We start from the raw sequence: 72,089 nt of genomic DNA on the forward strand, positions 1-72,089 counted from the left end.
TAGGTTTAATGCAATGCCAATCAAAATCCCAACGGCATTTCTTGTAGAAATAGAGAAAGCAATCATGAAATTCATATGGAAAAATAAACGACCCAGAATAGCAAAAGCAATTCTAAGCAGGAAGTGTGAATCAGGCGGTATAGCGATACCAGGTTTAAAACTATATTACAGAGCAATAGTAACAAAAACAGCATGGTACTGGTACCAAAACAGGCGGGTGGACCAATGGTACAGAATAGAGGACACAGAGACTAATCCACAAAGCTACAACTATCTTATATTTGATAAAGGGGCTAAAAGCATGCAATGGAGGAAGGATAGCATCTTCAACAAATGGTGCTGGGAAAACTGGAAATCCATATGCAACAAAATGAAACTGAATCCCTTTCTCTCGCCATGCACAAAAGTTAATTCAAAATGGATCAAGGAGCTTGATATCAAATCAGAGACGCGCCGTCTGATAGAAGAAAAAGTTGGCTACGATCTACAGTCGGTGGGGTTGGGCTCCAAATTCCTCAATAGGACACCCATAGCACAAAAGTTAATAACTAGAATCAACAAATGGGACTTACTTAAACTGAAAAGTTTTTTCTCAGCAAGAGAAACAATAAGAGAGGGAAATAGGGAGCCTACAACATGGGAACAAATTTTTACTCCTCACACTTCAGATAGAGCCCTAATAACCAGAGTATACAAAGAACTCAAAAAATTAAACAATAAGAAAACAAATAACCCAATCAACAAATGGGCCAAAGACCTGAACAGACACTTCTCAGAGGAGGACATACAATCAATCAACAAGTACATGAGAAAATGCTCACCATCTCTAGCAGTCAGAGAAATGCAAATCAAAACCACCCTAAGATACCATCTCACTCCAGTAAGATTGGCAGCCATTATGAAGTCAAACAACAACAAGTGCTGGTGAGGATGTGGGGGAAAGGGTACAATTGTACATTGCTGGTGGGACTGCAAACTGGTGCAGCCAATTTGGAAAGCAGTATGGAGATTCCTGGGAAAGCTGGGAATGGAACCACCATTTGACCCAGCTATTGCCCTTCTCGGACTATTCCGGGAAGACCTTAAAAGAGCGTACTACAGGGATACTGCTACATCGATGTTCATAGCAGCACAATTCACAATAGCTAGACTGTGGAACCAACCCAGATGCCCTTCAATAGATGAATGGATTAAAAAAATGTGGCATTTATACACCATGGAGTATTACGCAGCACTAAAAAATGACAAAATCATGGAATTTGCAGGGAAATGGATGGCACTAGAGCAGATTATGCTTAGTGAAGCAAGCCAATCCCTAAAAGACAAATACCAAATGTCTTCTTTGATATAATGAGAGCAACTAAGAACAGAGCAGGGAGGAAGAGCAGGAAGAAAAGATTAACATTAAACAGATACATGAGGTGGGAGGGAAAAGGAGAGAAAAGGGAAATTGCATGGTAATGGAGGGAGACCCTCATTGTTATACAAAATTACATATAAGAGGTTGTGCGGGTAATGGGAAAATAAACAAGGAGAGAAATGAATTACAGTAGATTGGGTAGAGAGAGAAGATGGGAGGGGAGGGGAGGGGGGATAATAGAGGATAGGAAAGGTAGCAGAATACAACAGTTACTAATAGGGCATTATGTAAAAATGTGGATGTGTAACCGATGTGATTCTGCAATCTGTATTTGGGGTAAAATTGGGAGTTCATAACCAACTTGAATCTAATGTATGAAATATGATATGTCAAGAGCTTTGTAATGTTTTGAACAACCAATAAAAAAAATTAAACACATGAAATATTGTGAGAAATCATTTTGAGTTTTATTTGTTTAAATCACAGTACCTCTCTTGATATTCCTTAAAATTATACAGAAAAAAAAAATCATTTTTTCATAGGGGCCATAAATATTGTAAGTCACTGATCCTTTAGTCTGAGGCTTAGTAGACTGGGTGTCTACTGAGAATGCAGTTCCCCAGCTCAGCAGGGCCTGAAGATAATTGTCTTCTTCATCAACCCATCAGGACACAAAGGAGTAAATCCAGGTTTGGTGGTGGTGAGGTGACAGTACAAGTCTAAGCCAGGGTCTTCAGCAGGAAAACCTTCTTTAAGCAAATCTGAGGAAAGTAGCCAGAGGAGGGAGACAGACATTATCAACTTTCACTCTTGTTTTTCAGGTATAATTTGATCTTATTTTTTTTTTTTTTTTTGGCTCAGAGGACTTTAGGGAAAATCTCTTTTGTCTTCCGTTTAACCTAGATATGGCCTCTGAAAAACTGACACATTAGGAAAGTTATTTTCTCAGCCTTGAGTACATTCACAAGTCACCAGGCTCCGAAATGAGTTGTCACTGTGCTTTATTATTTTCCCTCATAGCTATTGCCTTTCGATCCTGAACTTGAACACTTCATGACTTTTTAACAGCCTTTACCACTGTGCTAGTGGTTTTTTAAATTTACGGTTGTATAAGTCAAGATTTGGGTGGGAGGAAGATGAAACTGAAATATATCTGTCACCAATGTGTGTGTGCAAGCATGTGTGCATGTGACAAAATTTATATTTATTCAACATCCTCCACAGTGTGTTACAGAAAAAGCAAAAATAACAATGTATAATGAAAGGGCATATATTGCCAGCAACATGTTAGTAAGTATTTAAAAATCAGAGTATCTTCTTTTTCATTATGCAGAATAAATAATTAAAGCTGAACATTGGTGAACCACTCACTGCCTGTGCCATTTGACTTGCTGGTGATGCATTTTCTGGAACATCAACATACTCTCCACTTTTTTTGGCATAAATACACTTTTCTATGCGTTATTTTCACTCTGCAACAATCTTCTTAAACAAGGGAAGGAGGATTCCTTTTGAAAATACTCAATTCTCTGATACACAATGATTGCACAGTAACCATAGTTCCTGGGACATCTTAAGGAAGCTTAATTTTCCTGGTATGCCCACCACATAGATACTTGTTCCTTTGACATCAAAATTGGAAGATAATTGTCCCCTTTGAGACACCTGAAGTTTACTGTAATTTTTTAAGCAAGTTTAATTATTACTTTACAAATTGACTCATCTCAATGATTTAATTATTCTTGATTTGTCTTTAAAATGTAGCTTCATATCCCTTTTTAATGAGATGTGGGATAGGTTATTACTCAAAATGCTTTAATATCTGAATAAAAATTTTGGCAGTGTAATGAACCTTTTCTTAATAGTAGTATACGACTTGAATTTGTTGAAGCTTCATGCATTCTCATTTAATCCTCAACAAAACCATAAAGATACTCAATCTTATTTTACAGGATCAAAGATGAAGCACAAAGAGGTTAAGTAATTTGCCCACAGTCACCCATCTGTGATCAGAAATCAAGTAGTCTGATTCTAGAGCCCAGAATGAAACACTGTGGACAGATTTGGGGGGGAAGGAGCAGTTTGTGAGACTAGTTTGTGTCCATTTTTGTGTATCTAATTATAAATATGCTCTAGAAAAAGCAAATTGGTTTGCATTTGTTGGCAAATTTATTTCTGCATCTCTTTGACCAACTCTAAACCTCCAGGTCCTTGACTTTCTCCTAAACCAGTTTTAACATCTTCCTGATTTCCTCATTAATTGAGTCAAGTAGAATCTTTGACTTCTGTTTTTTTTTTCTTTTTAAAGAGACTTAACTTTTTGAAAATTACACTTTGCAAGAGTATTGCCAACATGAGCTCATATAACTCCCATATAATGATAAGACCCACTTCTAACCACATGCAGCCTTAAGTTAAACTTGGCCAAGTAAAAGAGAATAACACACATACATACATATATGCTGTGTAAGATATATATATATATATATATATATATATATATATATATATATATATATATATATATAATTTCTTAAATATAAAGAGAAGTATAATTTGGTACTATGATGTTAATATATTAAAAACTACAAGTTGATATTAATTTTAATTTTAAGATCTACAGACAATTTTAAGAGGCTGGCCTGTTGCTCAATGGACTCTCATTCTATTTGCCAAAGCCCAGTGTTTGATCTGATTTCCTCCCTTGTGGAGCCATGGATAATCTATGGGTGTTAAAGATTCATGGATGAGAAAAGAAGAATTTTAAATGTTCTCAGGGATCTATCTGTGTAACCACCATATCTCTACATGAGAAGAACATGACTCTCTGAGGACTGGAAAGTAAACAAAATTTGTGATTTCAAAGGGGTTTCCTGGGATTAGTGAAAAATAGGAAATAAACCACATCTAATGAAATGGTGGCATAGCACATTTGAAAGGAACCCTCTCCTATGATTTTCAGCTCCAGAATGTGGAGTCAATTAGATGTTGCCTTTGCCTGAGTGAGAGATTGCATCCCCATGCAACTTTATTTCTGTCAAGGGTGACACCTGGCCGCTTAGGAGAGAAGACAATTTAGTAAAGAAGCATGACTGGGCAGGTCTGTCCAGCATCAGCCATTTATTGCATAAGGTGAAGAACTGTCTGGGTTTGATGCTGTAACAGTCTTTGCCATCCAGGGGTTCACAGTCTTGTCATAAAGAGACATCAAAGCTGAAACATGAGCAAGCAGAATAAAAATGACACAGGAGAGATGTAAGTGTTCTGGAGGTCAGAGGAGGAGGACATATCCACAGAGGGACCAGGAGGGGCCTCAGAGCAGTGGTGGAAGTCCAGAGAGGTCTGAAAGAACAACTATGATTTCAACAGACAGAAGTGAGTGGGGCCGTTTGGTCGAGTCCACCAGCTCAGCAAAGATGTGTGGAAATAGAACAATGGTGTTTAAATACTTGCGAACAGTGAGGCAGAAGTAACATAGTGGGCCCACCTTGTACCAGGCTCCCAAGGGATAGGATAAGAGGCTGGTTCTCAATTCAGTATAAAAGCAGAAGGAAAAGATGTGACCAAGAAGTCCATTTGATGGAAAGGAACTACTATTAACTGAGCACTTACAGTGTGTCGGGGACTTGATAGTTGTCAGCCTGGAGACTGGGACTCTGGAGAGATTGAGAAATTAAAACCACAGCAGAAATAACTGCAAATTCAAATCACAAAGCTCACCTTCTTTCTCCACTTCTTATGGCTAGCAGTGAGGAATGGTGGGAGATCACTGCAGAAGCCACTGTACCAATCCAAGGTAATGAGGGCCAGAAAGAGGAAGATGGCTTTGGAAAAGGAAAGAAGGACATAAAGAAGCATTCAAGAAGTCCAGTCTATGTGGCAAAGGAAATAGATGCCTACGAGTCTAATTAATGCCCAGTTTTGAAACCTGGATTCAGAAACTGATGGGAGTGTTTTACAGAAAAAAAAAGCAAGTCTGGAGAAGGGCCTGGTTTAGAGGAAGAAGGATTAGCTCAGCTTCATAGTTACTATGAGATGTGACAGGCTTCATTTAAGACATAGGAGACATCTGCACAGAAGTGAGAGGTGAAGGCTTTGAATGAAGAAACATGGAAGGACAAGCAGACAGCTTTGGACAATGCCCATCTTTAGGTGGAGGGTAGAGACAGAACTAGGGGAGGAAAGGGAGAGGGAACTGAATCACAGGAACCAGCCCAAAAGGCAGGAGAGAATTTCAAAACACTGACCCCCAAAGGTTAGGAGTCCAGCAGTCCTAGTGCTAGTGGCCTCAAGCTGTACAACAGAGTACACTGGGCATCCTGGGTCATGTGGCAGGGGCCTGGGACACACTCCAGCCTGAGAGGCTGAGAATCCACAGGGAAGGTAAAGATGGGGAAAGAGACTGACTGGGGTGAGGCCCAGGTCAAAGGTGATCTGTTCATGGGTGATGGGGATGCAGGAGCAGAGCAGATTGGGAGAAGGAAAATGCCCCAGAGAAAAATAGAGAATTAATGGGGCTAAAGCTCAGAGCTAGAGGTAGAGGAAAATAATAAAAGTGGTCTTGATTTTCTTCCTTTCACACCTACAGAAAACCTGTTTTTGTATTTATTTGCCTCTTCTTAAAGACCAGCATTTATGTTACCAGGCATACCTCCAACTTGGAACAGAACCACAAGTCACAGTGAATAACAACCAGAACTTTTCTGAAGCCTTCTATTTTGACAAAGCAGTGGTGCTGTTTGGCCGTGAGGGCTGCCTGTATGTATACTGGCTGGGGAAAGGCCTAGAATCCCTTTGTTCAAAAGCCAGGTTTACAGCTTTATTATTATTGAAAGCATCCCTTTCAGCAAGTTACAAAATCAAACCCTGTGCTGGCTAATGGCACCTGAAGCTGCAAGCTGAGGTTCAGTGGCTCTCCCCAGCCAATCCCAAGACTTGGTAAGGATTTTCATTTTGGTTATGCTGAGCTTACTGTAACTGGGGCGGCCGGGTTTCTATGATGATTTGTTCTCAAAACAAAGCACTTTGCTTCAATGCATTGAAACAGTCGATAAATCAACTTTATGTTGACTTGATTCTGGCATTAATTCTAGTTGAGACAACACTCCTCCACTCCATCCCCACCCACCACCCCTGCTCCAATTAGGACTTGTGTATAGAAATCTGAAGTGGGCCAAGAAGGATTGGCTAAAAATATAATAATAATGCAACTTTGCTTTTTAAACCGGGGGCTTTACAATTCACAGAGTTGAAGGCTGTTAGCTTGAAGCCTAGAGAGCTGCACCCTGAGGGTGGCCTGCAGCTGGGGGAAGGTTGTCCTGAAGCAAATATGTAGTTAATTGCTCCAGTATGGGTCTAGGCTGAAGATTGTGACTCACACTTTGAGCTCACCCCTCCTTGCAGGTGGGCAGACAGGATGAAGGATGCAAGGACCTCAGCTGCAGCTTGCCATTCCTCTTGTACATCTGGAAGTCACCCCTGTCTGCCCTTGAGGTGTGGGAAAGGCAGACCTTAACTCCTCTGCACGGGCCTTCCTGCTCTCACCAGTAGAGGTCCCCATTGAGTCACGAGTCCTAAGCTGTTTTAGCTGGAGTCACTGAACACTTTAAGGATGACTAAGCTTTGACTGGGGTGTCTCTGCCTCTGATTTCTTGCCTAACCATAACATGGAAGAGAAAAAAAAGGAGATGCCTGACTTCCAGCATAACTTATTCATTATAAACAAATGGAACAGAGTATGTGCCCAGGACAAGTGTAAGTCAAAACAGAAGTCCTGAGCCTTGTTGATCAGAGCATTCTCCCTCCAGCCCTACCTCCCCAGGAAGAGGTGCACTGGTGGTGGTGGTGGGGGGGGGGGGTGGGTAGCACTGTGGGTTTCTTAAATCCTATCAGAGACCCCATGTTAAACCCTAGGTTTCTAAGTGAGTCAGATTCCCTCAAAACCAAGAAGATTTCCAAGTTAAAGATAAAAATTGGCCAAATCTACAAAGAAACTCATTTGGAGTGGACAGAAATGTTTGTAATCTTAGCAGTGATGATTTCTCAGCATATGTCAAAAATCAATAAAGGACACTTTAAATATGTACAGTTTACTCTATGTAAGTTATGCTTAAGGGATTTTTTTAAAAGAAGAAATAGAGGGGGTTGGGGATGTAGCTCAGTCGTTGAGCACTTGCTTCACATGTGTGAGACACTGGGTTCAATCCTCAGAACCACATATAAAAGTAAATAAATAAATAAATAAATAAATAAAAATACAAAGATATTGTGTCCATCTACAACTCAGGAGAAGAAGAAGAAGAAGAAGAAGAAGAAGAAGAAGAAGAAGAAGAAGAGGAGGAGGAGGAGGAGGAGGAGGAGGAGGAGGGGGAGGAGGAAGAGGAGGAGGAGGAGGAGGAGGAGGAGGAGGAGGAGGAAATAATACAACTTGCAGACTAGTGGAGGTAAAAACACCTAGCCACAACCCATCTTCAGTTTGCTGTATTTTGAAGCTCCAGGTAGCTCTTCTTTTTCCATCCATCCCCATGTTTGCTTGTGTGGGGGTGCAAACCCGTAAGACACCAGCCTGCAGGGATCCTGATGTTGTATCATTGAACACTGATCCCAGTCTCTCAGAGCATGTGTTGGTAAGTGTGTTACTTATTTTTTCACACAACACTCCACTCCCCAAAGGGAATTAGAGCAGCAGGAAGGGGTGAAGCCCAGGTTGGCAACAACTTTGGAGTGGTGGGGAGAAATGTTAGGTAGCCAAGGAAAAAGAAGCACCTTCTGTGGACTCTGCCCCATCCCACCTCAGGAAGCCATGGGGTGGCTTTTTGTGCCATTGTGTTCCAGTGGAGGCAAGTCAGGTCAAGTCGACAGCATGACTGCACTCAAGAGCTGGCTGTCAGTGGTGCCTGCAAAACATGCACATGAGAAATGACTTCATGCTTGGAGACCGGCTTACCAGAAAGCATATTAATTTAGGGGAAAATGAACACAGGCACTTAGATGGAAATCAAAACAATAACAAAAATGAAGTAGTTTGGCAATTGGAGTCAATCGAAGAATTAGTCACCAGCAGAGGGAAGGTTCAGATTTTGTTTTTACTATAAATGACCTCAATTGGGAAAATATGCACTTGTGTCTATGCATGCATGTCCTATGACTTCCTGAAAAGTATGTGGGATTTTTCTCCTTTGGGATAAAATGCCCTTAAAGTACAGGAAAAAGATACTTTTTCTACTTCCTTCTAGAGGTATGCTCTTGCAAATATCTGCTTTTGATGGCTAACCTTATTGGGAAGTTCTGTATTTCTTTCATTTTGATGACTAACTTCATCCCAAAGGACTTAATTATGTCTTTCATTTTCCCCTTTCCCCTTTGGTTTCTAATATGACCAAAATTAGACCCTGCTTCTGTCTTTTGGCAAAGAAATTCAAGATTTGCATCCACATCATCTGGAGAATTTGTCATTTTAACAAGGGGGCCATCTATGTTGGAGGGCTTTGTTGGTCTCCTAATTGCCATTGTGTGTATGTGTGTGTGCATGTGCACAGGCACATATGCTGCCTTTCCAGATTCTATACACTATTTGAAGGTATGTACTTGCCAGGTGGATGTCCTCAAGTGTAATGCCTATCAGTGTCTGTAATTCCCAAAGATAGTTCCAGATTTCAACTTCTTTTGACATATGCCATATATACATTCATATTTTTAGATTGATCTTTTTGCTATAGAAAACACTGTTCATAGGAAATATGTTCTTAACCAGTCTTTCTTCTGAAATACAAAAATTAGTATTTGGAAAATCATGCCTGTTTATTCAACAAGCATTCTGAAGTGCCTACTGTGTGCCAGAACAGCAGAGCCCATCCCAAGGATCAGAGTTAACAGGTTGTTGTTTTTTCCAGGTCCTAAGGAATCCAAAAAACAGAGCAAGCTTCTGTACTTGTAATAATGGAATTGCAGTAACATGTTAGTTATTTAAAACAATGACAACAAACTCATTGCCTGGAAGTAGCCTATGTTCGAAGCACTCCAATATGCATTACAGAGCTCCGCGGTGCTATAAGCGTGGGATACAGAAGTTGCAAAAGGATACTTGGTGGCAAACTGCCAAGCAAGACCTTATTTCACATTTAATGCCTTGTAGAAAGAAGAGAAAATGAGAGGAGTCTTTGGAGCAGACAGGAGAGTTCCATTGTTGTGAAAAGCAAGGAATCCATGTCCTCCATTGCTAGGGATCTCCAAGTCACTTGCTAGTCTTGCTGAGCTGGGTCTGGGTGCCATCCAGAAATGGAAGAGAATATTTACAAAAGAAAATACATTCTTCTTGTTTTGTAATGTACTCTTGAGAGGCTGTCATGTAGATAAGTTTCATAATGGAGCTTTTTAATACAAGCTCTGAACCTTCCATCTGACACTTTGAATTGAATCATTTATCTGTGGTCCAGACTCAAACCTCCTGTGTTTCTTATAACCAATAACCTTATTTCCCTCATCTTAGTCTAACTTCTTTTTAAAACAGATGCTTTTATATTTGGGCCCCTGGTACTTAGTGGTCCACAAAACATGCATTAATTCATGCATGACCTTCTTTGTTATTTTCAATGAAGTTAAAACTCCTGAAACTCTCCCTCCACCCACCGCCAAAAAACAAACAAACAAACAAAAAAAAAGAAATTAAAACATATATCAATCTGATAGGTCCACATTCATGTTATTTCTCTCCTTCTCCTAAGCCAAAACGATCCCTCATCTCTAGTTACGTGATTAATATTCCCTGGCATTTTTTTCTATAGGATCTTATCAAGTCTTCTTTGTGGGGGCTGGGGATATAGCTCAGTTGGCAAAGTGCTTGCCTTGCATGCAAAAGGCCCTGGGTTCAATCCCCAGCACCACAAATAAATAAATGAAAATAAAATAAAAGTAAAAAAGTCTTCTTTGTGTTATACATATTTCAAGAAGTATGTGTATGCATACATGTTGTTTTAACTTTATAAAAATAAAAAGTGTAATTGTAGGGCTTACTTATATTGGTAAGATCCACCCTGGTGATACTTGTTGCAGGCATTTGGTTTGGGCTTTCTGTAATATTTTATTATATGAATATATCAGAATTTATTCACCAACACTGCCTTTCCTTGTTGTCTGGGTTACTCATAGGTTCTTGATGTTATGAACTGTGCTTTTATGAACATTCTTACATCTATCCAATCTTATAATGTGCAATCTAGGAGTGAAATTGTTAGGTTAAGGGTTATATTCAACTTTAGGGAAGAGTGTCAAACTGGTTTTTTTTAATGTTTTATATTGGTGCATTATAGTTTTATATAACAAATATATAATCATGAATACATGGAATATAATTTCCCCATTTTATTCCCCAGTACTTCCTCTTTCCTTCCCCTCCTTCCTCACCTGTTATCCTACCTCTACTCTGCTGGCCTTCCTTCTCTTTACTTATTGCTTCTTTTTAAATTTGTGCTGTATAGCTGTTTGCAAAGGTGGAATTCACTGCGGTATATTTGTATGTATTTATCAATTTTATTCCACAGTTCTTCCCTTTTCCTGTGCCTCCTCTCTCTCCCTCTACTCCACTGATCTCTCTATTTTCCTGGGATCCACTCTCCTTTTTAATTTTTTTTTTCTTATTGTGCTCTAGCTTCCACATATGAGAAAAAAATTGGCCCTTAACTTTCTGATCCTGGCATATTTCACTTAGCATGATGTTCTCCAATTTCATCCATTCATTCAATTACAAGTAAATGCCATCATTTCATTCCCCTTTATAGCTGTGTAAAACTCCCTTGCCTAGATATACCACATTTTCTTCATTCATTCATGTGTTGATGGGCACCTGGGCTGGTTCCAGAACTAAGTTACTGTGAATTGTGTTGCTATGAATGTTGATGTGGCTGCATCACTATAGTGTGCTGATTTAAGATCTTTTGGATAAATATCAAGGAGTAAGATAACTGGGTCATCTGGTGGTTCCTTTGAGGAATATCCATAGTGCTTTCCAAAGTGCTTGTACTAATTTGCAGTCCCACTGACAATGTCTGAGTGTACCTTTTCCCCCTCATCCTCATTTTCTCCCAAATATGCCTGGCAGGTTGATAAGATGCTTTGGGTTAAGTTTCCAGAACAGGCCCTGGGTCACATACCATTAAAGCTAAAAGAAGCTTTAGAGATAGGAATGAGGAACCTAACTAAGTCTTATTCGTTGAACAACTATTAATCAGAACTAACTTGCTGCTAACTATTGCCCTAAGCCCTGGAAATTTACTAGACAATGAGTCAAACGAGACCTCCTCTTTCCTGGAGTTACTTTCTCATCTTGGGAGGGAATCAGGATGACAGTTTGATTAAGGTATTTTGAAAAACACAATGGTTAGAGAGAAACAGAAAACTACTGTTCTTGGGCCTCCCTTATTCTCCTTTGCCTTCCTGGGAGATATGCTGACTAGTAGGGCATCTACAAGCACTCAAACTCCCATCTGAAAACACCTCCCATCACTGTCTGGATTGCTACCTGGTATACCAATCAAACCCAGCAGTGCAGCCCCAGAAACCATGCTAGGCAAACATGATTCAGAGAGCCATGGAACTATGAGTATACAAGACTGGATATGTTCTGAAATCCACTTGTGTCAAGTATGCCCTCACTGAGCACCCACTGTGTGCAAGGATCCTGTGGCAGGTACCAGGGCTACCAAGATGTGCTTATGTTCTCCAGGAACTCACAATACCCTGGGCAAGGTGGAAACACATGGTGACACTTTCAAAGCAATGCATGTGCTACAATGGAGACAGGAATGGAGTTCACTGGGAACCCAGAAGAGAAATACCTAGTCTAGTCTGGAAATCTGGAAGACTTCCTGAAAGAAAGGATGCCTGCTGGAATAGTTTGTGCTCTGTAAGGCCACCAGGAACAGAGAGCTAGTTAGTTGCTAGAGAGCTAGTTCTGAGGTTAAACACACAATTCAAGCTCTGGATTAAACAGCCTCACTTAATATCTTACATTACCCAACCAGCAAAAGCATTCATTTTCTCATCTGTAAACTAGGGATGATAGAAAACATATGTTCATAAGGAGAATTAAATTAAAATGTTTCTAGTACTTAGCTCTTAGTCAATTCTTTTCATGACCAACTCACAGCAAATCAATTCAATTGGCCAAATGATTAATACACTAAATTTGCCAAAGTCACCAAGTAGCTTAATTAGAATACTCAACTTTGAGTTTCTGATTGTAAGATATGTTTTTCTATTAACCAAATTTAGCTTGATAATGCCACCCAGCAAATAAATCTTGTGTAATACTACCTTTTAAAAAGTGACACATGCAAAGCCCTGGGTTCAACCTTCAAACTGCAAAGGGGGGTGGGGGAGGGAGATGGCAAAGCAGGAATAAGTGTAAGATAATTTTTTTTCCATGTGGAGTAATATTTTCCAACCAAATATTAAGCATTTCATGTCAAACAAATTTGCTTCAGTTTTTGTCTCATTTCTTTTTGATACTCATGAATGTCTTTCTATTCTTTGAACTGTAAATTTTTTTTATGATTTTCACCAGTTTTTTTCATGGTATATCAGGCTTTAATTTAAATTTTATAAGTTTAAAATTGAATTTAGTTGTAATTCAGCTTTAAACTAGTCAAATTTTAATGCAAAACATCCCAAACAAATCTGAAATCTCAATTAAGTTTAAAAGCATATTAGAGGAATCAGGATTAGCTGAAATAATTCTTTCCTGAGAAATGCTGAAAATTTTAGCTCTAACAAGGTTCATTTGGAGTATGTGAATAAGTAGCAGTTTGCATAAACATTTGACATAAAAACGTGTTCAACAGTTCAAAAATGAGAAAGTTAATTTCCTCAGAACAAACTAGTATAATGAATCACATTATCAGTACTTCATTTCTGATATACATTAACCATAAATAGAAACTTTAAAGGAAACAATCAACAAAACCAGCTTCATAAGAGCCCAAGATTGTTAAGGGATCATCAAAAAGTTGAACGAAGATTGTAATCAAAGCATTGACCATATTCTTACAAGGAAGAAAGGAAGGAAGGAAGGAAGGAAGGAAGGAAGGAAGGAAGGAAGGAACCTCCATGTAACCATTTTACAATCCAGATAATGGGTACATAGGAATTTATGGTATAATTTTTCCCCCATGGCTGGAAAAATTTCATGACTGAACCCAGGACCTCACACTCTAGGTAAGCACTACTATGCTCTACAACTGGGCCTCACTGCACAGCCCTGTATAATGTTTATATAAGTTTGAATATTCTAAATACACAGGTTGAGGGTGGAAGTTGATGTAAAATCAAAATTTTTTTTAAAAAATGCTGAAAGCATATTCCTATCAACAGCAAACAAAACTACACATTGCCTAAAGCTATGACATTTTTTGGTAAAAGCTATTGAAACTCTTTTGTTTTAATGAATATCCAAACTGACTAACATTGGCCAGTGTTTCATTCTGGAAAACTAATCTGATAAATGAGTTTCCATAAATTAATTCCTAGGATATTGAGCCTCGAAGAAGAGAATACAGTCCTGGAAGAAAAAAAGAAAGAAAGAAAAAGAAAATAGATGTGAGAAAGAGGAAGCAATAGAATTTAGCTGGAATTTTGCAACCCAGAGAGGGAGAGGGAGTATGGAGTTTGGCAGGGCCCAGTCCTAGGGCAGTTATAGCCATGGTAGGGTTTTATAATACTTGGAAGCTGTATTGTGAGGGTTTTTTCCTGATTATAAGCATAATGTGATATAATTAAATTTGGACTAAGGAGATAATCTAAAAAAAGAAAATGAAAACTATAATCCTGTCACATTTTTATTGGACATGCTAATAAGAATTTTTCTTGATACTTTACTTTTTCTCCTGAAAGGTTGAAACTCTTGATACGATGACCAGAAGGTGACTGCCTGATCCCAGTCAAGGACCTTTCCAGATAGTACATTTCTCCACCCTGGAGCACCTACCAGTATTGACCATTATTCTTTTTTAAAATTTTATTTATTTACTCTAATGTATTATCCATGACAGAAGAATAAATTTCAACTTATAGTACACATTAGAGCACAGTTTTCCATGTCTCTGGTTATATAAAAAGAAGAGTCACATCATTTGTGTCTTCATACATGTACTTAGGGTAATGATGTACATCTCATTCTACTGTCTTTCCTACCCGCATGCCCCCTCCCTTCCCTTTGCCCTATCTAAAGTTTCTCCATTTTTACCATGCTCCTCCCCACACCCCCATTATGGATCAGCATCCACATATCAGTGAAAACATTTGGCTTTTGATTTTGAGGGTTGGTTTACTTTACTTAGCATTATATTCTTATCTTTAAAAAAAAAGGAACCTCCACTAAAGAAATTACAGTAGTCCCTTTTATCCACATGGGGTAGGTTCCAAGACACCAGCAGATGCCTGAAAACACACTGAACCCTCTATTTACTGCTTTTTCTATGCATATGTGTGTACCTATGATAAAGTTTGTAAATTAGGCACAGTAAGAGACTAACAGCAATAATTAATAATAAAATATGACAGTTACAGTAATATGCTATATATGAAAATGTTTCTCTCTCTCTCTTTCTCTCTCTCTCTCTCTCTCTCTCTCTCTCACTGAATGGAACTTTAGTTAACTGAAACAGCGGACATCAAAATGCTGGATAAGAGGGTTTTGGGGTTGTTAGAAAATATGAACAGGAGATAAATAAGTAAATGTGTGTATGCATATTTTTACTAGACAGATATCATTTTTAGCACTTTAATGTGTATCCTAGACTTTTCTTCTGTCATTACTCACATGGATATTATGGAATCTTCTCATAGAGTATATTCTAGTTTGTAAGTTTTTTTTGCCTAACACTACAAATAGTTCATCAATGTTATAAATGTTCATCTACATCAATGTTTGAGAGGTACAGAATATTGCATCATGTGGGCAATGTCTAAACTGCATTCCAAATGTGCATCACAGTCACCAACCAATCACAGTGGATGCTGGCTCTCATACATTGTCATTGACTGGGGATTCACTGAGCCAATTGGACTGTGCTGACTTTTACATTGTTTTAATTTGTTCCCAACCAGCTGCAAGGATGAAGTGAGTATCTTGTACACTAAACCTTTGTTTACAGCATGATCATTTTCTAAGGAAATGTTTTAATAAGTTTAATAATAAGATTTAATAAGTTTAATAATTCTTAAAGTAATTTCTGTGTTTTAACTTTTATAATATATTTAACCAAATTGTTCTAAAAGGTTTTATTAATTTACATTCACTTTGGTAGGAAACAAGAGTCCATTTTCCACACTCTCTGAGAATACTACCATCAATAATCTAAGTTCAAGTAACATTTTACTAATTCAGTTTGCATTTCTTCTATTACTATTGAGATAAAATTTTCCATGTTTCTTGGTCATTTTTGTTCATCTGTGTGGACTGTCTGTTGGTATTCTTTCTCCTTTTGTCCACCAAGAGTCTTTTCTCTTATTTATTTGCAATAAGTGTGTCTGTTAAGAGCATTGTCTTCATTAAAGCTGCAAACCTTTTTTATAAATTTGTGTTTTGTCTTTTTTCTATAAATTTGTCTTTTAGATTCTTAAAAATGTTATGTTGTTAATCTTTCAGTATTTTTAAATTCTCTTTTTGTTTGAATGCATATATATGTATATATTGCATCCAATTTTTCTTTTCATATTCTTTTTTCATTCTCTTTATCTAAATCTTGGTTCCACTGAAAATTTATCTCAGTATGAGATACAATGCAGGGATCTAACCTTCTTTGAAATGGTGAGCTTAGTGGTCAAACAACATTTATTGAAAATATTCTCTTTGTCTCCTGATTTTAAATGGCACTTTGTGTTATATTGTAAATCTGTTTGCAGCCAGATATATTTTTGTTATTTCAACTCTATTCCTATGTTGATTCTTCTTGCAATCATATATTTTTATCATTCTGCAATGACTTTTAATAACTTGTTGAATAGTTGCCTTTCTATTATACTGTTTGAAATTTTTATTGGCTAACTGGCCATTCTTAAGCATTTATTCCTCTACATGAACATTCAATATTCCTTTTGTCAAACTTTTTTAAAAAAATGTTTTGTTTAGATTTTTCGTGGAATTATGTTACATTTATGTTATTCTGGTAATAATGGGCATCCTTTCAATATTAGGAAATTAGTGTGTTTTGACATTTGTTGAAGGTGTTTTTCATGTTCTTCAGTCATATTTTATAGTTCACTCCATAAAGATCAAGCAATTAACTTGCCCAGTTAATTTGAAGCTGTTTATCATTACTGCACATTGTGACAGAGCTCTCCTCCTCTGCCCTGCCCTCACTATCCTGTTCTGAACTTTTTTGGGTTTTATAACTGGCCATCTTGTAGAGCTCACTCGCTATTAATACTTTTTCAGCAGATACTTTTGAATATTACAGGTAGTACAATGATAACTTTGTGCCCTGCTCAATATTCATATTTTTTGTCTTGTCCTCAGCATGTTTCAGGAATTCACAATTGTGGGGACACCATTTAACCTGCCTCACTATCCCTGAATCTGCTTGGCCAATAGCACCCTTGTTTTTCCTTCTCTCTCTCCTTAGTTTCGGATTATCAGGACTGGGACTCTTAGTAAAATTAATTGGGACACTTTTAAACATTTTTATAGCCTGAAGCCAATTAAATTATATAGAAAGTGCCTCTTAACTTAATGTGTGACTGAATTTGTCTACCCATCCCCCAAACATCTGAACCTCTATCTTATGGAAGTGGTGGGGAGTTCTTTTTCAGTTTATTGCATGGCTTTTAGTCTCATCAGATTTTTCTATCTCTTCTTGAGCAGGTTGCTTTGCCTTATTTTATTTTCATAAATTTAAACAAGTATGCTTTTATTTTATTTTATTTTATTTTATTTTTCAGTACTGGGGATTGAACCCAGGGGCACTTAACTGCCGCAGTCTGGGTGGGCACAAATCACGAGCCACTCAAGCAGGAACAAACTTTATTTCCGAACTCCACCAGCACACTCCCGGGAACTCTCCTGGCCCCCAGGAACACCACACACCAACCAGAACTCCCACTCCCAGAACTTCCCCAACCAATGTGGAACTCCCCAGGCAATCCTGGTGAGAACTCCAAAGTAGAGGGGTGCCCCAGGCGGACAGTAAAGGTCTAATATACAATTGAATCAATCCAGCATCATCTTAATGGCTCCCCTCTCAACCATTACTTCTGGAAAATGCCAGGGGCCATTCCACCTCAGCTGTAGCTCTCAGCACTTAACCACTGAGCCACATCCCCACCCCTTTTTTATATTTTATTTAGAGACAAGGTCTTGCTAATTTACTTAGGGCCTTGATAATTTGCTGAGGCTGGCTTTGAACTCACAATCCTCCTGCCTCAGCCTCTGAAGCCACTGGGTTCTTTTCGACTTTAATCTTCTTCTATCTCTATGTTTCTAATTCTAGCATTATTTATTTGTATTTTCTTTTTTCACATATAAACTTGCTAGAGGCTTGCCTCTTTTATTTTTTTTGTTTTGTTTTGGTACCAGGGATTAAGCTCAGGGATACTCAACCACTGCACCACATCCCCAGCACTTTTATTTTTTATTTTGACACAGGGCCTTGCTAAATTGCTTAAGTCCTCACTAAATTGCTTAGGTCCTCAGTAAATTGTTGAGACTGGCTTTGATCCTGCCCCAGCCTCCTGAGTCACTGGGATTACAGGTGTGCACCACCACCCCCTGCCTTCAATGGTCTTTTAAAAGAGCTAGTTCTTTGATTTCTTATCAATTCTATTATATTCTGCTTTCTAATTTACTTATGTCTGCTTTTATCTTTCACTTTCTGTTTCTACTGTCCATTATATTTTGTCTCCATTTTTTACTCAATTGCTCAGTGTTTCTTTTTTATCTTTCATTTTTATTCAGTTACAAAACCATTTAAACTTTTTCTCCTCTCCAATAAGTGATCAGAAAGAAGGATGCACAGAGAGGACACTGTATCTAGGACAGCAGACTCAGAAATAGACATCAATACTGCACTTCTCTGCTGGGCACCTAGCTCTGCCTCTTGGTGGTAGCTCTTCAGATGGTGCCATTATGTACATCATCTCTTTCCTACTTTGCTTCCTACTAAATGTTAACCAGAGAGCCAAAGTGGCCCAGGGCTGCATTCCATCTTTGGCAGTCATGGAAACGAAGGCCCTTCCAACTTTATTGCTTTTTCTGAAGCAGTTTTGTCTCATTTGCAAGACCCTGGGGCCTAACTGGCACTTACTGGGAATTGCATTGATCAGCCTGAGAATGTGACCATTTATGTGACTATACTGAGTGTTTCTGACACCCTGGCACAGGGGTCGCCCTGACCTGCCCTGCCCTGCCCTGCCCTGCCCTACCCCATTCTACCCCAATTCCCTCAGCCATCTCTCATTTCCTCCTGGGTCTGCGGGATTTATAGAAGGAGGTCTGTGGTACAGAGCATTAAGAAGATGTAAGGGAGCATGTGAATGGATTTTATTAAAATATTAAACTATTGAGGAGGAGGGAAGAATGTACAGTGTGAAACATTCTTCAGTCAGACAAGGCTAAATCTACCTGTGACATCTCAAAAGAATCACTCTCAAGGCATCCTAGGGCTTCCGCAGAGAACCTTAAGGAACCCCTGATTTAATCCATGACTTCTAATGGAATTCCATGCAGGACAGTGTCAGTATCCATTGGTCTTTTGAATATGGTCACCAGCAGAGAGGAAATCCAAAATTGGGGGATGGAAGGAGGTGGGTGTCTGCCCATGCCTGATTGCACAACTTCCCTTCTTTATGGAACACAGATCTTCACTTCTAATCAATTCCTTGCAGGAGCTCAGTCCCTGTGTTCCATTCCTGAAATGATTAGCACTGAAAAAAACTTTACTGAGCTTTTGCTATGTCCCAGATATTATGCTTAAGTATTCTTTTTTAATAGCTTTATTGGGACAGAATTTACATACCATAAAACTGATTCATTAAATATATACAATTCAAAGATTTTCAGAAAATTTATAGGATTGGGCAGCCATTACTAAAATCCAGTTTTAGAATGTTCCATTATCTTAAAAAACTCCTTCAAATCTGTTTGTAGTCGGTCCTCTAACCCATGTTCAGCTCCAGGCAATCATTGATTTGCCTTCTGTCTCTATAAATTAGTCTTTTCTAGAAATTTCATATAAGTTGAATCATATAGTATACATTCTTTTGTATCTGGTTTTGTTCCTTTGGTACAGTGTTTTTGAGATTCCTCTATGTGATAGCATGTATCAGTATTCCATTCTTTTTATTGTTGAATAGTATTCCACTTTATGGATATACCACATTTTGTGTATCTATTGACAAGATGATGGACATTTAGATCACTGTAGCTTTTTAGTTATCATGAATAATGTTGATGTGAATGTTCACCTACAAATATTTATGTGAACATGTGTTTTTCTTTTAGATAAATATTTAGGAGTAAAATAATTAGAGTGCTTAATAAACTTTTTTTTTAACTTTTAAAGAAACTAATGAACTGTTTTCCTGAGGGACGACACCATTCCCACAAACGATATATGAAGATTCTAGTCTCTCCATATTCTTGCAAATGCTTGGTGTTGTCTACCTTTTTAATTGTAGCCAGTCACATGGGCATATAGAGTCATCTTCTTGGGTGTAGTTTTCTATGTCTTCTGCCCCAACCCTCATCAAGACTTTAGTCAGGATAGGCTAGGTTATGCTGTGGTAACAAGCAACCTCCAAGCCTCAGTGACTTAAAACCACAAAGGTTATTTCTCACACATGCTGCATGGCTAGTGATGACTAGAAATGGTGAGGAGAAGGAGTGCCTGTCAATGGCACCCAGGGACCCAGGCTGAAGGGAAGTCCTGGAGGAGGAAAAGGCAGACTGCTGTAGTTTTACCATCCCCGCCAATGCTCATGGTGAAATTTAATTGCCATTGTAACAGAGGTGGCACCTTTGAGAGGTGGAATCTTTAGGAGATGATTAGGACAGAAAGGCACCCTCCTTGCCAATGGATTAATCCTTTTATTGCAGGAGTGAGTTCATTATTAGTGGACTCTTGGTGAAAGGATGAGTTCTGCCTGCTTTATCTACTTGCCTTTCTTCCATGTTACAATGCAGCACAAAGGCTCTGGCCAGACACTGATGCCATGCTCTTCCCAGTCTCCAGAACTGTGAGAAATTCTTTTTTTTTTTATAATTTACCTAGCATGCAATATTCTGTTATAGCAACAGAACATGGGCTAAGACACAGACCACACCAATTCTCAAAGCTTCTGCCTGACAGTTGACAAAGCCACTTTCATTCCTATTTCACTAGCTGGAATTTCACATGGTCACATTAACTTCAAAAGTGGACAAAAAGGGCTGGGCCTGTGGCTCAGTGGTAGTGCACTTGCCTGGCATGTGTGAGGCACTGGGTTCAATTCTTAGCATGTAAAAATAAATAAATAAAATAAAGGTCTGCCAACAATTATTTTTTTAAAAAATGTGGGTGAAAAATAGAATCATTAGTTTATCAAGAGGGAAAGGCGAATTGGAATATTTGTGAAAAGCTAATGCATTTCATAAATGCTAAGGAAGATAGTCTCAGCTTTTTACAGAACTAGGAAGCCAAAGATCAGAGCTGAAAGGCCTTGAGGAGGAAACACTGCTAATAATTCAAGTGGAAACAATCCACCACCCAAGCCTGTGTGTGTGTGTGTGTGTGTGTGTGGGGGCATACCAGGGATTGAACTCAGGGCCCTTGGCCACTGAGCCACATCCCAAGCCCTATTTTGTATTTTATTTAGAGACAGTGTCTCCCTGATTTGCTTAGCACCTGGTTGTTGCTGAGGCTGGCTTTGAACTCATGATCCTCCTGCCTCAGTCTCCCAAGCTGTTGGGATTACAGGTGTGCACCATGTTGCTTGCATTCTTATTAACTACATTGACACTTTCACTGAGATACTGTTTGCTACAGAGTTTTGAAACATCCCCACTGAGGAGTAGGATACACACATACACACACACACACACACATACATACACACACACACACACAAACAACTTTGGCACATGGCTTTACTCAGTCCCACAGTGAGATTGAGCTCACATTTATGGAGCCATCTCATGGTCTGTAAATACTAACTCTGCCTGCCTGCTTCAAACTAGGGTCCATGTTATCATCTCCATAGAGATATAGAAGACCCCTCGTCCTGTCACCACCTTCATAGATAAAGATTATATCCTTTTACTACCCGTCCCCACATATACAGTACATTTTCTCTCAAACAACTCTAGACTAAATTCCAAACAGAGAAAACTCTGCATGCTTGAAGTAGGTCAAATAAATTTCTTAATTAAAAGCCAGCAAAGACCAGAAGAGGGACTTTATTGTAAATAGGGAAGAGCAGCACATAACTTCAAGCTGACATGGTGCCCCAAGGAGAGTACAGCCATGGATTTCCAGGTCCCCGTGCTGAGAACTGCGTCATAGTCAGGTGTGCAGTGCATCCTCCAGGCCTGGACCGAGCCCTGTTGGCTGGCTTTGAAACCTTGCTCAGCTGACTCCTCTAAGCCTTAGTTCCCTCCTTGGTAAATGGCAGTAATAGGAGGACCTATTGGACTTAGATTGAATAAGGAAATATGTGAAAGTCCTTAGCAAGGCTCCTGGAGCTTGGTTAGAGTTCAGTGGTCATGTTAACCAGTTGTACCCTTGATGTCACCATAACATATTCAGGTAGCTGAAAATGGAAGTCTCCAGATATGGTATTCAGGGACTTGATGGTCTTGGAATCATATTCTAGGTTGGAGTTACCCTGGGATGACTGTCTCCATTTCTGATTATGCCTACTTTTGTCAACACTAGTCCAGGGCAATTTATGATAAGTTGAAGGAAAGGAAAGAAAATCAAGAAGGCATTGAAGAGAATAGGAAGGGGCTCTTTCCTTGAGGAACAGGAGTGCTGATGATTCCCTCGAGGGGGGAAGCAGTGTCCAGTGGGGGAAGACATGGCTCTGCCTTCCTACTACCTCCAGGGCCCTGAGTAGCTCACTTTGCCTGTCTGGCACTCCAGGTAGAAAACTTAAGCAGGGGAACTTTAGTTTTGCCTCTGTCTCTTTAAACTCTCAATGAAGTGAGTCCTTATCCTCACACCAGATAAGAACTTCAGGCTGGCACCAGAACATTCCTTCTCACTCATAGTTTTAAACACTCCTTTTATTCCTAAATCCCACAGTTAGTCTCTTTTCTAAACTCGTAATGTTGTACCTAACACACTAACCTATACTTCAGACTTTTTGAAGAGAGCCTTTTTCCTCTTCCTCCATGTGCTCCATGGTAAAGGGTTGCTGATTTTCTGGGAAGTGGAAAATAGATGTCATCTCCCCCATCATGTTCACATGGGGGCTGGAGGTGGGGAGAGGTAGGATTCATAAGGGTGGAAAGGAAGGTACTTACTTGGGTGTGCTCAGGCACCACATGGGTCAATAATTGGGAATGCGGGTGCTGGGGATGTGGCTCAGCAGAAAAGTGATTGCCTAGCATGTGAGAGGCCCTGGGTTTGATCCTCAGCACCACATACAAATAAATAAAATGAAGGTATTATGTCCAAATACAACTAAAACATAAAATAAATTAAAAAAGTAATAATTGGGCACAGAAGGAGCCACCATCCCTGAGGCAGCTGCAGCTCTGGCCACCTTAGAAATCCCTTCCTGCTTTGCAGACTCTGGTGTTCACCTTCCCATGTGTCTGATGGGAATTCATGTCCTCTAGATGATCCTAGGAGACCATATCTAAGATGTCCACAACACAAGACTGTCTACAGGAAACACTCTGCCAGGACAAGCTTTGGGCATACAAATTCCCATCCATTTCTGTGTTAGTCAGCATCCCTTGATGTTAACAAATGCCTAAGTTAATACATTTATAAAAAGAAAGGATTCTTTTGTTTATTCTGTTTTTCTTGGGGGGCGGGGCAGGGATTGACCTCAGGGTCACTCAACCATGTAGCCATATCCCCAGCCCTATTTTGTTTTATTTAGAGACAGGGTCTCATTGAGTTCCTTAGTACCTCACTTTTTTCTGTGACTGGCTTTGAACTTGGGATCCTCCTGCCTCAGCCTCCCGAGCCACTGGGATTATTGGAGAGAAAAGGATTCTTTTGGCTCACAGTTTTGGAATCCATAACTAGTTGGCCTTGTTGCTTTGGGGGCCTATGGTGAGGCAGCACATCAAGACAGGAGCTTGGGTTAGAAAAGCCCATTCACCTCAAGGCCAAGGGTAATAGAGGCAGACTGCGGTCCTACAATCCTTTTGGGGAGATACCCTCAGTGACCTATGACCTCTACTTGGCGCTCTCTCTCTCTCTCTCTCTCTCTCTCTCTCTCTCTCTCTCTCTCTCTCGATTAAACCCAAGCGTGTTCTACCACCTACCTCTGCCTACCAAGTAGCTGGGATTGCAGACTCCCGTAAAGTTAGCTGGATCCCACCTCTCAAAGGCTCTACCACCATCACCCAATAGCATCAAGCCAGGGACTAAGCCTTTAACACATGGGCACTAAGGAGATATTCCAGATCCAAGCCATAGCAGCTTCCTCGCTGGTATCTAACCTTCTGTACTCTCAGGAGTAATTGCACACAGTCCCTGTGCCTCCATCTCTCCAGCCTCAGAGGATCAAACTCTCCACAGCCTCTCAAAGAAGCTGGACTAGAGGTGCAGGAATAGGTAAAACATCCCCAACTTTAGTGTATGTGTGTGTTCATCAGAAGGTGAATAACAGTCTAATGTTTGTAAAACCCTCTAATACCTATTGATTATTTTATATCCTCTTTGTTGACTAGGGATTTGTGAAGCTGGAAGGATTTGAGAAGTGAGACAAGTTCTAAAGATTGGTCTGTACAAATCTCCATCTTCTTTTGATAACTCACTTGGTGATTTTGCAGCTTTGAAATCTCAGTGCCCGGTCATCATTTCCTCAGGCACCACCATTCTTATCTATTGGGGTTTTGGGGAGATGAAGTGACATCACTGATGCTTGCTAGGTCCCAAGCAGAGTGACCAACACTTAGGAAGACTCAGATATGTGATTGACATTATTCCCCCCCAAATCCCCATGCCCTAAAGAGGATGTAGCACATCAGAAGCATTCGATAAATGTTAATGAATGATTTATAGATATACCTGAGTGTATTTCAAGGCAGATTAAAGTAAGTGCTAAGTAGCTATAAGTTTTGTATGGTGACAACCAAGGATAGTGATAGGTAATTCTGCCTGGCGCAACCTGAGGAAGCTTCGGCCAGGAAATGGCCTTTGGGATTTGAGTCACTGGGAATAGAGCATTTAGGGTGTGCAGATGGGCTTTCATTTATGGGTGGCACTGGGTTATTAGTTGGACCAATCCATGTTTCTTTGTGGGCCAGCCTCTCTCGGGTAGAGCTCTTTCCATTATAAGTGATAGAAGATTGACTTTAACCAACTTAAACAGTAAAGGGAAAGATTTCCTAAAAGTGCAAAGTAGAAGAAGCACAGGTTTTAGCAGCAGGCCCAGCTGGATTCAGGCTTCTTACTGCCACCAGGACCCACTTTGCAGTTCTGGTTATTCTCAATACTGATTTCATTCTCAGCCTAGTAGCCAGCCCCGTTCTGGGTGGACAAGGCGGTGGACACTTTCAAAATTGCCTAGTTCCAGTTCAAATCCAGTGAAAGAAAAGTCCAGCATGTCTCCATCTTTGCCTCCCCCACAAGTCCTGACATCTGATCTAATCACCTGGCCTCAGTTCCACAGCTCTGCCTCAAGGATTCCTATGGGTGGGGAAGTGCTGCTAGGGGCTCCACCCCAAGACAAGGCACCAAAATCCCCTGAATTGATAGTGGGAAGAGCTGGAAAAGAAGAAGGAGCTGCCAACAGAGGGATACGCCAAGTATTTATTTTTTTACAATGAGACAGCAGCCACACCTTGGGGCCACAACTACACAGATCCTAACCCTAACTCACCAGCTGCATGACCTTGGGCAAAGTACATCATCTCTCCATGCTTCAGTTTTATCATCTGCAGAAGAGAAATGGTAGTAAGTCCAACATCTCAGGGTTAGAGAAAAACCTAAAGAATTTTTACAAATCTCTTAGAATAGTGTGCTGAAATTGCTTGGCAGAGTCAATGGAGTTGTCATTATGTATTAATTTCTTTCCCTGTGATTTTATGTTTATTCAGTTATTCTGGACATTTGAAGCCCTCACTTGGCTATCATGGTGGCAGGAAGTCTTCTACCTCTCAAGCACACCTCAGTGTGATTAAAACCAAAGTCATGCTAGGGCTAGGGCTCTGGTCCATGTTGCTCCCTGCCATAAAGATCACCATGCATGATGAGGGTCCTTGTAATCTGCAGCTCAGGGTCTGCCATGGAAATCATATCTGCTTTGCATTTGGTGGCATTAGGGAAACCAGGAGGAAATCTTAGCACTTGGGCCATTCCTAGAGGGACTTTGCAATGTAATCCAAAATGCTGGAACATTCTGTCAAGTATAATCTGAAATAGGACTCATTCCCAGGAGGAAACTGCTCAATTAGGATGGCCAGGGTGTTGATAGCATGACCTCCTTCCTCTTGGCTCCTTCTCAGGGTATGAATAAGCATGTAGGAGGGGGGGGGAGAGAGAGAGAGAGAGAGATGAAGACAACAGAATCAGGCGAAATCCCATTGTCTGAATCACCTGCTTTATTTTATCCCTCCCCGACAACACTTGCAAATGTACAACCCTGCCACATGTAGTACCCGGATAACCCAAGAACATTCATGCAGTGAATCTGTCCCCATGAAAAGGACCTTTCAGTGACACTGAGCCCAGCATATCCCCACTCTATTTATAGGAACTCTTTGTTTCATTTGAGTCTGGTCTCTGAGAATAAGAAATGAACTCATCCTGGGGCACAAGCCAGAGCCCACAACTCGGAGATGACCCGTGAACCCCTCTGCCTTTTCTTCTGGCTTCAGAAGGGGAAGGTTCAAGGGGAGCCACTTGGGTTGTTGGCAGTGGTGGCCCTGACACCAGGCATGTTTGGATGCTAGTGGTTTCTATGTATGGTTTGGGGGGCTTGATTTTGGATTCATGATAGAATAACAGGTCTGTGACCCCTCTGTCTCTCCCAAGGATTCACAAAAAGCCCTTGAGCCCTTGGGTTTGAAACATCAAACAAGGACGCAAGGAGACCCCATTAGGATGCAGATGTCCCCCAGGAATGAGGGTGTGGCTACAGAGAAAAAAAAATCCCTCTCTCTCCAGTATCTTCCTGACCTAGAGCAGGTTGTCCCTCAAAGCACAATACCATTCTTGGGTATTTGCTTTGTTGTGTTTTTCAAGGGTATTTGATAAGGATTAGGAGCTGTGACCCACTTAAACTTTAAATATCTAATCCAGGACTTGTTGCACTGAAGTCCAAAGGTGCAGCCTCTCCAAAGAACTAGTTTAGATTGTGCTTGAAGCTGTTCCCTTTGCTGACATGTTGGGTTAGTGAGCCTGAGAACCAGACCTACTGAGCCTAAAAGAAGGGACTTGGGTGAAACCATTGGACTTGGCAAGACTTACTGGTTAATTATAGCTTCCCCCCATGTTTCCTCTCTGGGAAGGAAAATAATAGTGTCCATTTATTTACTTTCTCTCCTGTTATCTCTTGACCCTCTCTTTTATGCCAGACAGTACTCTAGGGCCAGGTGGTGACTAGGTGACAGGTATGATTAACAGTGAAAAATTAACAGTATGAGATGAAAGTATTTGCAAGGCCATCTATGTGTTAGGTGCCAGGCTGGAGCACCCATTATAGTTAAAAAAAAAAAGCTGTCCCAGCTCTTAAGAAGTCCAGTGAGGAAGATGAATTTAATCAGATAATTGCCTAAATAAAGATATTATCACTAATAATGGACAGTTCTGCACAGAAAAGGTCAAGGTGCCCTGAAAGTGCAGAGAGAGGAATGGGCCTAGATGTGGGGACAGAGAAGGACCAAGCACATCAGATAACTCAGATGGTGTATTGTCTATTGAGTATAGAAACAACTAATGGCAGTAGGTAGGTAGCATATTTTTGAGTTTCCATGAGCTGCACTGGGACACCCATACCCTCACCCAATTGTCCTGAGGATGATCACAAGCAAGAAAATCTCAGGGAGAGTTTGTGTCCACAGAGAGGTCGGGGATTCCACCAGGTGATTGGCACATGGAGGCTTAGGCCTTGACCTGTGGGTCTGCAATAGATGTGGTTAAATATCCTTTTTACTATAGGGCAATCATCTCAGTTGCCTCATTGAGTGAAGGTATAAACAATGTCATCCTCACATGTCATTTTCTGACTTTTACTGGTGCATAGTGGTCGTGCCATCGTATTCAGAAATCTGCATAGAAAGATGTACCCATGTTCCCTTCTGCAGTTTCATGCCTTCAGATGCTCACAAGCAATGGCTTTGTTAAGATAATTTCTCAAAGAAGCACTCAGCACCTGCCAATATGGTACAACCTAGAGCAAATGCCTTCAGCAGAGAGCTTCCATACCTTCATTTGAAAAATGTGACTATTTTATCTCTTTTATGCCCAGCATTTATGTAGGCACCCAATAAAAGCCAACAAAAGCATCAGAAATGGCCCCACCCTCAAAAAGTTTATAAGGCCATTCAAAAGGAATTTTCACTCATTTATTCAACAAGTACTGAGAACCTACAAAGTACCAGACATAGAACCAGGATTTGGAGGCCATGCTCATAGTTGCAGCTAAACAAAATCCCTGCTTCATGGTGCTGCTAGTCTAGAGTAGGGAAAGAGAGACTTGAACCATTGATGCACGTGGCAATATTAAGTGTCTTACCTGCTTGGCTGATCCAAGGCCTATTGGAGGTTGTGACATTTAAACAGAGCCCTAAGTGTGTCGAGAGCATTCTGGATAGAAAGAACACTTGGATGGTTCTGAGGCTCCACAGCAATTGGCTCATTTAAGGAATAAGAAGCAGCAAACATGGCTAAATATGAGCAAGGGGACAAGTGGTCCATTGGCCAGTAGGTACAGTGTGGATTTTATTTTGAATGAAAGAAGCTTTCCACAGGCAAATGTGTTTTCCTTCAGCCAGAACCTACCTGTCCATCTGGGGGAGATTCTGTAGACCAGTGAAATTTTGAAAGGGACAGATTTGGGATATTTAGCACTCAGAACTGCAAATAAACAGACATCTGGGAAGAGAAGTTATCAATGTTAGCCTATTTCTGGGTAAGAAAGAACAATGTCTCCTGTCCCAGTGGCTTTCCTGGGCCTAAAAGGATGAAAGTAAAATGAGAATCAACCACAGGATGGGCTCATGCTTGTAGCTCTGCATCTTTTCCCTACTTTCTGGATTCAACACCCCACATTTCCTCCAGGAAATTATGGCTTCCCTGTTTTAGGGAATATGGTTTGGCTCTTGCTACTCAGAAGTGTTTTTCACCTCCTGCCCCCACACTGAAGTGATTGGCTCAGGGATGGGCCCAGAACTCAATCAGAAGCGATGGGAAACCCAAGAAGAGATTGCCAACAGCCTGATTGCAAAATACACTTTCTGTCTTTCCCTGGAAGCCTCCAGAATGAGGATGTGAAGTTTAGAATCACTGCAGCTATTTGGGACCAAGGGGAAGATTCCAGAACTGTTAGGGGGTGTGGGGAAGCACAGTGTGACTCCTAAGGATAAAGCCAATCACACAGAAGACAGGGAAAAAGAGAACTCAAAGTCCTTGTCATTGTACTGAGGCCCAGGATCAAACATCACCTGCAGCCTGACCAGTCCTGGATATTTTAGTAGCCTTGGCCAGTTCAATGTTTTTTGTTATAAAAACCAGTTTCAGTTGAGTATTCATGTCTTGCAACATAAAGAGCCCATGTGACAAAATTTGCAGTAGGTGCCTGACAGTGCAGAGGGCTTCCTGTGCATCCTTGATCCCTGGGAGGAAGTAAACCTTTGCTGGAGCCACTGTGAATCCCCCCAAAGAGCTGAAGAATTCCTTTCTTCCTTCCCTCCCTTCCTGCCTCCTGCCCACCTCCCTTCCTTCCTTCCTTCCTTCCTCCCTCCCTCCCCCTTCCTCCCTCCCTCTACTCCCTCTCTCTCTCCCTCCCCTCCATTCCCTCCCTCCCTTTCTTCCCTCCTCTCCCTCTCTCCCTCCCCGATGTGCTACAAGTCTTTGCCTAGAAACTAGAGGGGGCAACTCAAGTGTCTTCAGATGCCCTGCAGGTGGTGTATTGAGGAAAGCAGGCTGGTGTGAGACAGTGGGGAATGGTGGAGGCTGTTACCACTGGAGCACCTGCCTGGGGAGGTGCTGCACTAGCTCTCACCAGCGATTGTTGGACAGGAATAGGGTGTGGTGTTAAAAACTCAAGGCGGTCCAAGGAGAAACCCAACTGTGGGCTGCGATGGGAGGAACAGGTAGGTACGATCTGATCTAGAAGGCTGGTTTATATGTTCCCACTGGATTTTTAGAGAGATAGCATTGGCAGCAGGGTGGAAAATGAGTGAGAGGAGGGCAGTAGCCATGGGCAGTCAGCCATGGCTCCCAAAAGCTTGTAGAGAAGGCTTGGTGGTAGCCCTGGACCCTGATTTCTACAGTATCATCATTTGTGTGGGTAGGAGAGTGGCCCCCTGGACATCAGAAAAAGAGCTCAGGGTGGAGAGAATTGATTGTTACTTTTCCCTTCATTCCCAAAGCCACCCCTCCCCTTCTGTCCTGCCCTATCCTAGACTGGAAAGACCATAGGTTAGTAAGGTCAGTCACTGGATGGATGCGGCCAGAAGGGATCCCAGAGGACCATGGAGGGAGGCCACAGTGCCCTATCATTTCCAGCTGGGTCACCACAGTAGTACAGTTGGGCCATGCAGGTTGCTTGAAGTGATATAAAGGAGGCCTTAGGTCTGGCCTGCATCCATGTCACATGAGGCCCTGTGCCTGGGGTCTCCCCATGACAGGACAGAGCCCACAGGCCCCAAAGGGCTCTTCCTCCCTGCTCCTTTCTCACTAGCCACAGAATGTTGTTGGATGCTGCAGAGACCTGAACCAGGCACAGGGACCTCTGCCCTTACAAACAAACCACCCAAGTCCCTGAGACAGCAGAGGAATGGCCTACCACTGAGAGCTCTGTGCCAGGACTGACATTGGAGGAGGAGGCTTCAGAGCCCAGAGCTCAAAGGATGCACTTTATGTGTTCTGTTCAATGTGGAGAATGGCATCCAGGGCAGTGGTCCTGCAGCTGCCCCTACATGCAGCGGGATTTCTATCTCTCCTGCTCAGCTACAACACAACCCCAATCTCATTGACCTGCCTGGTTGTCAGGCCCAGTTTCTGAGGTCCAGCTCTCCCCTAGATGTGCCTAGATCTTACTGCTGAGGGCCTAAGCCAAGGCATCCAACCTTCCAGTCTCCAAGAAAAGTAGAAGGAGCTTCCCCCATATAAGGGAAGCTTCCATACAGATACCCACCCCATCATACTATCCCTGGGCCCCTGGGCCCCTGGGGGCTGGCCCTGCCCAATGAGCCTCCAGCAGCTAATGAACAGCTGGGAATACAAAAAAAAAAAAAAAAAAAAAAATCCTTGGAGAAGGACAGAGCTAGCTTATTTATATATTGCTTTGTTTTTAGGAGTAGTAAAGGGAGCTGTCTTTGGGGGCCTTTTGTTCCCGTTGCTTTTCAAAGCAGCTAGGAGGGAGGAAGGAAGATGGGGCTCTACAAGTCAGTCCCACTCAGCCAGTGTTCACTCATGGCCCCTGGTACAGCATGCCAAGGAGTGTAGGACCCAGCACAGACTGCCTCCCTGAGATGAGCAGGGAGATCCCAGCTTCTGTAGGAATCACATCAATAGCAGGTGGGGCCCACCAGGCACCTGAGGAGATCTTACCTTTTCCATTCAGTCAGTCTCAATTTTGAGAGGTAGGCAGTATATTTCCCATTTAACTAATAAGAAAGCAAAGCTCAGAGAAGCGAAGCAATTTGCTGAAGGCCATGCTGCTGAGGAGCATGCTCACAGTGGAGATTCAAACCAGGGCTCTCTGGCTGTACAGATAAGCTACTGCTGTAGACCACCAGCCAGGAGGAAGAATGTTCTGGAGATGGTCCCAGAGATTGCTGGTTTCGATTCAGGGAACCTGCAGGGGATGCCTGTCCTCTGTCCAGCACCATGCTCACCCAGTCCAGGGGCCCCTAAGGCCAGTCTTCCACCTCACCATATCAAAGACATTCTAAAACATTGGGAAATGGCCATGATTTTTTTTTTACAAAGAATTAAAAGCTAATAAACAAGGTGTAGGCATAATAGCAAGAACATCTATGTTCCACCATCAAGCTGAAGAGTTAAATGTTTCTCCACCCATTGTTTACCTCATGCACTAACCATCCCCTCCTGGGTTTGCCAGGGCCTTCTCAGTATGTGTTCTTACTATCCATATGCTTGTCTCTGTGCCTCTACTACATTAGTGTGCTTTCCTGAACAATAGTGTTATTTGCATTGTCTTTTTCTTTTTCTTTTTCTTTTTTTTTTTTTTTGTGGTGCTGGGAATTGAACCCAGGGCCTTGTGCATAAGAGGAAAGAACTCTATGAGCCATATTCCCAGGTACATTTTCAGTATTTTTATATCAATGATGTGTTGTATGTGTCCATATGCATCTTGCCTTTTAGAAACAGCTTTATTGAGATATAATTTATATACTCTTCAAGTCTCCTACTTAAAACATAAAATCCAATGGCTTCCAGAATATTCCAGAATATTTAAAATTGTACATTTATCACCCTCATCAGTTTAGGACATTTTCATCACCCACCCGCAAAGAGCACTTCCATCCTTCAGTCAGCCACATTTCCTCTAGACATTGACAACCACTCATCTCCTTTCTCTCTCTAGGTTGGCCTATCCTTGCCATCCCAACTAAGGAATTCCAGCTGTGGAATTCATTTATAAATTAAACCATTGACCTTTGGTATCTAACTTCTTTCACTGAGCACAATGTTTTCAAGTTTCATCCACATGGTAGCAAGAATCCTTTCTTCATTTTTGACAAATAATATTCCATTGTACTGGTATACAACCTGCTTATGAATTGGTTTATCAGTTGATGGACATTTGGGTGATTCCCACTTTTTGACTAATATGCAAAATTCTGCTAGGAACATTCACATCCAAATTTTTGTGTGGACACATATTTTCATTTATCTTCTATATGATTATTAAAAATTAATAATCACTGCTTTTAGGAAAACATGTTGGACCTGAAAAACAGTTGACATTATCAGAATCAAAATACTTTCCTCCCATTGAATTGCATAGCTAGACTATAAGGAACTAAAGTATAACATTGTAAAGTATGTTTACATTAAGCATACCACCAAAACAACCAAAAAGCTTTATTGACTTTTGGGAAATACAGAAAAATGGACACAGTATAGTTTAAAAAATTATTAGTACACTAAAAACATGATACTGACATAAATCCTCCAAGACTTATCTGGAACTTTGACACTAGCCTGTCATCCCAGATACTTGGGAGGCTAAGGAATGAGGATCACAAATTTGAAACCTACCTGGGTAATTTAGCAATACTTTGTCTCAAAATACACTTTATAAGAGGGCTGGGTATATATGGTAGTTCAGTGCTTGCCTAGAATGCGTAAGGCCTAAGGTCCAATCAAAAAATTCTCAAGCTGATATATCTTATCACAGACAACCATGGAAGGAGTAGAATAGGACAGAGGCCATTATGTCAACTTCCAAAAAACTTATTAAACTATACCTGTACTTTGTTCATCTCACAATATTAACATGTCTAAACACTGCTTTCACTAATTCAGAAAAGATAAGCTTTTAAATATTATAAAAAGTATATGTTGGGGCTGAGGTGGTGGTTTAGTGGTATAACACTCACCTAGCATCTGTGAGGCACTGGGTTCAATCCTCAGCATCAAATAAAAATGAATAAATAAAATAAAGGTATTGTGTCCAACTACAACTATTAAAAAAAGTATATGTACTTTTCTAATGAATCCACCAAATACTATATATGTACACTCAACTCTGCTCTAAAAGCTACCTTCTAATCACATGCAGGCACCAACATTAGGATAAAATATTATCATGGAACTTTCATGAGAAATAACCCTACTACTAATAAACACACAATCTCAAAGAAGAAATTCAAATTTCTGACACCAAAGCACATTGGTACATTTATTAAATGATACTTTGAACAGAAGTGAAGAATAATAGAATTCTCCAACAATAATTCCTGATATCAATGAAGTTTGATGCTTATCAGAAAGTATGTCCTCTTACTTGTAAGCAATAAATAATTAACTTTCTGATGAATGCAGATTTTAATAAGATATAAGGATATGCTTTCCAAATTTGAAAATTAGAAAAAAATCATTTTAAGATTATTTAGAAGATGTATTTAAATTACAAAATGCAGCTAATGACTTATCTCTTGCATATTATAATAGTTTGAGTCCTGAGAAAATTTAATCTATAGTGGTTTAAGTATTATACTATTTGAAATGAAAAATATCATGGGGCTGGGGATGTGGCTCAAGCAGTAGCACGCTCGCCTGGCATGCGTGCGGCCCGGGTTCGATCCTCAGCACCACATACAAACAAAGATGTTGTGTCCGCCGAAAACTAGAAAATAAATATTAAAAAATTAAAAAAAAAAAAGAAATGAAAAATATCATTATCCTAGGTAGAAAAGTTGGTGGAATGAGATGCATTTCATTAACCTAGTTACATGTATGATTGCATGAATGACATGACCATACTTTGTGTACAACCATAGAAGTGAAAAAGTATGCTTCATTTGTATACAATGAATTGAAGAGCAATCTGCTGTCATGTATTACTGATTAGAACAAGTAATTGTTGTTCAATTTTTTCAAAACTTGAAAAAATAAAAATAAGAAACAACCATCATCCTGACTCTATCTTCTAAAACTGATTTGAAAATTTTGCTAAGAATAATTTTATCCAAATATGGAAGATATATTTTGGATTATGAGCATATTTATAACTACATGATCTTTTTAACTATATCTGTGGATACCTCTGATGCTTGAGTCCTTTCAAAGCCATCTTCTGTGTGGGTGTATGGTGGTAAGATTCAACCCAGGACCTCCCACATGTTAGGCAAGTGCTTTGCCATGAGCTGCATGCCTAGCCCAGCCCTCAAATATGTTTTAATAAGCACAATTTAATTAAAATAAGTCAATAGTACCAAAAGAATTATTTTTTAAAAAAACTCTTTCAATCAAAAATAAAGTAAATTAAAAATATGTTTTAAAAATGTTGTTGATGAACAACAGCAGAAGTTCACAGTATTCTGTTGAAACCTAGAAAGAGAAGAAAATAAATGTTGAACTAGAATCCTGTAGGACATGGTGGATTTCTGAGTAAATACAGACATTGAAAAATAACTCTAAAATAAGGAAACTATAAACTGACCAATTAGCATAGAAAACCTGGACTGATGATAAGAGATTTCCCACTGAAAAAGACCACAGGATTATCAGGGATCAGAGCTGAGTTTTACCTAACCTTTGACAAATTCTGATATGATTTTTTGTAAAATATATGTATTTTAGCTGTTGATGAACTTTTATTTTATGTATTTGTTTATTGCAATGCTGAGAATTGAACCCAGTACCTCACACAGGCTAGGCAAGCACTCCACCACTGAGTCACAAACTCAGCTGATTTTATTTTAGTGTCTGTGATCAACCAAGTGGCTTGAAGCCTGAGGAAGGAGAATCAGGAATTCCAAGCCAGCCTCATAAAACTTGCAAGACCTTGTCTCAAAATTTTAAAGATAAATAAATAAATAAGTAAAAATCACTGAGTCAGGGGCTCAGTGGATAAGCACCCCTGGGTTTGATCACTGGTACAGAAATAAATAAATAAATAAATAAATATTTAAAATGAGAAAGAGGGGATTTTCTTAAATTTGGTTTAAGGCATAAGAAAGCCTGAGATACTTCATCCAATGCAGGATAGATGTTCATAAAATAGGGATTATGTTGTGTACCACTGCAAAAACTGCCAATTAGCACATTGAGGCAACACAGCCTGCAGCTGCTCCACCTGGCCCAGCAGGGGTGGTGCCTGGGGCAGGGTGGGACCTGGAGAGAAGGCAGAGTCAGGAAGACTGTGGGCCTGGAGGAGAGGTGGGCCTGGGAAGGGGCTTTATAGACATACATGAAGGTGGAATTTACTGGGGTCTATTCATATATGTACATACATCATTTGGTCAGTCTTGTCCCTCAGTTCCTCCCTTTTCCATCCCTCCTCACTCCTTTGTAATTATACTGTATCCTATTTTGCCAAGGACATGGTATGAATGGTACTGTCACTGATTTACTGGCCAACAATGAAAATGTTATAAAATCAAAGACTTGAAGCAATAAGTACAACTGCCATGGGAGTCTCCCTGAGGATCGTCTTTATTCTGCCATGAGTTCACATGCTTCTATTGGATAATTGTTTTTAACATTTATTTTTTAGTTGTAGATGGACACACAATATTTTTATTTTATTTTTATGTTGTGCTGAGGATCAAACCCAGTGCCTCACACATGCTAGGTGAGCACTATACCACTGAGCCACAAACCCAGCCCTAGTAGGTAATTCTTCAGATTCCATGTGTCATAGATGACTGTGAGTACCAGGGCAAATAATATAGACTAACTCTACTTGTAAATTTGAAATTTTCAACAAACAAATGTGTATATAAATTCACATCAGTAAGACTAAATCCATAATGAAATAAGGCCAAGATTAAAATACATCTTTCTGCATAGTCACATTTGCTATTTTGCAGTGAAAAAAAAAAGTTTGCTATCTATCAGTCATATAAAAGCTATTATATTTAGCTTTCTCTTTTATTCAGTTAATGATACCTAGTATGAATAATTGTGATAAGCCCTTGAATTAAGCGATATATACAAAAATTCTTATTTACTTACAGGAAAGTACAGAAGCATTATAATAAACATCAAAATAATGTGATCTCACTTTTTATTAGATTTATATTCCTATAAATTGGATGTATATCCTTATATCTTACATAAATTTTATAAAGTCTATTTATAATACTAGTTCCTTTATAAAATATCCAAACCAGACATGATTGTCACCAAAACAAAAATGTAGTTACTCCAGTGATGTACAGAAGAACAAAGAGAATTATTCAAATACTGAGATTTGAAGAAAACTGTATTATTTATAAAACTCTAGAAATCCTTCAAAGGGTGCTGGAAGCCAAGACAATATGTTCTGGCAAGTGTGATGTCTGCCTGTCTGTGTTTCTGGTTATTATAAGTTCTGCATTTTTATTTTTCTGCTTTGAGAGCAAACACATAGCCAAATATTCCCAATAACCCATCATGTACAAGTTTAGGAAGTATTTTCCAGCAATCAACTGTAACCTAATAACAGTCAAAGGACAGATATAATAGCAAAAATAAAGTCAACATTTAGAATTGGATACAAACATAATCTTTAGTGATAAGAATCCCTTAATTTGACACTTTAAAAATAATAATAACCTGTCATAAGGGGGCAAAATTGTGACTTATGCAGTCGAGGGAGACATAAAGAATGTTCACATGCTTCTGCCCCTTTCAATGCTTTATTTATTCAAATTACTCAATATAATTTCACTCTATAGGTTCTTAATCAAGAAAACAGCAATCCTTATTGCTAGGCACTGCAATAGACATAATCAATTCACAGCAAACAATTCTAGATTAATTAATTCACAGGAAACAATTGTAGATTAATTCTAAGAACTGCAAAACACGATTAATCATGACAGACTAGTGACAGACATTCCCTCTGCATGCTAATTTAAAAGTCTCAAGCCTTAGGCTTTATGTCTAGCATATGCATACTCACTCAAACCACAGTGATGAGGTCCGGAACCAAGACAGGCTTTTCCTGGCATGGAGTGGATGACCAGTTGAGGAGAGGATCATAGGAAGAAGTTAAGGCTCTCACCAAGGTCCAGACAAGGCTGTAGAGTTTGAGAGTGATGAAGATCACATGGAGAATCAGGAGAATGATGACAAGTGATGGAAGTCCAGGTCCTCATCAGGCTCTCCAGCTCAAGTGCATCCTTGTTTCGATTGGCTGAATCCCTGTTCATTAGTTCTATTTTTTACACTAAATTTTGAGGCTTTTTGATAACCCCCCCGCCCCAGCAATCCTTATCAGCTACCACTGGATTTCTGGATTTCTCCTTGATATCACTTATCCTGGGGACAGAAATATCTGGTCTGCTGGTCTCCACCCTTATCTTCTCACTTTTCCCTCTTATCAGGAGGGGACAGCCTGCCAGAGGCTTCAATCTGCTTATCTAGGTGAGAGGAAGTAATTTTTCTGAGGCCATACTGGAGGGATCTGTGGGTGTGCCTGATGAGACTGAAGGTTTCACAATGGAGTTTTTGAAGATGGAGTTGCTTAGGCTAAGACCTAAGGCCATCCTCACCATCCAACCACTTGATTCACAGTGCCCATGCTGGGGGGTGGGGGAGTGTCTGAGCTGGGTGCTGTGAATCAATGCAGAGGAATCACCCATTTCACTCGCCAAAGGCTGAACTCCAAGTATGTCATTGTGGTTTCTTGTATTGTTCTATAACCACCAATAGTGACCATAGTCCAATTACATCTGGTTAAGACCAAAGTGGTCGAAATGTACCCAGGGATTGAAATTATAATATAATCAAAGTCAGGTGATATGATAGAGTTGAGTTTTTCTTACATGTAAGTCCCAATTGGCTAATTCTGTTATATTGTCCCAGTTGATCCTAATAGTCACTATAAGGCTTTCAAATGCTCTGAGATATATTGAATCTAAATATTGACTAAAATACCAGAATGAGGGTGGTTCCTCTGGTTGTACGTACATAGGCATTGCAATTCCAACTTTCTTCTTTCTATGTTCATAAAAATACAAACTTCTATCTTGAAAAACAGAGTCTGGATTTTCCTAAATCCACCCTGGTTCTACCCAATCCTTTAGATCAAAATCCTTATGAAGCTCTCTGAGATTTGGGTCAATGTATTACATAGGTTTGCACATGCAAATATTTTGGAGTAAGGAAAAGAATCCTTAAAGGATTAGATTCTAATCTTATTTTTTTCTGGTTTGTTCCCATATTATGTCCTTTTTAAACTTGTCTGTAAGATGTGGAAATTTACCTGGGTATGGTGATAAGGGCTTTGGTCCTGCTATTAAGTTCAGTATTGCCACCTGTTTAGGTATTATGTCTTATTGTATTTCTTCTGGATAATATGCTTTATTCATAAAAAGTACATATCTGAAAGAGTTGAACTTTGGAATCTTGTATCTAATGAGAAGGGATGAGTCTATGTTATTAGTTGGATTAGGGAGCAGCAGGACTCAATTGTGTGTAAGATTATAAAGAAATAAGGCTCAATCTTAAACTTTTGTGGAGCAATGTCAGCAGTGGCAAATCTATTGTTCTAATGGCACTACATTATCTATATTTCCTATATTCTGACAGGTTCTATATTATAGTGGGAGTCAAGAGAAATTGAAATGAATAGATGCGTTACTTGACTTTTAAAAGCATCCCAAATGGGTGGCAGTTTATTTGGGTATATCCATCCCTCAGCATAAACTTTGTGTAAAATCCAAGGACCTAGCCACAAACATAGCTCTGAAGTACACACCAAAGAAACTACAGTGTTGTATATGAGATACAGTGACATGATTTTTCTTTACAATTTCATTAAAACATCTGTCAAATTCTGATATATGGTCTCGTTTTTTTATTGTTTCCAGCTTCTCTTAAATCCTAAATATCTTAATTTTCTAGTGAGTCTGTTAGGAATTATCTGCCACAGCAGCTCAACTAAGGTGTGTCTATATAGTACTTCAAATCTGGTAGCACACAGCAAAGTCTTAACCCTAAATTTAAGATTACTTACAACAATTTTGCAAGAATCATTAGGTTGTTACAGTCAATATATGTCAAAATGTTAGCATCAAGCAGAAGGCAGAAGCAATTTTCAGTCAATGTCATAAAATGGTATTCTAAATTCCACAGTCTGTTTCTCAGGAAGTCCAGATAGGTGTTAACACAGATAAGTGAGTCCAATGGTATCCAAGTGAGCTGTAAAGTGCAGGTAATATTCATATATGTTACATCCAATTATCCATAATCAGAGGTGACTGTAGAGTGGTCACATAGCTACCTAATATTACCTACCTGTGTTTTAAGTTCTTAGTGTCTGGTTTTAATTTCTTTATTCCATTTAGCATGCATTCTGAAATTTTTAAGTCTACCATGAATATGCATATTAGCAGTGCATAGTGGAGAATTTCTTTTATGTCTTGGAATCACTTTGGAATGTGCCAACATACAGTGTCAACTCTATCATATCACCTGCTTTTGATTATATTATCTTCCCAAGAGCATCATCATCTATTGACTACATTATGTTTGTATGATAAAGAATCTGTTTTCATTACGTGTACTATTGGTGAGACAATATGATTTGTGTTATTAAGGTGTGCTATAGCCAATGTTATTTGGACATCCTGTATTTGTAGTTGTTTTATATTATATTAAATCTGGTTTTGAAGTTGCTTGATACATTCCTATTGTATGTTTGTTTATCCTCATCTTCATCAAATACCATATTAGTTTGTAATGTGTGTTTCATCTGTATCTGTTGATTTGAGAATGCTGTTATATATTTACCTGATTTAGTGTGTAATGTCAACTTCCACATGCTTCATGGGTTGTTTTACATTCACCAAAACATATATTGGTGTCAGGATATTCAGAGTCATAATAATAATAATAATCTTCACTATGGGAGGTGCTGTCAGATGTGTCTTGTGTAGTTGTCATTGTTTGTGTTGTAGGGCATATTCGTTTACATGGATAAGTTATGCTAAAGGTATTAGGTGAAAAGACTGCAAAAAGATTATTTCCCAATGGTATTACTTCTTCCTGTGGGTCAGTTATAGTGACCTTAGATGTATGTAACTCATGATGGTTTATATGTCCTAAGTATAGATAAGTCAATGAGCCAATTGGTATCACTGACTCTTCTGGTAAAATTGTTCCATTTAGGATAATGTCTGATCTTAGTGGTTTTACGTGTTTATTTTGTTCATTCTCTTATCCATTTTCTGTATAAAAGCATCATAATATTTCCTTTGGGCTGTTAGTGTCTGAACTATAGTTTGCCTCTGTAGTTCAGCTTGATGTATGAAATCTGTGATTGTACATAAAGATTTAGAAATTATTTTTAGTCCATTAATTTCTTTGTCTCTAATGTGTTCCAGGGCTGCAATTCTAACATCCAAGTCCTCTCTGTAGGTTTTGCACTAACAATTTCTCCTAATTCTAGTCCAGCTGTAGCTATCCATTCTAAAATCTCCTTTGTTCTCCTAATGTGTTGCCTCTGTATTGTTGGAATGTGCCATTTGTTTTCTGAGGGCATTTTCTGTATAGCTCCTTAGCATATATTGCTGTGTCAATAATTAATGTTATCCTCTGAATTATGGGATTTATAATTATTTGTAGAGGAATTTGTATATTTGGCATTACATAAGGTGCTCTGGTGATTGTGGTTAGTCTTGGACTTTCTCTATATAATTTGACTTCTGATGGGTAATGTGCTGTAAATAGTTTATGTGTGGCATTAATACTTTCCCTATCAATTATACATGGTTGGAGATGGTCCTTGATGTACCATCTTTCAAAGGACATGGGTTAATACAAATAAATACATGTTCCTGTTTCTGCCATAATCTTTTGGTAATTAAAGATCTGTTAAATAGAGGTGTATGAGCCACAACATCAAATTGACTTAATTCCGAGGGCTTGTTCCATTGGGGTAGCATATAGAAATGGTATGGCATATTAGTATGATCTATTGTATATTGTGATACTCTATCAAAATTTACACCTGCTGTTTTCCACCATGATTAAGGCCTTTTATCTTCTACTTTTATCTTATACCTGGGGTAGAAGTAGGTGTATTCATTTTTATGTTTACCCCATTGTAGTGATTCCATCAGTATGTCTGCTGTTACATAACCATCTATCCACACAGCTCCACTATGTTAAGTTTATGGTCTGATCCTTCATCTGGGTATGGTATTATGCATGTTTGATTGTTTTATATCTAAAGGAATTTCAAAGTCTAATGTGTTGTCCATGTGAATTGCAGGTATTTGGTTACACATAAAGAATACAGATAATCTGGATGTGCGTTTGTTGTCATCTATACTATGTGTTGTATCTATAAGTCATTTTACTTTCATTAGTCCTTGTAGAGACATGCCCAACATTTTGTTATGTTTGTTTTTTTGTTTGGGGATCATATTGTGGGCTATATGGTGTTATGAATGATGCATTAGAAAGTGCTGTATAGTCAAAGAATGCCACTAGACTCTTTTCTAAAAGAATGCAATGTGTCTTAGGTGAGTCCCAATGTGTAACATTGTGTGTCCATGTGTGTGTCCAGTTCGATGAAACATTATACGTTAAGTGTTTTCCTGTTGGATACTTTATTAAGTTGAGTTTTATACATGCTGATTCTAGTGTATAGTTTTTCTTCTTCTTTTTGCAAAGATATGATTTATTAGCATAATGAGTGAAATTATTAAAATGTGTCAAGGTGGTATCTTGTGCTATTTTTCTTGAGAAATTATATTTGGTGTCAATAGTTTCAAGCACATCTCCAAAGTTGTGTTTTTATGTTCCTATACATAGTTAATTTTTTATGATTGTAGTTTAAGCAAGAATATTCTAATAATGCTTGTGAGGTTCCTCTTGTATAAGGCTGTCCACCAGGGGTACCTGAGGGTAGAAACTGTGCAGTGTACCTGCCAATGAACATTGTCTTGAAACAGAGGTAATTCCAATGTAGGAATCCCTATTTTGGAAATGGCCTAATTTGTTTCACCATTTTATAAGGCTGAGGTGTGTGGAATCTGTAATAATTATAGGAAATTTATGTTTGTGCACCTAATGGTAATATGACTGACCATGTCTCAGCTTTTGGAAATGAGTCATAATCTATCTTAAAATCTGATGTTACATGTAGTAAGTCAAATTTACCATAGTACGGGAGGTTAGGAAAATCTGTGACACACCATACTGTGGTGTTTTCATTATAATTCCCTGAAATGTTCACGTCAATCAGGACATGTGGACATAAATGATGAATAATTGTAATGAGGAAAATTTGCCTCAGGATAATATGGTTTGATTATGTAATTGGTATGTGTAGGAGGTTCTTGGGGATTGTTCCTATTGAGGTATGTGATTGTTAAAATGCATTGCTTATTAATGATGTCTATGCATGAGGTTTGTGGAAATGTGGGTGAAAAGAAGAGTGATAGGAATTTTAATTCTGTAGCTCTTTTGTATTTTTAATTCTGTAGGCCTTTTCCCTTAGGTTCCAGGGTACCAGGCCTAAGCTCTCCTAGGATAAAAGCTGGTTCTGTCTCAGGGTCTTCTCTGTCCATTTCTTGGCCTAGTGTGTGGGCAGAAGTCTGCCTCCTTGCTGCTCCTCTCCACGTCTTCACACAAAAGACATACGACTGCCAGTAGGACTTCTTTGGTGTCTATACTGTGCTATGTGTGGCAGAAATTGGTGGTGGCCCTTGTTCCCTGGCAACAAAGAGTGCACCACCTCCATACTTCAGCAGGAGTTGGGGAATGGCAGGCTGCACATGGATGATTGTGCTCTGGGGCAGACTGGGCTCAGCTGGGTGCCAATGTGTGTTTTAGCTGCCTTGGGGTAATCCTGACCTCTGTGTAATGCTGAAAGTGGTAGGAGGTGGGCACGAGGAGGTGAGTCCCAGGCCTGAATGAACTCAGGGATACTGGGAGCTCAGGACAGGGGTCTTCACAGCGAGATGGCTTGCTATGGAATGGCAGTAGAGGGGCTGTGGGTTACTGAGAAGTCCAGGGTCATATTCACTTCCTAGGCCACAGGGTGGAGTGGGGTGGTGGCAGTAAAGTACATATTATGGTGCCCAAAAGAATTACATGTGGTAGGAGGGCTTAACATAATCTTCAATTATGTAAATACATATCAAAATTTTATTAGGATTTTATCTCACCCCAAGAGGAAATGGTATAATGCAAACTGGTTAGAATTTGAAAAAAAAAAAAAAAGAAATGCTTATAAAATGTTGGTGGATATATAAATTATTTCAGTAAGTATGAAGAATATATATATATATATATATATATATATATATATATATATATATATATATATACTCCTAGGTATATATCTTTGGGAAAAAAAGTCAGCATACAAATGAGATACCTTCATAACCATGTCTATTTTGGTACTATTCACAATAAGATACAGAATTAGCATAGGTGCCTTTCAAAAGATGAATGTAGAAAAAATAATGGCACATACACAGGATAAGCCTGTATTTTGTTATAAGGAAGACTGAAACTTCTCATTTCCAGGAAAATAGATAGAATTATATATTGCCATGTCACATAAAATTAGTCATGAAAATCTTTTTACCATACAAATTCTTTCACTTGTGAAAACTAAAGAAAAACAATGAGGAAAATAAGAAGACAGATTATTTGTGAAACATAATGGGATGAGAGAGAAAGAGAGAGAGAGAGAGAGAGAGAGAGAGAGAGAGAGAGAGAGAGACAGAGAGAATAAAGGCATCAGAAGAAGTGTGTTCAATCAAAGCCTGATATATGCAAGTATGCAAATAGAATAGTCAAACCCACTAATTATAGAATTGATGTCATTGAAGCATTAATGTAGAGATATAAATAAAATACAAATTCAATAACTTTCAGAAAAAAAATGATGTGCAAGAAATGAAACTAAAACTGGTACAAAAAACCATACTTGAATATTTTAATAGCAACGATATTGACAATGATTTCTGGGAAATGACATACATTAGTTAGTTGCACATTGTACCACAAAATACCTGAATAAAACAATTTATAAAGAAAAAGGACTCATGTACCTCAGTTTTTAGTGTTGAACTGAATGGTGACTTTCTTGCTCAGTTCTGGAGAGGGCTCTGAATTATGGCACACCCTGGCAGGACCATGTGTGCAAGAAAATGGTCACACCTTAAACCAGGAAGCAAATAGAGAGCACAGTTGGGTTACAGAATCTAATGGGCATGCCCATTGACCTACAGACCTATACTTGAACTCTTCCAAGGGTCTCACCACCATTCAGTTGCATCACTGGGAGACCAGACATTTGATACATAGGCCTGTAGAGGACTTTTGATAAGTGGTCTTTAACATGATACCAAAAGCATGAGCCACAACACAGAAATAGACAAGCAGGACTATGTCCTAACTCAAAGGTCCTGCTTAGCAAAGAATATAAGAGTGAAAAGTCAGCAGAGTGGGAGAATAGATTCCCAAACCAGATATATGACAAGGAGTTAATATCCAAAGTACATGGTAGGCAGTGCCAACTCAAGAACAAGTAATAAATAGAAACTTAATTGAAAATAGTCAAATAATCTTAATAGATATTTTCCCCAAAAAGCATAGAAATGGAAAAATTGTATGAAAAGATGTTCAGTGTTATGCATCATCATGATAATGATAACTAGTCAAAACATTAATGACATTAAGTAAAGCCTGGTAAAAAGGCTATCATTGTAAAACATGTGATCCAGGCTTTGGGGAAGTTTGGACACTTCTTTATTGGACTTTTAATTTTGGCCAGGCAGGTATTTACATATTTATGTCATATACATTTGTTAAGAGGATAGATCTCATTAAAATATTTTTACCATAATGAAAAATTACAATCAATAATGTAAAGTTAAGGGTATATCCTCAGGTGATAGATCAGATTGTGATTGTTGCACAGTTTTGAATATTTATAAAAAAAATATTTTTTAGATTGTCTAAATATTTGGATGTGTAAATTTCAACTCAAAAATCTGTTTTAAAATAACTGATTAAACATTTTTCTACTTCCAGTGGAAATAAAAACATGTCTGTGAAAGAACATATACATGTACAACTATTCATAACTTTTTAAATAATTTAATTGACACATGAACATCTTTTTTTAATTTACTTTTTTAGTTGTAGATAAATGCAAAAGCCTTTATTTTATTTTTTATTTTATGTGGTACTGAGGATTGCACACAGTGCCTCACATGTGCAAGGCAAGCACTCCACCCCTGAGCCACTACCCCAGTCTGACACATGTACATCTTTATTGTACAATATAATAATTTGATACATATATTGACAAAAATGGTGTAATTAGTATCTTGCCTCCTCAAATACTTATCATTTCTAATTGTTGACCACACTTAGTTTCTTCTAGTAAATTTGAATTGTATCATAAATTGTTGTAGGTATACAGTAGAACACCTGAACTAGTCACTCCTACCTGTGTTTGTGGTCATTTTAAAATTTGCCTACAACTACAGTTTTCAAATGTTTAACACTTTCTTTTTACATATTCATATAATGTCAAGCTATTTAGACATAAAGGAAGTGATGCCTGTAATTTCAGCATCTTGGGAGGCTGAGGCAGGAGGATCACTATTCAAATCAAGCCTCAGCAACTTAGCAAGGTCCTAATCAAATTTTAAAGACTTTGTCTCACAATAAAATAAAATAAAAAAATAGAGATAGGGATGTGGCTCAGTGATTAAGTGCCTCTGGGTTCCATCCCTGGTACAAATATAATTAGTTAATTAATCAATTAATTAATTAATTAAAATAAATAAACTGCTTACCCACAGAAAAACATGAATGAATATCAAAACACTATTTTGAATAAAAAGTACACATCGAAACGTATATCATGAGGGGCTGGGATTATGCCTCAGTGGTAGAGTGTTCACTTAGTACACGTGAGGAACTGGGTTAAAACCTCAGCACCACATATAGATGAAATAAATATATTGTGTCCACCTACAACTAGAAAATAAATATTTTAAAAAGTGTATATCATGACTTTTTTCAGTCTATAATGTTTCATAAGTGATTAAATTAATATGTTGATCAAAATCAAAGCAAAGTTGCATATGTTCAAGGCAGTTGGGAATTACACAAGATATTTTGTTTTTCATTAGTGAATATGACTCTCATAGTGGGAGTGTTGAATCCTGCAGAAGAGGGACAGTTAACATTTGGATTTGGTTCCAGGTAGAATGTTGGAATGTTCACCTGGTTTTATGTTGTAGCTAGTGGATCCATGGTTACTTTGCAGAGTCCTGTGGTGAACAGATGCCTTGGAGGAGCTGAAATTCACTGTGGAGATTAAATTTAGGCTAAAATATAATGAGCTTAGTGAGGTGGGGCTGGAGTTATTTTTTACAAATAACCTGAGGCCACAACTCAGTTTTAACAACCTCCATAGAAGATGTAGGTAGGCCTACCTATCAACACTTTATTGGTGAGTTTCTTATTTTCACTCAGAATTGCTCCATCAGTTAGAAATTGACTTGTAGGTAAGATGTGAAAAACAGTGTGAAGAGAAGTAAAAACCCCTGCAAAGATAAAGAAAAATGCAAACTCATCCACAAGCTGAATGCTGCTTAAAAGAGTGTGAAGGGACTGTCATTCTTAGAGAATGGCAGGATGGAGAGAGTGCTTTTTATTATTCCCAGCCTTATAAATGGTTACAGAAAAATGAAGATCACCAAGTCAATGCTCATGGAGGAATAACCTTCCCTGGTACAAGGATTAAGTGAGGAAATATTCAAATATCAAAGATGTGGTGATAGAGATGTTAAACATACTGACATTCTTTAGAGGTCAGGAAAGTCACCTTACAAGGAGGTTTTTTCAAACCTTCAAAAAAGACAAGTGCTATGCACTGAAGGTTGTGTGGGCTGTCTCTCATCCAGCAAGAAGGTTCACAGAACAGTGTAGAAGAGACTATGGCTGTGAAGTCACTAATCAAGACCTCCAGAGACCAAGCAGGAAGCAGGTCTGATTTTATTGCACAGTTACCATGTATATATACTCAGGCATTAGCTAAGCAGATTACAGGCAGCCACCAATACAATTTCTGGCCAACTATTCATGCAGTGACCAATCGAGGAGTGGGCCATGGAGCAAGAGCAGGGAATGTGACATGGATGAGCAAGAGCCTTCTCATGCCCAGGGATGTGCCTATGGGTAAGTGGTTTGCCACTCACACCTTGCACGAGGGAGTGGTTTGCCACTCAGACGCCCTCAACGTATGTCATGTATGTAGTACTCCTTGCACTTGTCCTCACAGATGGTCTCTAAGACATTACTGTGGCCTTCCTCTACTACGTTTTCTTGAGGTGTCAGGTTGTTCCCATACTTGTGGTCTCTTTCAGATGAGATAATTGTGGTCAGGTGATGCAGGGGTGCATCAACCTCGTGAACTGGAGTTTTGCTACTTTCACATGGGGTCACAGCAGCAAGTATGCTTATAAATAATTGATGCTTGAATTCTCCTTTGATTTGCATTCTTTATCAGAGAGCATTGAGTTATCATGCTCTGGCAGTAAAATCTCATCTATCTGGCAGTAAGATAAATATGGTATATTAAAGAGTTAAAAACTTTCATTCAAAATTAAATTTAATCACACTATGTTCAAGACAGCATTTTGTAATTATTAGTTGTATTAGATGTATAAATCATAATTTATGGTATATGTTCTCTCTGTGACAGAACAGCTGGTCTAATGACCTCATGGGTCTTCTTTGCCTCAGGAGGATTCAAGTTAGTTGCAACTCTGACTTGAGAACATGTTTAGCAGGAGGAAATCTTCAGTCTGTTCTTGAAGTCTGTGGAGGGTCGTTGCTACAGCTTTATTAGAAGTTTATCTTAATAATCTGGCAAAAAAGTGCTCACATTCTGGAGTGCTCCCAAGTCTGTTGCTCTTTACTTCCTCACAAAATATATCAGAAAATCTTCTTTTATAAAGGTATTTATCCTTGAGGGGTTTATTGAGTAAAAGCCATATGGTGATGTGATAATTTTTACAAATCCAGGGTCATTTTCAAGGAGAAATCCCCACATAGATGCATAGGGTACAACACATATATTATGGAACAACATACTAATATCAGGATTGTTAATTCAATGAAATGGGAACAAGCCAGTGCCACCTGAGCCATGATGGAGCCTAATATGAATGGCAAGAATATAAATATTTTGTAAATAATATGCTATTAATTTTTAAATGAATGATTTATAATTTATTTTCTCTCTATATTACAATTATAAAATGCATGATTTCATTAGTAGTTTTAGTAGCCAATGACAATATTGTTTTTCTAGAGTTGTTTTCCCAATGGTCACAACTCCGAAGTTAAAGCAACACTTTCCCCTAAGATTATATGATTGAAGAAAAGAGGGGCAACAGATGTCCTTTAAGTTTAATATTTTTTTAGGGGTCAGCCATTTCTCTATTAATATAATAGTTGAGAATATTAAGACATAACAATATGTGAATTCATTGGTGGTGGATTTCTTTTACTACACGATTACTGCAGGGGAATATTTCTGTTCAAAGGAAACTGGGGAACATCCACGTCACTTTGCCTCATTCCACTGTCTCAGCACATGATTCCTCTCACTGTTAGTGAATGGTCTCTGAAAGTTTCTCTCACATGCTCATAATGTTATTCCCAGAATTGACATGTTTAGGCCTAATGGTGTAAAAGGGCACAGCAGTTTTGAGTGCCTGCATGACAGGTGGCACAGTGATGGAAGAGGAGTGTACTTGAATGGGGAAGTTGAATGCAATTTTAGGGGAGGATACTAGAGAGAGCAACCATTTAACTGGAATTTAAACACCAATGGTGAGTTGTCAAACGACTTGAGCAGTGAGAGTCAGCACTCCCAGGAACTCCGCAGCGGCGCCTCCCGCAGGGCCACCTCCGGATGGACCCTACAGCCAAGCGCCGCCAGCTGCGCACCGCCCCGCCCTCGGCCACGATGCTCCGGCTGCTCTGCTGCTCAGCGCCGCCTTGGCCATCAGCCACGCAGCAAATCCTTGCTGTTCCAACCCATGTCAAAACCAAGGTGTATGTATGAGCACAGGATTTGACCAGTATAAGTGTGACTGTACCAGAACAGGATTCTATGGTGAAAATTGTTCAACACCTGAACTTTTGACCAGAATAAAACGACTTCTGAAGCCCACTCCAAACACAGTCCACTACATACTTACCCACTTCAAGGGGGTCTGGAACACTGTCAATAATATTCCCTTCCTGCGAAATTCAATCATGAGATATGTGCTGACTTCCAGATCACATTTGATTGACAGTCCACCAACTTACAATGTGCACTATGGCTACAAAAACTGGGAAGCCTTCTCTAACCTCTCCTACTATACCAGAGCCCTTCCTCCTGTGGCAGATGACTGCCCAACGCCCACGGGTGTGAAAGGGAAGAAGGGGCTTCCTGATTCTAAAGAGGTGTTTGAGAAAGTTCTTCTAAGAAGAAAGTTCATTCCTGACCCCCAAGGCACCAATATGATGTTTGCATTCTTTGCTCAGCACTTCACCCATCAATTTTTTAAGTCAGATCGGAATGGAGGGCCAGCTTTCACCACAGGCCTGGGCCACGGGGTGGACCTAAGTCATGTTTATGGTGAAACTCTGGATAGACAACATAAGCTGCGCCTCTTCAAGGATGGAAAGCTGAAATATCAGGTGATTGGTGGAGAGGCGTATCCTCCCACAGTCAAAGACACTCAGGTGGAGATGATCTACCCCCCTCACATCCCTGAACACCTTCAGTTTGCTGTGGGGCAGGAGGTCTTTGGTCTAGTGCCTGGTCTGATGATGTATGCCACAATCTGGCTACGGGAACATGACAGAGTGTGCGATGTGCTTAAACAGGAACATCCAGAGTGGGATGATGAGCGGTTGTTCCAGACGAGCAGACTAATATTAATAGGAGAGACCATTAAAATTGTGATTGAAGACTACGTCCAGCACTTGAGTGGCTATCACTTCAAACTCAAGTTTGACCCAGAGCTGCTTTTCAACCAACAATTCCACTACCAAAACCGTATTGCTTCTGAGTTTAACACACTTTATCACTGGCATCCCCTTCTGCCTGACACCTTTCAAATTCATGACCAGGAGTACAACTATCAACAGTTTCTCTACAACAACTCCATATTGCTGGAACATGGACTTACCCAGTTCGTTGAGTCATTCACCAAATTGCTGGCAGGGTTTCTGGTGGCAGGAATGTGCCATCTGCAGTACAAACAGTGGCCAAGGCCTCAATTGACCACAGCAGAAATATGAAATACCAGTCTTTCAACGAGTACCGCAAACGCTTCAACCTGAAGCCCTACAAATCATTTGAAGAACTTACAGGAGAAAAGGAAATGGCCGCAGAGTTGGAAGCCCTCTATGGTGCCATTGATGCCATGGAGTTCTATCCTGCCCTCCTGGTGGAAAAGCCTCGTCCTGACGCCATCTTTGGTGAGACCATGGTGGAAATTGGAGCACCATTCTCCTTGAAAGGACTTTTGGGTAATCCTATATGTTCTCCTCACTATTGGAAGCCAAGCACTTTTGGAGGAGAAGTGGGCTTTAAGATCATCAACACTGCCTCAATTCAGTCCCTCATCTGCCGTAACGTGAAGGGCTGTCCCTTCGTCTCATTCAGTGTTCAGGATCCACTGCTCACCAAGACAGTCACCATCAATGCAAGTGCTTCTCACTCCAGACTAGAAGACATCAATCCCACAGTACTACTGAAAGGGCGTGCAACAGAACTGTAGAAGTCTATTGATCATATTTATTTATTTATGGACCATACCTTTTAACTTGATTATTTAATATTTATATTAAACGCCTTATGTTACTTTCCATCTTCTGTAACAGAAGGCAGCAGTACTCTTATTAGAGAGGAAGGGGTCACACTTGTGGAAATTATTGTGTCACTACTTTTAAAGATTATTTTCTTCCACTTAAGGGGGAAAAACAGTTCATTCTTTTCTTTAGAAAACAATAGGAAGTGACTTTTGACATGTTTTTACTTGAATATCAGTGTATAGTATGTTTTAATAAGAACAAATGCCAAGGTATTTGAACATTCAAATACTTACAAGATGGAAATGCTGCAGTTTCTACACTGCCATTATTTTTAATCTGCCTTTTATGCTGCAATAGAGCAACTAGGGTTGGAATTTTAAAGGACTTTTGGGTATTAATCTGTCATCAAACAAGGGTACAAGATATTTAAATGAATGTCTAAAGCAGACACTAGTAATTTCATGTCTTTTTAAAGCAGCCTTGAAATAATAATTTGAATCTAAATCCATGGGTAGAATCAATTTTAACAGCTCATTTGCTAAAGTTCTCAGACTCTTTACTCATATCAATAAAAGAAGCAATCAGATTTAAATCTCCAAAACCAGTAGAAATTATAATTACTGGTTAAAATATTAGAGATTTTTGCTTTTTCACTAGGAGAAAAAATCCAACATGACTGTTACAACCTCCTTTTAAATAAAAATATCAAATTTGGGGGTTTTCACTAGTGAGTGCAAATTTATTTATAATGTGACTGTTACAACTTCATTTTAAATCAAAATACTATTTATTAAGTTGGTTTCCATAGACCCTTGATTCTTTTAAGAGTCCAGTTCCATCTTAAAGATTTTAGAATTTGTTTTTATGAACAATAACATGCTGAATTTATAGCAGAAAAACGTCTGGGCATGGTGGTACACACCTGTAATCTTAGGACTTGGGAGGGTGAGGCAGAAGGATCTAGGTGAAACAGCAATTTAGTGAGACTTGTGTCACAAAAGATAAAAAGGGCTGGGGGTGTCACTCAGTGGTTGAGTATCCCTGGGTTCAATCACCAGTACCACAACAAATAAATTGATTAAATTTAATAACCAATAAAAAGGAAGAAAAGTAAATTCAAATTCTAATTTGGATTTAAACTTTTGAAGCAGAATTTATTCTATCCTTATACTGCAGGATGGTACTCAACAGATTTTGCTTTGAGTTAAATGAAGTTCCAAGCTAGACTTGAACAATGATCTATTTTCTTAGATTTTCTTTTTTACAGTGTGATTTAGCAGTTGCTATCACAGTACAAAATGTATTAGCCCCATCAAAATCCTCTTCAAAACGTTTAAATCCATTTCACACAAATCTCAATAAGCCTTGGACATTTGAATCAAAACCAGCCTTGCATTGCTGCTCCTTAGATTTTTTTTTTTCCTGGTAGCTACTTTGTTAAAATCAGTTTTTCTTCTATTTTTGTTTTCCTCGTTTTAAGATCAGAGCTCTTCTATCTTTGAACTCTAATATTGTCTTGAACTTTTGCACATTTCAGGAAAACCTCAGCTCAGGACTACTACTTAGCTCCTCTTAGTAGGAATAAAAGAAGAGCCTTGTTTTTAAAAATATATTTACTTAAGTGAAAGCAGAAAATTTTATTTAACTTTAACCATCTATAATCAAGAACCTACAAAGAGGCTAGAACCTCAGAATTGTAGGGCATTCTCCACAGGAAGACAAGTTACTTTTCTGTACTAATGAATGTCCAAAAAACTAGTAAGTAGTTGAGCATTAATAGTAAGAATAATAATGATGACAATAGTTTTCCACATCTCATTGTCAGCTGACATTTTATGGTACTGTATATTTATTGAGGATTATTATTTATGTTTAATTAGGATGTTATTGTTATAGACTGTTTTTTTATTATGTCAGAATCAATATATTTTGTGATTACCTCTCTGAAATATGTAAATGATTGGGATTAAGTAAGATTTGTGAATAAATTTTCAGGAACCTAATTCTGAGATGTTAAGATTTAAGATTAGAATTTCGACTTTTGATTTCCATATGCACCAGAGCACGGACAACATTGCCTCATTGACTGGGATATGCCATAGAGATGGGTCTTTTATATATTTGGACCTGTGACTGCTTCATTCAATCAATTATTTATTGAAAATGTTCTGTGCGAAGAACAATGGTTTTAGTATTTTGAAATCAAGCACCAATTACAGACAGCATCAATATTTGTAAATAACTGAAAAAAAATGTGTCTCAGGAAAGAAAGAAATGTTATTAAAGGAATAACTCAGGAAAATTTTCTTTGGGATTTTTTTATGCTTAAAACATTTTGAAGATAAATAGTCATCTTCGAAAAGCTTATAAACTGCTAACTTCTGGGATTTTTTTGTGGGGTTTTTTTTGGGGGGGAGGGACAAACCAACTTGATTGTTACAAACAACCTGCTGACTATACCTGAAAATTAAGGTTGTGTGTGAATGTTTCAGTGCCTTAGACAAATGTAAATTAACTTATGTAAAACATGTCTTGAGACAAACGACAGTTTATTTTTGTACTATTTAAAAAATAGAAAATCTCTTTTGAAAATAAATGTTGACTGTTACATTAAAAAATAAATAAATAAATAAACACCAATGATGGTGGAGGTCATAAAGATCCGCAGTTGAGGGCAAGCAGGGCTTTAGCTATAAATGGGGTGGGTCTTCCAGGGGTAAGGTTATTGTCATAGAGCTTTCCAACAAATTGTTAATTTCACAGAATAATACACTGGGCCCAATAGTGGAAAGGACATTCAAGATTCATTCTCAACCATACCAAAAAAACAAAACAACAACAACAAAAAACTCTTCCATGGTGACATACCTAATTCTGTCCTCACATATTGGGACTTTCATTGTGCAGAATCTCCATGCTATTGTTTTTATAAACATAGACAAGAATACCTCAGATGGCCCCTGACAGAGCTGAGGGGTTTGATCTGAATTTCCTCAGTCTCACAATGCAGGCTGCAGTCTTCCAGTCCTTGACCCTGGGAAGATAATGTCAATATTATTTTGACCTGAAGACTGGCACTGCAATTGGGTATCCAATTCTGCAGTCTGTCCCAAGGTATCTTATGTTTCTCACTATCAGATTACCTTGAGACAATTAAATATTTCATTAAAGCAAAGGCTTCTGAGGTTCTGTCTCACAGTTATCATCTTATGTACCATTGACTTCATTGCATTCAATGTCCAATGCTGAAGAAATTTAATATATATTAGCTACAAGATACAAAGTATATGAAAATAGATTTTTTTGAAATTATTCAGCATGAATAGCTATTCAAAACTATTTGCTTATTTGATTCTCCTGTGGAGCATATAAAATCATATCATTATAATCCCTTCCCATAGATGTGAAAATTGAGTTTCAGAAGTTACCCATTCTGTACACACAATTCTTGAGTGCAAGGGCCATTACACAATTGACTTTCCAATGAAGATATATTATGATTTGCAGCCCCATGAGTCCCTTAGATGACAGTGGACCAGTGAACCTTGTAAACACAGGAAACCAAAGAGTAGTTTACGAAGGGGAGTGATATGATTAGATTTGTGCTCTTAAAACACTACTCCAGTAACAATATGAGCCACTCAACTTTGTTTATGAAATCAGGCTTGCTTCAAAACTTCTCATGAGAGAGGGATGAGACTGTTCTTTGCAAAAAGAAACTAACAGATTCCAAAATACAAGTACTTAGAAATTAGAAAATGAAAGGAAAATTTTATTATTCACAGTAAAAATGATAGTTTGATTTAGAGCAGGAGTCACCTATCACTTTTTTTTTTATAAACAAAACACTTTTTGACACATTGGATTCTATGAGACACCCAACTTCATTCTGGCCCTTAGGAGTCTTTCACATATTGTTTGTGTTTCATTAATTCATTGAAACCACAAATGTTTCTTTTTTCCAGGTACTTCTTTATGTGCTTTAGATTCAGCAGAGAACAAAAATGGACAAAAAAATTCTGCTGTCTGAAAACTTAAATTTATCTTAGATACAGAAAATATGTTCAATATATAAGTTACATAAAATGTTTGACAATGAGAGTTATAGAAGTAAAAGTATAAAGTAAGAAAATTTTTGAATGTCCTCTCATGGTAGAAATTAAATGATGCTAACAAATCAGGAAGAATGATTTCTACAAGAAATGAAAGGAACTGAAATGTCCTCGGCAGTTCAAAATCCATGAGGAATTCTATGGTGAGTACAAAGTTTCGTTGCAGCACACTGTTTTCAACTGACAGAAATGTTACCATGAAAAACTGTGTTTATATTTATATATGCCTTATAATGTGTGTGTGTGTGTGTATGAGAGAGAGAGAGAGAGAGAGAGAGAGATTCATAATGGCTTAGGTAAGAAAAATTTTAAAAATGTGATGTCAATAGTTAAAAATGACCTGAAATGCTGTTTCCCCATTATTTATGCAATAACCAGTTCTAGGGCTTTATATTATTGGTGTTGTTGTTGGTGGTGGTGATATGTGTCTTATTTCAACAGCATCCCCTGCTTGTAACAGAGTTGACTTGAGTCATGTTCTTCTACAACCTGTTCTAAATACAGGCCAATCTTCTAAATATTGGAGTCTGCTGGAGCAGAGGTTCTCTAAGTGTGATTTCAATGACAGCAGGTTCAGACTCATAGGATGGCTATGAAAGCCCATTCACAGGACTTATCCGGAGTGGTAGTGTTAGTGGTCCTCTGCCAGGCCAGTTTCCTCATTAGCCTAGAAGGTAAGAGGGATTCTGACAAAGGACATCTTAGGAGTCACTGGCATTTACCAGAAAGGGAGGGGGCCTCTCATGGAGGTGCTTGGAATTCTGTGATTGGAAGACTTCAGATACAACCTGGTAGATGCTCTGGAACAGAATTCATAAAAGTAGCACCTGAAGGCTGTATCCACACCACTCTATTTTATTTATTTATTAATTCTTTTGGGCAAAAATTTGTATCAAAACACAGTTATCAACATGTATTTGTGGCAAGGTACTAGATTTGAACTCTAAATATGTCATATTGTCGATAATCTTTGCACCTGATGATTTATAGAACATCACCATTCAATATATTTTGCTATTATGGAAATATCCTGTGTCTATCCTGTCTAATCCTGTAGCTTCAAGCACATGATATTTTGGCATATAGATCCTACAACAAAAGAACTGAGTTTGTCACTTTGATGGATTACATGGCCAATGGCCACAAAATTGGGTAGCATCATTCTAAGACACAAAAGCAGAAAATGGGCCTTTATTTATATGTAGTGCTGAGAGTCAAACCCAGTTCCTCACACATGTTATGTGAATGCTATTCCTCTAAGCCACAGCTCCAGCCCCATTATGGTGTTGTTTATAAACAAGAAGTAAACCTTAAATGTTATTGTATGAGTAAAGATCAGTGAGCGTTTTTTTTTTGTTTGTTTGTTTGTTTGTTTAACATTAATTTTTTAGTTGTAGGTGGACACAATACATTTATTTATTTATTTATTTATTTATTTATTTATTGGCACTGAGCATCAAACTCAGTGCCTCACACATGCTAGGTGAGGGCTCTTCTGAACTACAACCCCAGCTCCAAGTATTTTTAAAGTTACCTTTGGCCCTCTGATTTTTGGTATAAAGAATCTAAGAAAACCTAGTCCAGATTTTCTCATTTTGTAGGGAAAAAAAGGGGGGGGGGACTCAGATAAATTACTGAATCATTTTGAGTTGCATATCACAGTAATGGAATATTAAGTTCAGATACAAATAAATAATATGACCTCAAATAAAACAGCATTCTTTCTATACTTTGATTATGTTCTCTTCCCTATGATTCTAGAAAGTGTGGTTTTAATCAGCATTTGACCCTATTTGTACATCTGAAAAATGTACTACCTAGTCACTATATATAAATAATCATTTACATTAGGCTTCAATTAAAAAAAATCTATTTTAAAACACTTTTACAGAGGAGTATTAATAACCCTTCTTTGATTCATTTTCATGTTTTGTAGGTACCACTTTCAAAAATTTCCTTACAATGAGGTTGTTTAGATACCTCTGAGGCATCAATTTCATGGGTGTTTCTAAACCCTCTAATATTAAGTGCCAGATTTAGCTAGAAGTATGGGATACAGAAATAGCTGGGATACACCTGGTTATTTGAGTTGTTGAGTGAGTTGTCACATATGTGAGAAAGAAAATCCCCCCAAAGTCAGAGGTCACCTTAAATGAGAAGGGATTTAAATCATATATAAGCTGAATTTAAAATTTTCTGTGATTTTCATCTTAATTTATCTATTCCTTAGGGAAGAAGTGATATATAAGTATAAAAATGACAAAGTAGCAGTCTTATACTTGGAGTCTTTTCATTCACATCACAATCTGAAATCAGGGCAGAGAAGTTAAATATCAAAGATATCAGTTTGACCAAAAAAAGAGATTTACCAGTGATTTTGCTAACTTCTGTTGCTGGAAGAATTGCTTCTCTCTCCACTCAATTACAGGTACAAAAGGGAAAAATTAAGCAAACTACTGATAGACTCAATAAATTAAGTACTTTCTCAGCCCTGACCTACCCTTGTTCACCCCAGTAATAATTCCAGGCCTACCAATTGTTTCCAGAAGAAGTTTCTCCATGTACAGAGCATCTAAAATTAGGGACTTCTTTTCCAGGGAGTGTATCCTAAACTTCCAATTTCTATAAGCAATAGAGACTGAGCATGTGCAAATATTCATACATTACAAACAGTTGAATTTGCATGGTTTGTAACTACTTCCAAAACCAAAATTTTCAGCAGTAGTGTTAAAAATGTGTTAGAAATCACAGATTCCTGTTTCATCACAGAAAATATTTATAGCACACTCTTCCTCTGGCTACTTGACATCCTGGAATATAACACACTTGCATCATAAATTTAATGCATCAGTCAAATGAAAAATTTCCTGCATCCTGTGTAGTCTTGTCAGAATTGCTATGATAAAAATCTGAAACATAGGGGCTGGGATTCTGGCTCAGTTGTAGAGTGCTTGCCTAGCACATAAGAGGCACTGTGTTTAAGCATCAGAACCACATAAAAATAAATATATAAAATAAAAGTTATTTGTCTATCTATGACAAATAAATAAATAAACAAATAAATAAAATATTTAGAAGTAAAAAATAAAAATCTGAAAGATAGTAGGTATTCCAGAGCATATGAACATCCATACAAAGACTCAGTTGTAAAAATGCTGATGAGAATATAAATCGAATAAAGCTATTTTTCAAAATGGTATTAAGGTTCTTCAATAAGTTAAAATAAAAATGCCATATGATTCAGTAGTAGTAATTCTGGGTATTTAGCTAAAAAAATTGGAGTCATTACATCATAGAAAATACTACATTTATATTTTCATTGTAGTATTTTTCACAGAACCTGGTAAAAGAACTGAAGTACCTTTAAGGTAAATGGTAGGTTCTGCGTGGTGCCATATGCCTGTATTCCCAGAAGATTGGAAGGGTGAGGCAGGAGAATCATGAGTTTAGAGCCAGTCTCTGCAACTTATCAGTGAGGCACTAAGCAAATCAATGAGGTCTTGTCTCTAAATAAAATATTTAAAAAAGCAGCTGGTGATGTAGCCTGGTGGTTGACTAGTTCTGATCTCAACACACAATAAATAAATAAATAAATAAATAGTCCCAACACATTGACCCTATGCTTTATTTTCCAAGAAGCAATTTACTTGCTTCCTTTCTGGATAAACTGGACAGGATGTTTCATATTCTTTATCAAACTATTTTCTGCAGGAGAAATATAGATTCAAAATAATGTTCATAAAAGGAACATAAGTTACCCTGAAGGGGAGACTTTTGTGACCCTGTTATGGCCAGATTCTGGAACTCAGGGAAATAAAGATAATTTCTACTAACCATAAAATCTGCAAGAGTTTAATCTTAAAGAATTCAATTAAAAATCGTAAACATGAGGCTAATTAACATAAAGTTGTCATGGCAGTGGATACTTGAGAGTTTGATGTTATCCTGGGGTCAGCCCAAAGTCAAGAAGTGTACCTGAGCAGGACTCTTTGGAATCTTTTTTTTTTTTAGATGTCCAATAAAATTGGAGTGCAAGAGAGCCATGCTATTCTTTTTACAGAGAGGACACATTCTCTCCCTTTAAAGTGTCACCTTTTTCTTCCTTCACTCCTTTACATCACTTCTAATAAACTCTTTGTGTCTGCTTTTCTCTCATGTGAAATGCTCACAAAGAGAAAGCAAAATCTTTAAACTGCCATCTGGTTCTTGGAGAAAAATTAGAAATACTGCATCCATTTGAAATATAGCATAAGAAATAGTTGATAAGGCAAAGAGGGAATGCTGGCATTAAAAATGTGAACAGAGCTGAGTGCAGTGGTGCACTCCTGTAATCCCAGGGTCCTGGAAGACTGAAGCAGGATGATCATGAGTTCAGTGCCAGCTTCAGCAAGGGAAAAGTGCTAAGCAAATTAGTGAAACTCTTTCTTTAAATAAAATACAAAATATTGCTGGGGACTTGGCTTAGGAGTTGAGTGAGCCAATAAGTTCTAAAATGACTTGTTATCCAGTGACAACTAATTGACTCACTATAGGCAGAATGTCAAGATTCAATCACAAATTTCACAGAAGTCATATGGAAAACAGATGGTGTCTTATACATAGTGTGGTGAAGGTGTTCCTGCACACTCTATCTGACAGGGTCACAGCATGGGGGATGCTGTGGCAGGGATCCACCATCTGGAAACTGGAACCATGGGGAACGTTAAGTGTTTGGTTTATGATACTCATAATATGGATAATAGGGTACATATTAATCAATAATAAAATATGTGTGAACTGAAATTGCAGGAAAATTGCCAGAATGAGACTAAGGATACAATTAAGACATACCTGGAGATGTGTTTTAATATCTCTCAGGATACAAACAGATAGTGTTATTCCTCAAGAAATTTATGAAGAAAAGATTGCAAATCAAGGTTCGTGAGAAAAGCTTAACAATTTACACTAAGCCCCACATTCTAAAGCTACAACCTGTGCAACATACATTCCCCCCACTAACAGACCCTCCTTTGCCTTACACAGGAATTCATGATAAAAATGGGAAACACATTGTTAATATTAATGGCAAATGGGTTGAGGTGAAGAGCTGCTCTTTTGTTAAAGATTACAAAGACATAAGAATTGTTGTATTTCACCAAGGTCAAAGAAACTCTTTAAGAAAGCAGTTAAATAGGTCATATATAAAAAAGGAAATTACCTTGGAAATTAAAAATAGGATAATATAAAATTAATATACATATATTTTAGAGGCACTTCAGATTAGTAGGCTCTTAAAAAATAGGCTTTCACTATTTTAAGTGTGTTTTATTGGGACTTTAGAAGTAAGAAAGCTTACCAATAATCATAGGTATGCTTTAAAGTTAAAGGTTAATGATATAATTATAGGTATGTTTTAAAATTAAAATTAATAATAGGTCAAGATACATGTAGTCCAGTTGTGTAGTCTAGCACCTAGTGATTGAGCTTAATCATGATTGGCAAAGATTACAGAAAAATATTTTAAACAATGTACTCAATATCTTAGGTAATTAATACATGTCTGAAAATATTGTAACTCTTGAAAATTATGAAAATCAAAAAAGGTTTGAGCTTTGAAGCTATCCATTAACTACATGAAAAAATACCTATAAAAAAGGTATAAAAATAAAAGCCCCTCTAGGGCTTCAGATACTTCTGAAGGCTTCTTGTAACTTGCAACTGTAGTCCTGCCTCCTCTTCTTTCACCTAAGCCACTCATCCTTCTGGACCCCTGGATCTCTGCTAGGGCTTGACCCTAGAAATAGAGATTTAATTTTTTTAATTTAAATTTAAAGTTGACTTTGTTGATGGGCTGTACTGAACTATAGAAAAAATATCTATATTTATATCTATATCTAACTATACACACACACACACACACATATATGCCTGTGATTCATATTCTCATAGTACCCCATACAAAATAGGGGGAAAAAAGACAGCATAATCCTACCATTAGGCTCAAAGAAACATTGCAAATAAGTTTATTTTTTATACTCCATAGTCTGGGATACTGAAAGATCTATAGACTCTGCACCCTCCATCTTTTTTTTTTTTCATTTTAATGTTAATACTAGAAAAAATAAATTTTATTTGTGCCCCATATTTTTAGGGGAGGAGGGACATTGCTGCCTTAGGGAATTACTTATGAGTAGAAATCTCAAGATGTTTTCTCATAATACCAGAGAACAGAAATATTAAATAAAATTTTTAAATTGTGATATTTATTTTTATAAAAATTTATACATATATATTCACAAATTGATTTAACCTTATATACAGTGATAAATTTAAATGAACTTCTATCTGGGCTGGGTCTATGTATTGGGAGAAAACACTGCCATAAAATGATTCCATCCTGAGACACTTAATGCAATTCACAGCAAATTAAAAAAAAAAATCAGGGCTGGATAGCATTATTGTAATATCAGTTACAATAATCTCTGGAGATTTAAAGACCCTGGCCCAGGAATCTACCTATCTATGTTTCTATCCATCCATCAATCCATCCATCAACTCTGGGGTCATGGGGCTCTCTAGTGAGTACCTGTGGATCTGATCCCCAGTGGTTTTTTGTTTGTTTGTTTGGTTGGTTGGTTTTTGCTACTGGGGATTTAACTCAGTGTCATATGACCACTAAGTCACATCAGCAGCTGAAAAACCAGCCTCTGTCTCAGAGCAAAACCTGTCCAAGGAAGGGACATGGCCTTTGTCCTTGGAAAGACCCACAGAGCACTCCTAAGCACATTCCCACCCTGCTGAGTTGTTTATCTACAAATAACAGGAGAGATCTTCTGCACCAGGTGTCCCTGACTCAGTCAGGCTAGGTGGGGATCCATAGCAGTCCCCTAGCAGCCACCAATCAGCATGAGACAGGGAAATACCTGGGATGCCAGATGACCCTCCCAGTAGTTTATGGCAGTTGATAACATGTTGGGAAACCATGTAGTTCAGCAGGTACACCCCTCTTGGCTTAAACCAATCAGTTCAAATGAATACCCCTTTTGTACTGACCAATCCCCCCTACCCAACTTGTTCCCACCAGTGAATGTGCTAATCATGTTTTAGAGTTGTTATTTGATTTTCCCGCGGTGTGTGATGACTTGCTATGATGTATGTGAAGTCGCTGCCCTCTCCAAAGAATGTATAAAACTGCTGCAAACCCTGGGCTCGGGGCTTCTCAGCATCACCAGTTGCTGTGTGTGTGCGCGCGGGGACCCAGCTAGCTCGCAATAAACACCTCTTTGCTGCTTACATCGATCTTGGGTCTCTGGTGGTCTTTGGGGGTCCTGAATTCGAGCATAACACAACCATATTTGTATTTTATTTAGAGAGAGAGTGTCTTGTTATGCTCGAATTCGGGACCCCCAAAAGATCACCAGAGACCAAGATCGATGTAAGCAGCAAAAGAGGTGTTTATTGCGAGCTAGCTTGGTCCTCCACGCTCACACTGCAGCTGGTGATGCTGAGAAGCCCCGAGCCCAGGGTTTGCAGCAGTTTTATACATTCTTTGGAGAGGGCAGGGACTTCACATACATCATAGCAAATCATCACACACCGCGGGAAAATCAAATAACAACTCTAAAACATGATTAGCACATTCACTGGCGGGAACAAGTTGGGTAGGGGGGATTGGTTACTACAAGAGGGGGATTCCTTTGAACTGATTGGTTTAAGCCAAAAGGGGTGTATGTGCTGAACTACATGGTTTCCCAACACTTTATCAACCACCTTAAACTACTGGGAGGGTCATCTGGCATCCCAGGTATTTCCCTGTCTCATGCTGATTGGTGGCTGCTAGAGGGTTGCTATGGATCCCCACCTAGCCTGACTGAGTCAGGGACACCTGGCACAGCAGATCTCTCCTGTTATTTGTAGATAAACAACTTAGCAGGGTGGGAATTTGTCTAGGAGTGCTCTGTGGGTCTTTCCAAGGACAAAGGTGATGTCCCTTCCTTGGACAGGCTTCGCTCTGAGGTAGAGGCTGGTTTTTCAGTCTCACTGAATTTCTTAGTTCCTAACCATTGCTAAAGCTGGCTTTGAACTCACAATCCTCTTCATCAGCCTCTCCAGTTGCTGGGAGACTCATGCACCACTGCACATGGTTGATCCCTAGTCTTTTATCCACAAAAAAAAAGAGCAGCCAAAGACCTGTCTTTCTGACATTATTTGTTTCTGGGTTGGATCCAATTTAGTGTCACTCAAAGAGTTGGCCTACTAGGCTCTGTTTGGAAGAAGTGCCTGAAGCCCTTTCCAATCTGTCTGTTAGGTGAGAAGCGTCCAATCCTCACGCAGCCAGTGATGAGGGGGCGGACTTCCACAATCTTCTGTTCCTTTTGTTTCTGGAGTCTGCCATTCTTTGAATCCATTTCTATGCTTCCAATCCTAGATCAGGAGCCCCAGGTTTCTGCACTACACAGGAACTGAAAGAAACTATCAGGGAGAAGAAGTAAGCATACTGAAAGCCAGGAAATGGTAAGTGTGTTCATATTTTGAGACTGGGTAGCAAGGCTATTTGAAGCAAGTGGGACTGGCAATGTTGGGAACTGGAATTGGTGGTCAGGGACTCCTCAGAGGTTTCTCTAGTGTCTGGTGGCCAGAAGGTCTCTCTGTGGCAACTCAGTCTTCAGTTTGCTCTGACTAGTCTAGTGGAGCTTAGATCAGCATTTGAGAGCCCTGGCATTCTTTGCCATCACTGTATGGTATTATCAGGGCCTTCCTGAATTCCTATGTGGAAATCTGTATGCCACTAGCTGTGTGCCACTAGCCAAGCATGACCCCAGATTGTGTGGTGAAGACTGAGGTAATCCTCAGGAGAGGAGACCAACTACATTGGCTGTGTTCCTGCATAAGAGAAGCTGTGTTTTTACAGAAGCCGTGTTTTTGCTCCTCCTGAGTTTTGTTGTTGTTGTTGTTGTGTGTTTGTTTTGATTTGTTTTTTTTTTAAATATATATTTGTTTGTGATCAGGAATTAATTCCAGAAATGTTTATTTACTGATTCACAATCCCAGCCTTTTTTATATTTTTATTTAGAGACAAGTTCACACTGGGTTGCTTAGGGCCCCAATAAGTTGGAAGGCTGGCTTTGAACTCTTCATTCTCAGCTGCCTGAGCTCTGTAAATCTAGGATAAGCAGTATTTCAAATCCAGAACAGCTATCTTATATGCAGAACTCCAGTTTAGCTATCCATAGGTCTGAGAATGAATCTCTAGATTTCCAGCTCACACCACATTTGCAAAGTCAGGGTTCCCTGCTCACCTTGATTGAGGATAAATTGAATAGATAGTAAAATGCCCAGGCAGCTGTATACTGGAGAGCTTTCTACCACACCTGGAGCTAATGGATAGATATGTTAATGAGCATCTTTAAGGCCTATTTCAAATGTTAAAAACCTTGAGGCTCACTTGTGCAAATACCTTCAACCAAATTATTTGTCCCAGGGGTGAAGCCAGGTGGAAGTTACAGGAAGAAGGATGGGATACAGAAAGGACAGATGTAAAACCAGGTGGTAGCCAGGGTACTTTTTTCAATATCTATTTTAAGTAGATTTTGCCTCATACTCTTCTCAAAGCCATACATATACTCCAATGCTGGCACACCAAAATGGGGTTTTCTGCTATTATGCCCTCTCCCACAACCTACAGTTCTATTTTCTCTTGCTTAAATAAATCTTATTCTTTTTACTCTTAATTTCACTGAGTGTTCATAGATTTTATTCTTCAAACTTTGTCAGACAGAATCTCAGAGAAAATTGTTAAATGGGAAAATTTAGTTTTGTAAGGGTAAAAGAAATTGAAGTTAAAGCGTAAAAGTTAAAGGGTAAAAGACCGGGTGTTGCAAAGTTTCTAAGCTGCAAGGTCTGAGTTAAAATGTAAAGGATTAGGTATTGTTAGGTTCCTATGCTACCTGCAAAACCTGAAATTTCTGTAGCTGTTAAGACAATGCTTGGAACTGCCCAGTAAATATTTCCCCTGACTATTTGGTTGTTTAATAAGGGCTCTGTGTGGTCACATGTAGGCATTGCAGGGCCTGGACCAATCAGTTTAAATGCAACCCCCTCCTTAGGAATGACCTATCACTCCAGCCTGACTTGTTCCCGCCAATGAATGAACTAATCATGTTTAGGAGTTGTTGTTCAATTTTCCTGCGCCTCATGATGATTTGTTCTGATGTATACAAAGCCCTCTGCCCTCCCCAAAAAGTGTACTTAAGCAGTGCTCAGCCCCTGCTCGGGGCTCTGGGCTGCTTTCCCTTCTTGAGTGGGCATGGAGCCCCAGCATGCTGGTTCAATAAATCCCCCTTCTGCCAATTGCATGAGTGGTCACTTGATGGTCTCTTTCTCCGACGTTTTGCGGGACCCTTACAGTTTCATCTCAAAACTCCAGTTTTCACATGATCAATTTTTTTTCCCATGTTTCATATTGAAGGGATGACTTATTTGTAATTTTCTTTTCTCCAAGAACTGGAGAGCAGTTTTAAAAGATTTTGTTTTATCTTTGTGGGTCTTTCACATAAGAAGAAAGGAAAAAAATTAGAAAATAAGGTGACATTAAAAATAATGACTTTTCTAAATAAAATAGTATAGTTAATGTGTCCCAATTAAAGATTTTTTCCCTTATATGTGAGACCACTTTATTAAAATGACCTGTAAAATCATTTCAAACATTTCAGCAATCATCTTTGTGGTGGTGTGGAGGAAAATAATAATGGGACTAGACTTGTTGTAGACGACAGGAAAGTTTAATCACAAGGGCTAGAGTGCACATGAATTTGAAAGTCAAAAGCCATGTATATAACCTGGTCCATTTTTAATAACCTGTTATTGAAAAACCAGCCTCTATCTCAGAGCAAAGCCTGTCCAAGGAAGGGACATGGCCTTTGTCCTTGGAAAAACCCACAGAGCACTCCCAAGCACATTCCCACCCTGCTAAGTTATTTATCTACAAATAACAGAGAGATCTGCTGTGCCAGGTGTCCCTGACTCAGGCTAGGTGGGGACCCATAGCAGCCCCCTACGAGCCACCAATCAGCATGAGTCAGGGAAATACCTGGGATGCCAGATGACCCTCCCAGTAGTTTATGGTGGTTGATAACATATTGGGAAACCATGTAGTTCAGCACGTACACCCCTCTTGGCTTAAACCAATCAGTTCAAATGAATACCCCTTTTGTACTGACCAATCCCCCCTACCCAACTTGTTCCCACCAGTGAATGTGCTAATCATGTTTTAGAGTTGTTATTTGATTTTCCCGTGGTGTGTGATGATTTGCTATGATGTATGTGAAGTCGCTGCCCTCTCCAAAGAATGTATAAAAATGCTGCAAACCCTGGGCTCGGGGCCTCTCAGCGTCACCAGTTGCTGTGTGTGCGCGCGGGGATCCAGCTAGCTCGCAATAAACACCTCTTTGCTGCTTACGTCGATCGTGGTCTCTGGTGGTCTTTGGGGGTCCTGAATTCGAGCATAACATTATTACCACTGTGTACCAGTGATGAGTCCTTGCTTCCCTGAATGCTGAAATATAACACTGCAGAAGCACACCTAGGCAAGTATAGAGTGGAAAGTAGAAGGCTTTATTAAAGGATAGAAGAAAAGACTTCCCCCCCAGAGGAAGAAGGGGACCTGGAATCCCTAGAAGGAGGAGGTCTTTCCTTTTTTTAGAGCTAAGATTTTTTAGTCCTTCCACATTCCTGTCCTTTGTTTCCCTCTATCATCCTGCAGTGATAGAATATAGGTGGGAAGGCTTAAAGGTGGGAGAGAGGTGGCCTGGAGGAGTAATCTGGGCAGGAAGGGCCTGGGGTGGTTTGATTAGCACCTTGCTGTTTGCTGGGTTCTACTTCATTAACAATTCTTTAGGATGGGTTCCAGGCTTTGGGGACATTAACATTTCAATATCACCAGATGTTCTGGTTTCCTGGACTCCCTTCTCAGTAATGGTTTCCATTTTCTTTATCTTACTCAATGTTAGACCCAATTTACCTAACTACACTAACTACCAATCTTTAAATCTGGCTGCTCTGTTTTATATTAATATTAACCAGTAGCTTTAATACTTTTCCAATATCTGTTTGGATTGAATCAGTGAAGGAATCAGTGAAGCAGAGAATCTAGTTTTATTTCCAAGTGTGGTTTCAGTTATCACAGTGTCTGAGTTAAGATTCCCCATTGAAGGATTTACTGTGTATTGTGTTCTCATTACAACCTCCCATATTTGTTCAGTCCTTAGTTTTAGAACAGTCTGATATAAGGTGCCCACAGATACAAAAGTCTCTTGGCCTATTTAGTAAATATCAGTTTCTGAGTCTTGCCTTCTAGAGATAAGTCTGAACTGTATGTGTGTAGCCTCAAGGGGAGCAGTTGGTTGCTATGAAGCTGGAAGGAATCTTCTGATGTTCCTTTCATCTAAAAGGACCATACCAGGAAATGAATTCAGAGGCATTCAACCACTTAGCCACATCAACAACCCTACTCTACATTTTATTTAGAAACAGTTTGCTAGTGCCTCACTATCGCTGAGGCTGCTTTGAACTCTCCATCCTCCTGCCTCAGACTCCCAAGCCCCTGGGATTACAAGCATTCCCACTGTTAGACCAGGATGCAAGAAAAGACCACTGACTCCAATTAAAATCAAATTAAAGCAAGCTTATTATTTCGACCAACCAGGCTGCCTCTCCCAAAATGGCAGGAACAAGACAGCAGCCACAGCTTTCCTGCAGTCCAGCTTTATAGCCCAGAAAGTTACACAAAGGGGGGTTACAGATAACAGAACTCTGACAAGCATCACACTAATGGTAGTTTACATTTTTTGCTGGCCCCGATATCAGAATTTATGAGGCCCATTAGAGCCTCAGAGAGGGTCGTTGTCTGGCCAGGGAAGGCCAATATTTATGAGGTGTCACTAAAGTTTCAGAGAGGGCTGCTATCTGGTCAGAGAGCCAGGCATGGGTGAGTTCAAGGCATGGGCAGGCATTTCAAGCAGATTCAGAATTTGCAGTAATTTATAGTAAAGCCGAAATTATCTTTTCATGGCATTGTGGCGAGATGGCTCCCAATTTTAAGAAAAGATCGGGTTGGGTCTATCACCACCATGCCTGACTGAGAGTTAATTTTTTTTTCTTTTATTGAGTACTGTGAATAAAGCTACAATGAAAATGGAACTGCAGTTATTTCTTTTGAGAAAAGTTTCCAAATTTATTTAGATATATACTGTCACGAGCAGCTTCTCAGCCTTGTCTGGTTACCAGGAGTTCCCTTCCGGATATCTGCACTGGACCCCGGACCGCGACGTACGCGAACACCAAGCACGAACTCGATTGCCTTTTGAAATGCTGGTTTATTCGCACACCACACAAAGCAATACACGAGGTGACTGGCTCACACTGCACGATCTTACTCTCAGGCGATGAGAGTTGATTGTGAGCAAATACATGGAGTTTCCCTCGCGCTTATATACTCTATATGTTTACAACAAACTTGTTTATGTCTAACTTATCTAACATAAGCACACTACCTAGTTACATCATCAACTTATCTAACATGGGCATACTATCTAGTCATCCTATAACCAAAACATGTTTACAACTAAAAAGTCACTTAGTCACTGCAAAGTCCAAAACAAGTCCTTTTGCTGATTCATGTTGTTTATTCATCCTTGATGTTTACTCCTGTCATATACCCAGAAATATTATTACTGGATTGTATGGCTTTTTAAACTCAGATTTATTATTATTTTATTTTATTTAGGTACATGAGATTAACCCATGGGCACTTTGTCACTGTGGTATAGCCCAACCTATTCCTATTTTTTGAGACAGTGTCTCATTCATTGGCTTAGGACCTTACTAAATTGCTGAGACTGGTCTTGAACTTAAGATCATGTTTTCTTATCCTCTTGAGCCACTGGGAGCACAAGCATGTGCAGCCTTGCTTTGCTATCCAAAATTATTATTAGTGGAATATATGTCATTTTTTTGTTAATCTTTTGAAGAACCTTAACACTTTTTTTCAAAAGCATATTTATTAATTTTATATTTCACCAATATTTTTACATGTATATGTAGTCTGGCATCCCTGTAATATATTTGTTTGCTTTTGTTTGGTTTGGTACTGGGAACTGAGCAACATCCCCAGTCCTTTTTATGTTTTATTTTGAGACAGGTTTTACTAAGTTGCTTAGAGTCTTACTAAGATGCACAGACTGGCTTTCAAGTCACAATTCTAAACCTCTGGGATTACAGGCCTCTGCCACTATACCTGTCTCTCAGATTTTTCCAAAAGCCATTCTAAGAGCCCTGAAGAGAGTGCAGGTAATCTATTGGACTCATGCATTAAATCCCCCAGGCAAGTTTATGTGAAGTAGCCAGAGTAGGAGTATTCTGCAAAGATTTGTTTGAATAAACAGGGATTTCTTCTTTCTAACCCCTTTTCTGAACCACTATTGGGTATCATAGTCCATAAAGGTGCTAGAAAAACAATGTACACTCATTGGTTTTCAATATATAGATTTGCATGAGCTCAGTCACCTTTGCTTCCAGAGCTTGGAATTTCAGAACATAGTAACTTAAACAAAATATGTTCAAGTTGAGAAACTCAGTGTACAAGCAAACTCCTTTTAGAGCAATTGATAGTTCTGGCTTGATTACTGGGGTGAGCAGGTTTGGGGCTTTTCTCATGAAGTGCTAAAATCTCACTCAGGGTACCAGTTTTTTATTGTATTTCCCCCTATTACATCCACAGTACAAACTAGGGAGATTATTTTCTGACAGCAACAGCCACTGGGAAAATATATTGGCAAATGTCTTTTTGAGATAAACTAACTACTTTGATATTTGGCTATTTATCCTGCCTAGAACCCAGCTGATAAAACACTTGCAGAGGCTTTCATGGCTCCTAGAAATCACCATATTTTCTGTTGCTTAGACACTTGTATGTCACTTCTCCTACATTTCTGTTTACTGTGGGTGATGCTGGCCAATGGGGATTTAGTCCCAAATGCAGTGCTTTGCTCAAGACAATATTAATATTCAGTGTACCCCAGCTTTTCATTCTGATGGATGGTAGATATTTTATAAATTGTCAAATGCATTTAAGTCTTTCTACTCATTTATAACTTTGTCAATGAGACACTCAGAACATGAGTAGCTTTTTATTAACTGTATTTATAGATGGAGGGAGAATGCAGAATTTTAATATTCTGATTTATTTTCAACATCATCCCCCCTTAACATCTGCCTTTTATTGTGTTTCTAAGTTTGGAACTGAGTACCTTGCACATTCTGCACAGACACTCTAATAGTGAACTTCGCTACTAATACCAAATTCCAACTTCAGATTGGATAATTTCGCCATTCATGTCTAATATTATTTTTAGTATGGATGGTTTTATTTAGGCCTTTCTATTGCTCTTAACAATGCCAAAAAATGACATATGTATGGATTCATGTTTGGTTAATTTATGATTCATTGTTTGTATTATTGCATATATTTTCATAATATGCATTGATGTCACAAAACAATAGCAAGTTTATTTGGGCTTCAAAATTGGAGGTTTTGAGCTACTTTACATATTTTTTTCCTAGATAGATTTTAGAAAAACATTTTAAATATACTAAAATTTTAATGGGGTGATATTATATATTGAACTGAGATAAATACATTTTTGTAATTTTGAGTTTTATTTACACACATGGTGTGTGTAATGGAGCATTTTATGTCCTCTTCAAATTTTTGTTTTGTGATAAGTTGCATATATTGTATTTGAAAGCTTCTATACATGTAATATGTTACATAGATATCACTTGTATGTAATACTTATGTAATATTTTGTTCTGTCAATTAAACTGGTTATGATGATGTTGTAGAAACAGACAAGGCAAGGCACAGAAGATAGAAGGAAACAGTTTTATATAGCCAGGCTCAGAGGGCACAGCTTTTGCTGTAATCAATCAATCCCCTGAACCCTGAATTCAGGTAGTTTTAGTTTTATACCCAGCATGTAAGGGGAGGGGCTCAGAAGTTCACAGACTGCAGAAGTCACATAAAAGCATTTTTTTTTCTTTCACTTTTCTGGGCAAGTTAACCCTTCAAGGACAGTACCTGAGAAGAAGAGAGCTTTTTCTCCCCTTTCTTTCCTCACCTTCCCGCTATTACCATGGAGCCCAATTGGTAACTTCTCTTTTCTTAGAAATGTAGACATCTGTGTGAAGCCCCAGCTCAAGGCCAGAGGCTTTGCTTACACATTTTTACAAACTACTCTACTGGATACATGTTTGTGAGAAACTAGTAAGGGGTGTCCATCACCTGGAGTGCTGATTTTTTCCTGGCCAGTGGCCAAGTAAAACTGAGAAACATGAAAATTAGAAGTTTATCTACATTGCACTCTTTTGTAGAGACTCTTTTGCTGACAGTCCTAAAATCAGCCAATGTGAAGATTTCTGGAGAAGCCCAGTTAAGACTTTCCTGTGGAGAAAGGGGGTGCAACTTCAATAAAACTAAAAATGTGTCTCATTCCAAAAAAGCAATTTTTGTTTACAAACTTATATAGTATATAGTATTTTGAATGTACGCCTCTTTGCACCTATTTCCCTGGTTTCAACTGCATGGGCTAACATTGTCGTAACCTTATGCTATCATGTAACTATATATTATCAGGGTTCAGAAGCACAGTAATTTCTATAGGCTATGCTTCTGGTTAACGAATATCATATATATAAAATAAATACACACAAAAATATAAG

The 72,089-nt window shown here is 38.8% G+C and overlaps 1 pseudogene; it reads left to right on the forward strand.

Annotated features, from left to right (window-relative positions):
* Positions 1-29,675: 29,675 nt before the first annotated feature.
* Positions 29,676-51,257, forward strand: LOC124101921 (prostaglandin G/H synthase 2-like; annotated as a pseudogene).
* The last annotated feature ends 20,832 nt before the right edge of the window (positions 51,258-72,089 follow it).

This window comes from Marmota monax, unplaced genomic scaffold, assembly GCF_021218885.2.
Source record: "Marmota monax isolate L192 unplaced genomic scaffold, Marmota_monax_Labrador192_F-V1.1 WCK01_AAM20220418_F8-fsc00481, whole genome shotgun sequence".
Lineage (NCBI taxonomy): Eukaryota > Metazoa > Chordata > Mammalia > Rodentia > Sciuridae > Marmota > Marmota monax.